Source organism: Cetorhinus maximus, chromosome 18, assembly GCF_964194155.1.
Source record: "Cetorhinus maximus chromosome 18, sCetMax3.hap1.1, whole genome shotgun sequence".
In the NCBI taxonomy this organism is placed as follows: Eukaryota; Metazoa; Chordata; class Chondrichthyes; order Lamniformes; family Cetorhinidae; genus Cetorhinus; species Cetorhinus maximus.
In genome coordinates, this window is record NC_135896.1 from 26,275,502 (window position 1) to 26,336,449 (window position 60,948).

A 60,948-nucleotide genomic window follows, 5' to 3' on the forward strand; every position below is an offset into this window, starting at 1 on the left:
GGCAAGGGGGGGCCCACTGGAGGAAGAGGATCTTGCCCCAGCTGCACAGGCCACAGATGATGAATCCAGTAGTGAGTCAGAAGAGGAACATGGTGAGGAGAACGCTGAGTGGTGGAGCCAGACCTCAATAACCTTCAGGGAGGCAGGGACACCAGGGCCTTGATCCAATGGTCCTTCAGCTAGGCTAGGCTGATGCTCTGCATGGACTCCTCCACAACAGAGACCACAGCACGCATACCCTCATGGATCTCCACCAGATCCACCCACACATCCCGCTGGACATCCGGCATCTGCCACCTAATGGGCTACTTCAGAGGTTCATCTGCCTTCCACTAAGCATTGTCCTGGTCTCCAGCAACCCCCCGACTGCCAGCGCCCTGAGCACTCTCTGCCTCCACCTGCTCCTCAAGCAAGTGTGAAGTGACCTCACCGCTGTGCACAAACATTCTAGCCGAAGGTCTAATGCCCACCGAGGTGCTGGTATCTGCCCTGGTGCCTGGTTCAGAGAGCGGGTGTGGTGCAGGTGCAGCTGAAACCCGGTGGACCTCTGACATCAGGGGTGGCTCTTCAGGGTCCTACGATTGAGTGCGTGCCAGTGAATCTGAGGGAGAACAATGACATGTCATTGATTTAAGTCATCACATCGTCACTGTGCATGCCAGGCACCCTGGTGAGACCATGGAGATCTGCATCATGGTGCACTCATCTTCCAATGATCAATGGAGACTCCAGTTTTGAGGCTTCCATCAATGATGAAGATACACAAGAATGTTTGCACCATCTGAAACTCTCACCTCTGTACACTACCCTCTTACCTTTGTCTGCCACCCCAGCCTCTCCACGACTGGCTGAACAAGGTGTGTGGCAGCTCTCCAGCTCCAAGGCGTCCTGCTCAAATCTCATCGATATTAGCAGGTTTGGGGGGGCCTCTGCCTGTCCATAACCTCTTTATGTTGTTATGGTTCATCTTCTCCTGAAAGAACAGAGGAGCACTGATTAGCCCACTCTCTACCTGCAGCGCCATTGCAGCCTGACCAACGCCACCTGAGGAGCACCTTGCAGGGCATATCTGTATCATGGCCCTCGAGCGGCAAGGCACTCAGTCCAAGCAGACAGGGCTCACCCACTTGGCCAGCTCCAGCATCATTGACAGTTGGCACTCAGACCCTAAGACCCCTGAGTTCCACAGGCGGATGGCCAGTGCTTAGCACTTCACCACACTGATCCATGACAACACGGTACTCACCCTTGCCGAGGCAGCAGGTCGTTGAACCTTTTGTGACACTGCGCCCATGTGCGCCGCACAACATCATGGCTGCTGACCTCGGCTGCCACCTCCTCCCAAGCTTTTATTGTCTGGTGCGGTGGCCTCCTCCTTCCATCTCTGGGAACGAGGGTGTCCCCCTGGCAGCCACCTCCTCCGAAAGTACCGCAAGGCATTCGTCTGAAAACCGGGGGAGGGCCAAGTGCCCACCTGACCTGCCCACCCGCCTGGCATCTCCAGCCACTGTTGAGGCCATGGCTTCAGTCTCCAGACCGCATAATGTGATTATTCCCTGGCGGTCTTCAAGGAACTGCCTCTGCCATTCTTAAACCTCCCGCCAGGTCACCATTGGACCTGGCGCCCGACAGGCCCCAGCCTGGCCCTTCCCGACCATTGGGAAGGTGCATTTCAGGCTGGGCAGGCCTTAATTGGCCAGCCGGCGTGAAAATGGTGGTTGTGGGTCTTTCACGGTCGTGAGCCTTTTGTGGTCAGGGGTCTCTTTCCGGACCACTCCTAGGCCCGCCAATCGTGCATGCCCACCAAGGGTAAAATGCAGCCCTAAATCTGCCACTGATTCATGCAGGTTCAAGGGTAAAAGCCATGCATATCATTTGACAGTTCCAAGTATTGAAATTCCTGCACACTAACTACATCAAGGTTAGCATTTTCTATTTATTGACAGGGCATCATGCATTAAGGAGATTGCCGTTTTCAAGTAGTGCCATTAATTTAATTGTACCCAGAAGGCATTACTGATAAAAGGTTTTACCACACAGAATACATCAGCATCAAATCTGTTGAAGTATAGCACCCGCTACAAGGGTGTTGGTGATACAAGGCAGGTATCAATTAATCATCCGCTAAATAGAGTTTTTTTTTAATTGTCAGCATTTTGCATACAGAACATAAATGTATGTAAATTATTTAGTCTCATTTTCTCCAAAAACTTTAGCATATGCTGCTTTGTGAGATTCTGAGTGACTTTTGACTCTAATTTCACTACCGGTCGCCCATTTTACATCTCCCCCAATTTTTTTATTTCCATTGATCTCTATGGATACACATAGAGAAGAATTTTATGCCACACGGGCAGGCGCGCGCCTGACCCGATCGGGCGTAAAATAGCACGTGATGACGTCGGGTGAGCGTCCCAACGTCATCGCCCACTCGCCCGATACTTCAGTTGGCGGGCACGCGTGAGAGTTGGCAGCACGCCCGCCGACAATTAAGAAGCCTATTAAGGCCATTAAAGTATCAGTTAATAGGGATTTTTCGCTGCCCGTCCAACCTTGTGGTTGGCGGGCGGGCAAATCGGCCAGGCGGACTTTACATTTTTCAGGAAACCTCATCCAAGGGCGGAATGAGGTTTCCGTAATTAAATTTTAAAAAATAAAAACCTTTGCACAGAATTTTTATAACATCCACGCACTGGTGACTGATTCTGATGTGTGGACATTTTTTCTGGATTTTAAATTCGGTCTTTATTTGATTTTAAATTTGTCAGCTCCCTGAGGCAGCTCTCCGCCCTCAGGGAGCTTTCCTTCCCCGCTCCCCCCGCACCGACTTCAGCGCTCACCCTCTCCCCGCCCCCACCCCAACAGCGCTGAGCTTCTCAGCGCGCATTTCACACTGGCTGGCTGTTAATTGGCCGGTCAGCGTGAAATCGCAGCCAGGGGCCGATCGTGGGCGGCGGCCCGTTCCCCAGCCACTCCTGGGCCCACCAATCACGGCCGACCTGAAAATTATACCCATATAGACAGATTTCCTATTTCTTCAGTTGCAATCTAACTTTGGTTTCAATTACATTCGTAAAGCAAATGGTGCAAGTGTGAAGAAAAAATCACCACACAGCAGTAGCAATTATATCTGTGGAACCTTTGCTTCTTAGAAGCGAAAATTCGGCTCCCAGTCATTGTGACACAATTCAAATGGCTCAGGAGAGGAGAAAATAATTTATCGTAATATTGAATCAGTCGTGTTCTTTGTGAGGCTGGAATATGGCAAAATAGCTGATCGTTTCATAAACTAATATTTTGTGTTTATATCTGTGCAGCCCCAGGACTACTTGCATCCATTACACAGACAATGCATGGCTTCAAACACATTAATGGATCATTAAAAAAAAAAGGCGGAATGAGATCATCTACCAAGTAGTTACATAAAAAAGTGGAACGTCTGTAAATTTTACAATAGGATTTGATCTACCGCCAACATAGAATAATTATAGCCCCAGTACAAAAAATTCACGAGGAACATAAAGTCGAAAACAAAGATGAGGTGAATACCACACTTCGTGATGAAGACACCTTTGAAAAGTCATTTACGCCCACCCTTTCTGTCATTCCACATTCTCTACACATCACTGTGCTTTTATAAGCATGCCTAAAGCATTATTAGAAAGACTGTTCACTGCAACAATAGCAAGCCAATTTCTGAGGTGCACCTGATAAAGGCTTGAACTGCACTGCAAAAATAGAAGGTTCTACTGATTGTTTTTCTTAAACAGTAACTGTATTTCCCCATACATTGCTGTAATAAATACCACTGCAATTTACTCTGAAAATTACAATTGTGTCAATTATGAACACAATATTTTACTAATTTCTTGTTTATACAACATATTGACAAGCAACAGCTTTTAACAATACATCCACTGTGACCAAAAGGTGGAGCTCACGGTACAGTTTCACTATGCCCAGCACTACACACATTAAATACATTGTGGTTTTTGTTAAAAAAAGAGCATTTACAAGGGGCAAAACTAACTTAATTAGGAAAATCCATGGAAACTAATCTACTTATACCAATAACAGGGCTTTACTCTTGTGCAATACTGGCCTTTCCAAAATTTTTTAAATATTCATCAACATTTCGAGTTCAAAATTGCCTCACTAGAATCATCAGTCAGGATGCAGTTCAATCTGGATTCATCAAGTGCTTGATTTAAAAATGGATATTTGAGAATGTGCAGGATTTTGGTTCCAAGGCAAAAATGAATTAGGAACAAGTTTCTAATTGGTTTTTTTTTCTCAAGAGCAATGGAATGAAATTTGATAAAAGCAAAAAACTGTGGATGCTGGAAATCCAAAACAAAAATAAAAATACCTGGAAAAACTCAGCAGGTCTGACAGCATCTGCGGAGAGGAATACAGTTAACGTTTCGAGTCCGTATGACCCTTCAACAGAACGAAGGAAAAATAGATAAGAGGTGAATTTTAAGCTGGTTTAAGGGGAGGTGGGAGAGGTAGAGCTGGATAGATGGCCAGTGACAGGTGGAGATAACCAAAAAATGTCATAGACAAAAGAACAAAGAGGTGTTGAAGGTGGTGATATTATCTAAGGAATTAAGGAATGTGCTAACAGGTGACATTAAGGGTAGAAAGCAGGACGAGCAAGGTACAGATAGCCCTAGTGGGGGTGGGGTGGGGGGAAGGGATTGAAATAGGCTAAAAGGTAGAGATAAAACAATGGATGGAAATACATTTAAAAATAATGAAAATAAGTGGGAAAAGAAAAATCTATATAAATTATTGGAAAAAAGGAGGATCGGAAAGGGAGTGGGGATGGAGGAGAGAGTTCATGATCTAAAATCGTTGAACTCAATATTCAGTCCGGAAGGCTGTAAAGTGCCTAGTCGGAAGATGAGGTGCTGTTCCTCCAGTTTGTGTTGAGCTTCACTGAAACATTGCAGCAGGCCAAGGACAGACATGTGGTCATGAGAGCAGGGTGGTGTGTTGAAATGGCAAGCGACAGGGAGGCCTGGGTCATGCTTGCGGACAGACCGAAGGTGTTCCGCAAAGCGTGCACCCAGTCTGCGTTTGGTCTCTCCAATGTAGAGGAAACCGCATTGGGAGCAGCGAATGCAGTAGACTAAATTGAGGGAAGTGCAAGTGAAATGCTGCTTCACTTGAAAGGAGTGTTTGGGCCCTTGGATGGTGAGGAGAGGGGAAGTAAAGGGGCTGGTGTTGGAATGAAATTTGACTTTTGTTCTCTAGCCATTGAATCAGCAATTATTACTAAATTATTAGGATATTCAAAGTTACAGAAAATTATTGTTTCTACATCATGACAGAGGATGTTTAAACATGAGAAACACTTGAAAGGTTAATTGCATGGCATATAGATATGTATTATCAATTCATTGTTCCTCCTTCAGGTATCATGCTCTAAGAGGGCATTGGCAATCATGGACTTCCATTAGACTGGGCCATCATTATGCTTGGCAAGGTACTGCAGTGTTTTGCCATTGTCTTCTGAAGCACAGCTGACCAAGAAACTCTCCCACTCTTGCTGCCTGCCATCAGGCGTATCAGAAGGATTTACAGGTTGATAATCAACCACAACAAAAACAAAAACAGAGTTACCTGGAAAAACTCAGCAGGTCTGGCAGCATCGGTGGAGAAGAAAAGAGTTGACGTTTCGAGTCCAATGACCCTTCAACAGAACTGAGTGTAGTTAGGAGAGGGGTGAAACATAAGCTAGTTTAAGGTGGGGGGTGGGGTGGGGGAGAGAAGTTGAGGGTGGGGTGGTTGTAGGGACAAGCAAGCAGTGATAGGAGCAGAGAATAAACACCTTGTCAAACACCAGGAGAGAAATGGAAAGCAATGAAGGTGGACAAGGCAGAAGAGATAAGCGGAAATCCTGTCGGAGAACAGAGCAATACTTCTTCAAGGAAGGCATTTCTTGAAGAGAAGTGGCAGTCAATTAAACACAGATAAAAACAAAAAACTACTGCGGATGCTGGAAAAGTTTTTTGTTTTTATCTCTGTGTTTAATTGACTGCCATTTCTCTTCAAGAAATGCCTTCCTTGAAGAAGTATTGCTCTGTTCTCCGACAGGATTTCCGCCTGTCTCTTCTGCCTTGTCCACCTTCATTGCTTTCCATTTCTCTCCTGGTGTTTGACAAGGTGTTTATTCTCTGCTCCGATCACTGCTTGCTTGTCCCTACAACCACCCCACCCTCAACTTCTCTCCCCCCACCCCACCCCCCCACCTTAAACCAGCTTATATTTCACCCCTCTCCTAACTACACTCAGTTCTGTTGAACTCGAAACGTCAACTCTTTTCTTCTCCACCGATGCTGCCAGACCTGCTGAGTTTTTCCAGGTAATTCTGTTTTTGTTTTTGTTTTGGATTTCCAGCATCCGCAGATAATCAACCTGTTTGGCCACATTGTGAACACAAATCCGTGGCCATCAAGTCCCAGAGTGAGACTTCAACCCAGAGCTTCTGCCCCAGGGGTTGGGATGCTGCCACTGCACCACAAGACCTCCCAGTCCATAGCTAGTGAAGGGAAACAGGCTTCTTTTGTAGATAAGAGTAACCACTTTTGCCAAATGTTAGGTCTAGCTGAAGAATTCACACTTCTGAATACCAGTGACATTCAGAGCATGAAGGATTGTTTAGGTTCAGAAGTACTCCTGGTATAGTCTGTGTAAGCCTAGATGTTTCCCCAGAACATTGCATTATCTATGCTTGCAAGTGGTACTGGAAACACATCAAATACAATTATGAGAAAAATGAGGAAGAATAAATAAAATTCCGTACTGCATGGTGCTTTCCATCTCTTGGAATGTTGCTCCTATTGAACAGCCCAGCATTACAATGCCATCCACCAGGACTATTAACTTTATCAGGCTGTTGACAGACTATTTCGTCAATCCCTGAATTGTTACTGTAATTGACCTAATGCTGTGTCCATTTGTTGAAAATGATTACTGAAAGATATAAAAATAAATGCTTTTATTTTTAAAATCAGGACTTGCATTTTCTTCTTTCCACACAAAGGTGGAACTCATGTCAAGGAGGCATCTTGGTGTATTCCTTAAGTGGCAATGAATTTTAAACAAAGCTGGTATCACAAAGCTCTGAATTCTATACCTAAACAAATTGAGCTGCGTAAATTACTAAAAATAACCAGTTACCTTATAGATGTGATCCATTCCACTCACCTAAACATTGTGGAATTTTTTTGGTCTCTGTTGTCATAGCTCTGCCAAGCATTTGATGCTAATTTTTATAATGCGTGAATCATTTAGTCTTAATGTTGCTAATTAGTGTGATTAGGCTGCTCAGGTGTAAATCATTTTCCCAATCCTTGTTCAACACCACATTTGTTAGTTATGTATGAAGGTATTTAATCCAATGGGCAAAAGTTGTTGTTATGTTTGTTTGACATTATTGCATTGATAAACATAGGAATAATTAATTTTCTGCACAGTTAAATCATGTTTTGACCTAAGAGTCCGGCAGATTGCTGTCTCTGTAGATATGAGTGGTGATGGTGGTGTGCTACAACTCACTCAGGGAGTCTAAGTTGCTGTGGCAACATGCACTTTTATATGCATGTTGTGGGCGGGAGTTATGGGTAGCAATGGTAGAGGCTCAAACATTCTTTCCATCACATGGATGACCAGGAACTTCTCCCGCCCTTACCACCTGCCATTGGCGTGTGTTGGAAGGATTTGCGATTTGACAATCGACCTCTTTGTCTGTGTTATGAACACACCTTCCATAGCCATCAACTCGTGGGGTGGGACTCAAGCATTTGTCTCAGAGGCAGGAATGCTACCCACTCCACCGCAGGACCTCCACAGATATTAGCATGGAGTTCTCTTCCCTGGCAGTTTGAGGAATTGAGTTAGTAATAAAATCAAAATTGCCAGAAAAGGCTTGGTGAAGTGGGGGGGGTGGTGGGGTGTGGTGTGGAGGAACTAATATAAAAGAGAGCTCTATAATTGGGTGGAGGGCAGGAGATGATTATATTACAGAAGTCTCCTGTCCCCTCTTCACAGGCTCCGTACCTATTTAAAAGTTGTTCACCGACATCATCTTCCAGCTTTATATGAAAGGTAAAAGCAAAATACTGCGGATGCTGGAAATCTGAAACAAAAGCAGAAAATGCTGGAAAAGCTCAGCAGGTCTGACAGCGTCTGTGGAGAGAAAAACAGAGTTAACGTTTCAAGTCCGTTTCATATGGACTCGAAACATTAACTGTGTTTTTCTCTCCACAGATGCTGTCAGACCTGCTGAGCTTTTCCAGCATTTTCTATTAAATGAAAGGTCATTGACCTGAAGCATTAAGCTTGTATTTCGCTCCCCAAGATGCATTTTCTATCTACTTCATATTTACAGCTTCTGCAGTATTTTGATTTTTTCTGTTTCATTCTTCCACAGACAGCCCAAAGATTATCATGCACCAACCATTGCCTTAGGCTTCATGAATATCCCAGGCCTGAATCTTCTGGTCAGCGTGTGGGGGCAGGCCCCACTCGCCGATGCGTAAAATAACGTGCGGTGACGTCGGGCGTGCGTCCCGACATCACCACGCGTCATTCCGATCCTCAGTTCGACGGGCACACACCGGAGTCGGCTGCGCGTCCGCCGAACTGTCAAAGGCCTATTAAGGCCATTTAAAAAGCAATTGAAATAATTAACAGGGCTGCCCGTCCAACCTTAAGGTTGGCGGGCAGGTGAAGAGACCAGGCGGCCTTTGCATTTTTCATGGAACCTCATCCATGGGCGGGATGAGGCTTCATGAAGGGTTTATAAATGTAATAAAAATTTTTATTAAAATTCATTGACATGTCCCAGCTCACTGTCGCATGAGGGGAAATGTCTTAATAATTTTCTTTCTCTTTATTTCCATTTTTCATAAGCAAAGTAATCTCCCTGAGGCAGCTCCATGACTCAGGGAGATTTCTGCCCTCTTTTGCCTTAATTGGTCCGCCTACGTAAAATGGCGCACAGCCGATCGCGGGCGACGATATCGGCTCCGTGTACGCCCGCTCCCGCCCAGCCCGCCCCACAGGGAGAAAATTCTCACCCAAGTTTCAATCGGAACCCAGAAAAGGAACACCCATCCTTAATTCAGTCTTATTGTCTACTACTGCCCACCTGAAGCACACCAGCTAAATTTTCAAGCAGGCCAAGAAATGGATGGCTACAGCTCCCAATCTAAACCAGGAAGGAGCCTTATTAAAACATCTAAATCAAGAGGTCTATGCTGACCTTTTCAAGCATTAATGGGCAGTGCGTGCCATGCACCTCCCACCTATTGGCATCAGGCATTCCTTTTAAAGGGGCTGCTAGTAACTATTTAGAAAATGGCAAAAACCTATCTGCAGTCATTTCTGTTGGCCCAGGAAAGACGTGGATGCTCAGCTGGGCTCCACAAAAACATTTAGGCCCTCTGCCAGCCACTGTAGCTCCCTCATCCAAACACGGGTTGCCTTCCCCTGCTTCAATGCCTATGATCGGGCTCAGCGCCACGGCTGAACCAATAGATTCAACACATTCTTCACCCCAATCCCCACCACCCCCTCCTACCCCCAGCCCACAATGGGGAGGTGCTGGTATGTACACTATAAGGCACTGGCACCATTCGCAAAATATTTTGGTGAGAGTCAGACAGATACGTGGTCTAGTTGAAACTTAGACTGCCCTCTCCCCAAAATGTGTCTGTACAAAGCCTCTGATCTCCTAACTGATTTGGTGATATGACTATGGCTGGATTTTGTGGTAGTAATGGCACTGAAACTGTCAGTGTTTGCCATCATTACTCTTCTGGAGCAGCAACTTCTGAAGGCTGCACAAGAGCACATAAATATAGAAATCCTGAATGTCCTGTCAATGAATTTACACTTATCCAGGCTAATTGCAAATGCTGTGACAATTGAGTGCAGTCTTTAGCTGTGATTAAGAGCAGCCAATACTAATTGGGGAAAGGTTAAGGCACATATATAAGAATCAGTTTCCACATGTGATGTGGGGGTGTGGGTGCTGTGGAGAAGGGAAAAGCAGTCTGCACTTGTTATACTGGGTTTTGTGAATAAGCCTATGTTGAAGACAGATTGGCTCCACTTTCTTCCTTTGCCTGTAAATGTTCAGTGACCTGGAACTCCTTTCCTGGCTGTGCTGTTGAACTTTGCACAGATTGAAAACAATTAGAAATGACTGAACTGGTGAGAACTTCCACTTTTACACTGTTAGTCTTGCTTTAAAAATCCCCTAAAAAGTTGCTGCTGATTGAGATTTAATTGAGTTTTCAGCAGCATAATATGTTCATAATTATTGATGAACAGCCTCTCTGGCTTTGATAAATTAATTTTATATTTGTGGAATATCAAATTTCTCCATTATAACAATTAAATTTTTAAAGATAACTTTTTAAAAATTTGCTTATATTTCAGCTTCTACTTTAATACCATGTATGCATCCCAATCTTTATTTTGTTCTCTGTAAAATTATATTTAAAAAATGACAGAGTGAAGTGTAGGCTTTTAATTTCCTGGTTTGCTGTCTGTAAGAAACCTTCAACGTGATTGACTGCTCACCTTGCTTGATTACAGCACTGCTATTAGACTTTGGTAAGTCCCTTGACTTGGCACAAGATTCAAATCCAAACCAATCTAACACCTAGAGTATACTGAACCATCAACTATTAAAACATAATTGTCTAATACAAGAAAGTATGATTAGAATTCTGCCCATATTCATTACCCAAGTGTCCTGCCCTGTACTGGTATGTCATGTTATGAACTTTCAGTCAATGCTTTTAAAAATTGGACACAAACCAACTGTTCAGATGGTTGCTACAAATCATGTGACTTTTGACATTTGGGCTGCAGACAGTAACAAGTTTTAGTCGAGTACCTAATTAAATATGGACATCCACAGCCATTCAGGGAATTCACACATCTCTTTGTTTAAGGATAGGCCAACACAAAAGACTAAAGAGTTAGCAGACTGCCTCACTACATGTCTCATTGGACAAAAGGAAAGGATAAAACTCAATTTGTTGCAGATGGAACTGAATGGCCACTATCAACTTCCTATTGTATCATGATGATTTTCTCCATTCGAACTAGACTGGGTGGACCTCCAAGGTGTTAATCCACAACACAGGATGTGGTATCAACATGAACAACATATCCTATTTGAAAAAGACCTTGAACTTGTGAAAAACTACATGAAAACAGCCATTTTTCCTTTGTCTGCTTAAGAAATCAGCAAGAAGCTGTATACAGGCAGTTCCACCAAAGCCAACAGAGGCATAAGTTCAACCAGTCTGTGAACTAGTCTGAGAAACAAGCTGAGATATCAGGTTGCCAGAATACGTAGGCTGTTCCAGTTTAAAGTTTGCCTGAAAACCAACCTCCTAGCTATTTGACTACAAGAAACCACACAACCTGCTGTGAACCCTTCACTTTACTAGACCCTCACTTTAAACCATCAAATCCATTTAGAAGTCCACAGGCCTGCCATGTGGGAGATCCAAGATCGTAAATCAGTGACTGAGATAACTTTAATCTGTAAAAGTGTATGATCCTTATCTGTATTTAGTCTTTAGGTGGGTGAATGAGACCACGTGTGTGTGATGTTGCACTAATGCAGGGTAAGTGTGAGACAATAAATAACCTTCTTCACTTTTAAATTCTCAAAAGCTTGATGCTGAATTATTTAATAGGAATACAAACTCCAAGGGTAAGAAAACACATACCTCTTTCCATGCCAACATATTGATATGGGCAATAAAAGAACACATGAGGAAGAATTTTATGTCCCGTGAATGGGTGTCCGCCTGACCCAATTGGGAATAAAATAGTGTGAATTGATGTCAGGCAAGCAGCCCATCGTCATCGCTCACTCACGCAATATTTCAGTCAGCGGGTCCGTGCGAGAGTCGGCAGGGTGCCCACCAACAATTTAGAGGTCCATTAAGGCCATTAATCCATTAATTAAAAGCTATTTTTCTCTGCCCATCTAACCTTACAGTTGGTGGGTGGGCGAATTGGCCAGGCGGCCTTCGTATGTTTGAGGAAACCGCACCCATGGGTGGGATGAGGTTTCCAACATTATTTTTTTTTAAATTAAAACATTTTGACAGGATTTTTACTATGGTCGGGATTTTATGGTCCCACCACAGGCGAGGCGGCGCCCCAGCCAGAAGTCCATTGACTTGTGGCGGGACAGGCCAATCCCAGCAGCTGGCGAGCGCGGTAAGTCCCGCCCTATGTCTTTGTTCATGGGAATAAGTCCTATGTGGGGACATGTTTTTCACATTTTCAAAATCTTTATTCTTGATTTTAAAATTCTTCAACTCCCTGAGGCAGCTCCTTGCCTTCAAGGAGCTTTCAGTGTGTGTGCTCCCCCCGCACATGCGCAGGCTTTTGCACTTGCACTCCTCCCACCCCCACCCCAGCAGCACTGAGCTTCTCGGCACGCCTTTGACGCTGACTGGCCGTTAATTGGCTAGCCAGCGTGAAATTGCGGTCGGGGGCCGATCGCAGGCAGCAGACCGTTTCCAGGCCACTCCCAGGCCCGCTCGCCGTGCTCACCCAACCACCCGAAAAACCTGCCCCTAAATTCCCTCCTTAACACGAGATTTGGACTTTAAGAGGACGTTCCTTGGAGAGTCACTTGATGGCAGTGTTGGATAATATATTCCTCTGAGTTTCAGTTACTGAATAATATATGAAGAGTTTAAGACTTAGGTGAAGACTTCAAAAAGGTAATAGTAGAGTGGAATCTATATGAATGGGCAATCCCAAAAAGTGGACACCCACAAAATAATTGAGAGGCCTAAATAAAACAAAGAAGAGAAATTCTTCATGTCGGGATCCTTTTAGGCTGGATAGGTGACATAATGTTCCCAGTTCATCATCCATGTTGCATCTGAGAGGTGACAAACACTCTCTCTATGCAAGTAGCAGGGAGCTCATCATGTTCTCTCTGAATGGAGAAAAGCAGGCAGAGTGTGCACTTCGCTTTGCCAGGATAGGGGTCTTCCCCATGGCACACGGTGCCAGCAAATACTCCCACTTGGCTTTCCAGGTGCTGCACCTCATTGCTGAGATGGACTCCAACAGAAAACGTTACCACTTGCTGATTATGCAGTTGGTGTGTGACCTGATCAGCACATTTTACTGGGGAATGTCCGCTATCCTGACAGCAGTCATGATGCTTTTGTTGAGCTCCAGTCCAGTGTTCCCTCAGTCCTTCAGCCACCAAGTCAAAGACGAGGGCGACTGCTTGGCAACAGGGGCTATCCACGTTACCCCTGGGCCATGACTCCAGTCCACAATCTGACCACATATGGCCAGCACGCAATGAGAACCACGCTGTCACACACAACCTCATAGAGCAGACCACTGGCATGCTGAAGTAATGGCTCCACTGCTCAAATCGGACTGGAGGAGCCCCCCAGTATTTGATGAAATGTGTGCCTGATTCGTGGTGGTCTGCCATATCCACCGCAAACTAATCCCTGCCATCAGCTCAGGAGGAACAGGAAGAAGAGGAGGAAGAAGGGAGGAGCCAGCCAGAACACCCCTGTTCTGACCGGGCTGTCCATGATCACCCTCATTCACCTATGGTTCCTGTGAACACAACTCCAAATCCCCATTGTACAATGCCTTAGCATTCCTATTGGCCAAAGGGTGGGTAGAACAAGGTTTTACCTGTTGGCTGCAATGGTGTTTTTCATGCCGTATCGCCCCAAAATGCATTAATTACGCATTTCCAGGAAACATGCCACATGCTACATCCACTCCCCAATCATTCTAAAACAACAAACCATCCAATATTTCATACAAAAATTGCCACAATTGGCCTTGAGGATGCCCTTAATGCTTTTCTTGTGGGTGCCTTTGCCTGTTCTATAGTGCTCCTGCTCATCACAGTGCTATTCCATGACTACAGCATGACTAGTGAAAGGCTGCTGGCGTTCAGTGGGGGAGACTGCAGATGGCCTTGCAGGATAACCTCGAGCATTGAGAATTCACCACCTCGGTATGGGTGGCAGCAGGGCGATAGAGGCAAAAACATTGCCTCCTTCCATCTTCAGTTGCGGAGAAAAGCAGTTGAAGCTGTTTTGTGAATAAACATTCTCTGGATTTGATGCCATACAGGTGAAGGTATGAATTTTGTTTTTTCAGTTATTTGCCCTCACATCTTTATGTAACATTATTAATGGTTTCAAATAATTGCTGAGGTTTAATGAATGAGTGTGCAGTGTCCCTTGTTCATTACCTCTGCCAGTGAAGGTGGGCGGAAGTAATGTTTTGGTCCCGTTTGCTAATAACATATCTCAGAAACTATTGGGTCAATTTCAGCAAAACATGATACACAGGTACAGTACGGCCCAAGAAAGAACGGTTTAGTTTTTGGCAAAGATGCAGATCCCAGAATTTTTTACAGGATCTGTTAACACTGGGAGATTGGAGGATTGAGTTTTTTTTAAGAATATGGTGGATCGCTTTATTTAGAATGTTTTAGAATGTGGTAGAATGTTTTAGCTGCTCTGGTGGAATTTGATACAGCTGCCAAAAAGTGCGCAGAGTTTTCAGAGCAGGTTGTTAGATACGGATTGGCCTGAAGCTTCCTCAGTGAGATGGAATCTCATAACGAAAAGATTTCTTTTTTCAGATTTGTAGTTACAGAGCATAAACCAGGCAGGGAAAAGCCCCAAGGAAGCGCTGTGTAATTGTAATAAAATTAAGTTAACACAGCATGGTGGAGATATGAGCTCTACCTTTAGCCCTCTTTACGTATTTTGAATGTGTATGTGGACTGGTGACGTTCATGCACAAAGCAGCCCAAAATAAGCATAGGACCAGATGTGATATGTACTCATGTGTGGTGTGTGATGCATCTAGAATGATAAATGAATAGTCAGTTGAAAATAATATCAATTAAAGCTTACGCTATGTATCTCTTACACTTGAAAATTGGGGGTGCATCATGTGATATTATTACCTATTCCCATAAATTATACCAATCAATCCCAAAGTATATCACTAAGTCAGATATCCCTCTCCAACAACTTAAATGTATTGTTGTACCACACCAACCTTGTTTATCTTTACCCCCAACCTTCTTGCTACAAATAGTGTTGCACCTGTCTCAGTGATAATACTCCACTGAATCAGGTATAATCTAGACTGAGAGCTCAGCGTAATACTGATGATTGCTGCAGCCTTGAAGGTTCCATTTTTCTCAGAGTCATTACTCCAAGGCCACTTCTTCCTTGGCTGGGGGATGTTAAAGATCCCATGAACAAAGGAGATTCCCTGAGGCCCTGAGGATTTCAACTAAGAAGAATAAGTGATGTCCTAGTCTACCTAATTGGAGATCTTCTAGAGATCACCAGGAAAAGGGAAGTATTTGGTCATGGAGGCTTTGCTAGGGGTCCCTATTGGTCTGCAGAATAAATGAGAGGAAAATATAAGGCCAGGCAGAGGAGAAGGACAGGAGGGCAAGGTGGTTGCTTTCCCCCAACCTCGTGGGTACAGAACATCCCTCTTCCTCTGCACCTGCTCCACCAGGAGCTCCAGTGCCGTGTCCAAGAACCTGTGCACCCTCTCCCTCAGTCCCTGAGCCACCCTGAAACCTGCTGTTGTGTGTTGACAGCACTGAAGGCTGGACTCTTAGGAGCATGTTTCACAAGTCAGGCCATTTTGCAATGCAGAAACTGCATCCCTGCAACTTTGCCAGGGATTTTTGCCCTTTCCTGCAGGGTTTAGGTTTGTAGTGCAAGGCACGAGCTAGTGCGGAGGGTGTGCAAGTGCAGGGGCTTGTTGAGGAGAATGCCCGCCTCAGTTCCCTGTGATAGCAGCATAGCTCCTAACATTGTTTAAAAGGCCCTTAAGCCTCACTCCTCAATCCCCCCCGCTCACCTCGTCACTTGCCTCCTTCAAGCATCCTCCACGTAAACTCCATAGCTTGTTCAATCCTCAAGTTCCATAGAATACCAATGTAAAATATTTTACATTCCTTGGGAAAAAAATAATCCTCTCACCATCTAATGAAAACCTCCAACAAACACACTATAATTGACACTAAGATAAAATGCATCTTGCCATGTGAAAATCCTTTTAATGTTTATATTCCTACTAGCTGTGTCAACAAACCAGAAACCACATCAAAGGTACAATCTGCTATTACAACATGTTAAAACTGTGATTCATTCTCAAATGAATGGAACACCTATTAGCTCTGGAAACTCAGCCAAGCATTCATAATGGCCACAATCTTCTCAACAATAGAGTACTTCCTGAGATGGAAAGAACGTTGAATTGCAAAGCAGAGTGCCTGTCAACCAATGGATGTAAACAGATGGTTAAATGTTTTCCAAGCATCAAAAACAGTTATTTTTTTCTCAGCTAGGATTCTCACTCCATTAAAATTACACAACAAAAGATGACAACACAGGCTGACAAGATATTTTGTAAAATTTTTCACTACATTATTGTACTTTATCCATTGGAAAGGTACTGTAATGTATGCGAACAATTACACAATGCTAGTCAATATAAGGGTCAACTTATCTTTACAGGACAGTTTCTTATGATGAATCACTGCATTAAAAATACACCTACACTACGATACGACATCTAATAGAGACATCTGAAGTCACGAAAACATTTTACACTTGCCTTTCAGAATGTTCCCAGCTCTTCAGCAGTCTTTTCAGTTTCTTTGTGAATTCTCAAACCTGGTGTGCTGGGAATGGGTTTCCAAAACCTTGCACCACCAGGTGAAAATGGCGTGCACGAGGAAATTCAATTTTTGTCCCACATTTAAAATGGGAAACTGACATTGCGGGGGGGAGGGTGGGGGGGTGCGTTTTGCACATTAGGCTTTCCAGGCCCACGAAAAGGCCAGAGGAAAATGGCACAGGGTCAGGAACATGGAGGAAAATCAGGTTTCCACCAAAAAAATTCAATGTGTGGCCATTCACACACTGAAATGCGCCTCAGCACCCAGATGAAATTTCGCCATGTACCTTCAGGGGAAATGATGGAGCCCACATACATATACTGTTCCTCATAAATTGCTTCTAATCAATGCTTGAGTGTAAAACCTGCAATAATTTTTTTTAACATCTCCAGGTCAGTTCAAATTGCAATAATCAGCAATTAGGCAGAAAAAGAGAAGTTAAGCTTAGTTTGTGCATGAGGGAATGATTTTGGTGAAAGGGTGAAAACAGGTGATAAATGAGTGCTAAAACTGTATGCTAAAACCAGACTTTCAAACAGCCTTAGTAGCACATTTAGTGCCTATTTTCACCCTTTCACCAAAATGAGGACATTATGCTCAAACCAAGCTTATTTATCTGCTTCCTAAATTGCTGTGAGCTTTACTATTTAATTATAAATAATGATATATTATCGAATTATACAAATTATAAAGACAGAATGTAACACATTTGCATAAGCAGTTTCCATTATACATGTGAACATAGGAATTTAACATGGAAATATAAAAATACAGACAGAATGAAGATCGCAACAGGAGGATAAGGCAGAAAAAGCATAAAACTGGATCATGAGGGTGAGAATGTGTGGGCTTTGGCAGAAGAAGGCTCACATCTTCTGTGAGAAGTCCAAACAACCATATAAACCACAGCAAAGAGCAAACTCTAGATGCAAAGCATCCTCAGAAAATTTCTGGAATACCTGATAAGAGTATTGGTGAAATTCTGACAAATTGCCTCAGAAGGTTTCCTGATATCAAAAGTCCCCTTCAAATCTTCAGCACCAAGTGGTAAAAAGTGATATACTTGTAAGTAGTGCTCAAAATTCTCAACAATGTCCAATTAGCCGGTCAATGTTAGGAGAGGATGTTTGGTCAAATGCTATCCAACAAATGCCATGTAGTCTTACTAATTACAGCTTGATAAACTTTAGAGGTTATTTCATTATAAACAGGGGCATGGAACTTACAATGGGATGAAGTTGAAAGCAAGCTTTATAGACATTCAGACTTTTAAAAAATTATATTCTGGCAATGGCAATCTGCGACAGGAGATATTCTAATCTCCCCTTGACATTCAACAGCACTATCATTGCTGAATCCCCACCAACAACATTCTGGAGATTACCATTGACCAAAAATTGAACTGGACCAGCTATCTAAATACTGTGACTACAAAAGCAAACCAGAGGTTGGAAATTCTGTGTTAAGTAACTCACCTCCTGACTCCCCAAAGCCTGTCTGTCCACCATCTACAAGGCACAAGTGAGGAATGTGGTGGAATACTCTCCACTTGCCTGGATGAGTGCAGCTCCAACAACACTCATGAAGCTCGACACCATCCAGAACTGAACAGCACAATTGATTAACATGCCATCTACTACCTTAAACATTCACACCCTCCTCCATCACCACAGTGGTAGCATGAAGTACCATATACAAAACACTTCGCAGCAACTCGCCAATGCTCCTTTCACAGCATCTTCCAAACCCCCAACCTCTGCCACCTAGAAGGACAAGGGCAGCAGCTGCATGGAAACACCACTATCTGCAATTTCCCCTCCAAACCACACACCATCCTGACTTGGAATTACATCACTATTACATTGCCATTCCAACACCATCGCTGGGTCAAAATCCTGGAACCCCATTCCTAACAGCACAATGGGTGTTCCTACACCAGATGGACTGCAGTGGTTCAGGAAGGTGGCTCACCACCACATTCTCAAGAGCAATTAGGGATAAGCAACAAAAGTTGGTCTCGTCACCGACGCTTACACCCCATGAACAAATAAAAAAAAGTTATGCATATGAAAATTTACAATCCTGTCATGACACTAGAAATATTAAGAAGAGGAAAAATCATTTGGGGCAACAAACTCTTCCCTTTTCTGGTTAAAACACATAAAGGAGTCTAACCCACACTAACTGAGATAAACAATCTCACCTGTTAGAGGGGAAAGGATCACATATCCTTCAGGAGGAAGAGCTAGTTTAAAAAAAAGGGTTAAAACTTGCGCATGCAGTAGCAAATAGAAATATTAAATGAAGCAGGATTTTCCATTAAATGGAGGGTTTATGGTATTTACCTCTAAAGGCAACATCAACTAAACCTTATTGAACAATGACCAGATAAAAATTGGACACCAACAGCTAGTCCAGCATTATCTTTCTTTGCGATTGCTGTGAATTGCTTTCTGTTTGACGGCTAAAGTTGTCATGTCTGAAACTGGACCATTCAAAGAACTATATTTTGCAAATAAAACATAGGCACTTCACTGGTATAGCACAATTCGGACAGAAAACTTTTGATTTAGTTCCAAAAATTCAAAATTTCAAAAGATTCTGGTCGTAAAATTGATAATTCATGGTTTTAAGAGGTCTGAGTTTAAATTCCATATTAAGTGCTAATGTCAGCTCCAGATAAACTTCAGTGAATGACAACACAATTTTTATTATATTTTTCCATAAGACCCAAGTGGCCCAACACTAAAATGAAGTAGGTTTTATGTACATATAAAAATTAAAGCAGATAGTCGTTTGATAGTACAGATTTTGAATGTTGCTAAATAAAGAGGCATGCTGCCTGAGCTTTTCATCTTGTATTCATCAGGACAGATTGCAAGATTACCAACAGTAAAGGGAGCAACAATTTATACTGCGTGAGAAGAGAATGCTGAATGGTTGGCAAGTGGATGCTGATTGGTAAAGGCAAACAATTAACTGCCAAGCTTTTGTTCAAATTCAAACCAGGCAGGTCGACTGATTGGTCAAGGCATTGCCATGGGGAATGAACCAGGGAATGATTATCCCCAAGCTTTTGTTTAGTTGAAAAGGGCACAATGTGTGGACATGCTCTTTCTGTCTGTTACAGTCCAGTTGCCAACCAATCAGCATTCTATTTTCATGCAGTACAAATTGTTCCCTTTTCTGTTGGTAATTTCTTGTGATCTGTCCTGATGAGTGTCAGACGAAAAGTTTAGACAGCATGTCTCTTTTTTACAGTGATTAAAGCAAAATTGAAAACAGCAAAAATAGAAATGTATTATTAAAAGTCAGCTGTTCAACACTTGAAGTCTTTTGTCACTATTGGAGAGAATAGTAGATAAATAAATATGAAGAAGCTAAAAACTAACAATATAATTGCAATTAGATTACATCATGCATTGTGTGAACAACACTGAGCAGCTCAATGTATTACCTGAATCTTTCAACTTCATTGCTAAACAATAACTCACTCTTTTCCTTTCTTTCCATGTGCCGTTTGAGCAATAATTGGAAATCTCTAGTGTCTTGCTGAGGAAGTAATGTGAATGCTGATTATGCATTTTTGACCTAAGAAAGGGCACAATATCAATTACCTGACTGGCAAAAGACAAGTATGGAGGGACAAGAAAGATTTTCTGTGAATTCTAATGACTTCAGACATTTTCTGACTTTGTAACTTTGCAAGAAGTTTGTTTGCAATGGTATCCCATTTTAATGAGCATTGATTAACAAGTAGTTGGAGATCTATTACCCTTGTTGTAGGAGTATTGATAGTGTTTCAATATGAATCTTTTCAATGAGTCTTATGACAGAAATCTTCATTCATTATGTTATTAAATAATATCTTACTTGAAGATTTATATTATTTTTCTTTCCCTTTCATCCTGGATTCCTCACGACAGCCCTAAGAGAAGAGAGCAGACAGATCTCTGCCAATATTGCACTGACCACTGAGTGGCGACTAGGAGGCAACATTTCCTATGATCTGCCCTTGCTCTTTGTGAGGACATACCCTGCCTTTTAATTGCATTTTTTGTAAGGCATAGGGGTCATAACAAACAAATTAGGGACTGAAACATACAGGGGGAGAGGCAGGCAGCACACCTGTCCCCCGGAAACCACAGTGGCAGGAAACACACCAAACAGCCCTACAGCAATAAAGTGCTTTGGGGCTCATTAACCAGGGCTGAATGGGACTTCTGCCTCTCATTGGGGCAGAAGTCCTGCCCTCTCGGATTGGCCGACAGCCTCCATTATTCCCGGCAGTGCCAGGAAGGCGTCAGCAGCAGCTGCCAGGACTACAGGTGAGGAGTGAAGTCCAAGGCCTAGGATCCCCAGAGAAGGTAAGTCTAGGGCCTTGGGCCAGGAGGGTTTGGGAATGTGGGGAAAGGGGCAGTGGTGGGGAGAGGGTGGGTTTAAGAAAGGGAGCAGGTAGGAAAGAAGCGGGGTTCAGTATAAGGGGGGCCACGATTGGCAAAGGGCAGCTGCCGAAGATCGACCCCCACCACTCCCCACTTCCTTCCCGTCCTTTAACCATTTCAGGTTAAAATGTGAACATCCCGCTCCTGCCTGTCTGCTCACACCAAACGTATTCTGGCATTGATGGCAGGCGGGGCTGCCGATTTCAATGCCCGTCTGCCCCTGCACTATGGGGATGAGCTTTGGGATGGGCGGGAAAGTGGTGGGGTGGGGGTGGGGGTGGGCGCCCGGTGGGGGTGGGGGTGGGCGCCCGGTTGGGGTGGGGGTGGGGGTGGGCGCCCACCCTATTTTCCCCTGCTCCCCTGCCCCCCACGGGAAACACGCCCGCCAGGAGCACGTAAAATTCAGCCCATGATGTTGGTTAATATCTCACATGTGTTTTGTTTGCTTCACCAGTTTCTCTCTTGTTAAGCCAATAAGTAGCATGGTACATATGCAGAAAGAGGAACTGAAACTTTAATCAACACTGAGGCTTTTGAAAATCTTCATAGCTTCAAGTGCTTTTATTTTCATAGAAAGGAGGCCATTCTTGACTGTACTGGCCCTTTGAAAGAGCTATCTAATTAGCCTCACTTGCCTGCCTTTCTCCATAGGCCTGAATCTTTTCCCCTTCAAATATTTATCCAATTCCTTTTGAAAGTTGCTATTTAATCTATTTCAAACATCCTTTCTGTCAGTGCATTCCAGATCATAACAAGTCACAGCATCGTTTTCCTTTCTGCACATCACCTCTAGTTCTTTTCCAATCACCTTATGCCTGTGTTTTCTGGTCCTTCTTGGAGGTCTTCTGGCTAAGTGCATAGTGCCCCTGAATCTAGGTTCAAGTTCCACTCCCATTCCACTTACGGTTGACGGGCAGATGAAAAGGCCTTTGCACTTTTTGGAAACCTCACCCACGGGCGGGATGAGGTTCCCAAAAGAAAAGAAAATAAAAACTTTAATTTTTCATTAATGACATGCCCCTGCTCATGTGACAGGGTCACATGAGGGGGACATGCTTTATAATATCTATAAAATCTTTTATTTTTTAAAAAATCTGTTCATCTCCCTGAGGCAGCTCCGTGCCTCAGGGGGATTTGCAATGACACTCGCGCACACGTGCGAAGTTCGCCTCGCCCCACTCACACGTCCACCCCCACCCCCACCCCACCCCCGCCTGCACAGGCAGCACTGAGCACTGCCACTCGCGTTTCACACTGGACGGGCCTTAATTGGCCTGCCAGGGCGAAATCGCCTTCTGGCCCTGATCACGAGTGGCAGTCGGCTTCCCGAGCGCCCCCGCCAAGCCTGCCCAACGTGGGTGAAATTCTGCCCCAGGACTTGTTGGCCACGGAAGGAGTGTTCATGACTCAGATCAACACAAATCAGCCTACTAATCATTCCAAAACTTGCCTATTATTCCCCAAAGGGAAAAAATGTGTGAAGAAAAGAAACAAACAAACTGATCCTTCTGTAACTGGAAACAGCTTCTCCTCATTTATTCTGATTATTGTGATTTTAAACAGCTCTACCCATCTCTGTCATTAACCTTCTCTGCTCTAAGGAGAGCAATACTAACTTCTCTAAGCTCTCCACGTATGTATCCGTCATGGCTCAATTTATAGCCCTTATGCCTCTGAGTCACAAAAGCTCCTGTTATGGCACAGTCGATGGTAAATGCTGAGCTATTCAAATCCCAAAGGGAAACTTGAAACAACTGTTACAACTGTTTCGCAATTTGAATATATTTCAAGATGCATGCCTTGAATTCTGTAGTAATGAGACCACCGAGTTGTATAGGTTTCATACAAAACTATATTAGACCTTTATTAATAAAAAAAAATTATTTTAAGCACATATATAGGTTTACAAATTACTACCGTGATAACTCCTAGCTCTCCTGGTCAACCTAACTCCCAGTTACACCACCGTTAAGGCAACAGTAAGACACATAGATTCTAAAAGACCCAGGCAAAGAACATGATACCCTGAACAGCCAAATTCAAAGTGAGTTTTCCTCAGCTTTGGCTCCTTGTAGACAGCAGCTTGAGGCTTAGCTGCTGGAGGCTTTTCACACTTGTATTAGATCTTAAAATGCCTTCCCTTGCACACAGCCTTCTCTCCTGTATACATATTTTACCCTTTGAATGCAAATTCCCATTGTTTCACTATGTCTTTGGACTTTACCTCTCTAATAATAAAAATCTATCATAATACCAATTTTACCAATAACCTTTGGGGAAAAATAAACACACTGTTTCTTAACTTCTCCTGGCTAGATGTAACATTTCACCCCTTCTTTGGAAGTCAAGCTACCCTGGTTTATTTAAAAATGCAAATATTCCCTTTACACCTCACATTACACAACTTCAACCAAGGCCAGAATTTTCCCGTCGGCGATTTGGGGGCGGGGCCCGCTCACCAACAGGAAAATGACACGGGATGATGTCGGGAGGAACTCCTGACGTCATCCCGGTCCATTTAAATTTTTAGGAAGGCGGGTGGACAGCGAAATCAGCTGTTTGCCCGCTGACCTGTCAATGGCCAATTGAGGACATTGACAGGATCATTAAGCTCATTGAAAGACCTGCCCGTCCAACCTTAAGGCTGGCGGGCAGGCCAGGAGCCCCAGCGGGCTTCTGAAAAAAGATAAAACCTCATCCACTGGCGGGCTGAGGTTTCATCTCAGTTTTTAAAAAGTTTATTAAAGTTTCACTCGTATTTATTAACATGTCCCATCTCGTGTGACAGTGTCACAGCATAGCGTTTCCTGTCCGGCAGGCCGCTGGGTGGGCCTTAATTGGCCCGTCCACGTGAAATGGCGGCCGGCCCCGTTTCAGTGGTGAAGTTTGGCTGCCCACCTGCTGCCGAGCCGGTGGGGCCCGCCCACCCATCAAGGTCAAAATTCTGGCCCATGTTTACCTATTTAACATTTCAAACCAACTTCTCTTCTGACACATCAAAGCCTTCAGACCGGCTGTCTTTAGTTCAATTAAGTCACACACACACAGACCCCACTATTACTCTACTTTACAATAAAGTACAAATAACAAATGAAAATTATTAAATCTTCCTGACACTCTAAGTCCCACCTGAGGGACTGAATTTTATGCTCCCGCTGGGTGTGGAATGGCAGGCAGGGGGCATAAAATTGGGTGTCAGGCCAGCAGCACTGCGCTCGTCGCCTGCCCGCCTACCCCACGGGTACTTTACCAGTGGTGGGGGAGGTATGAGGCTGCATGTTCCTCAGTCAAAGCACTTAAGTTAGTCAATTAATGGCCACTTAACGACCATCACAACAAGAATTTTACCCATGGCGGGAGAGGCTGATACCTGGTCACCAGGTAAAACCTGGTGAGCCTTCATGCTAGGCTGTGGGGCGGGCATGGCTCCTTGATGGGCATTCCTTGCCAATCGGAGGCACTCCCAAACGGCAAGCCAGCTCACCACCAGCCCTCCGCATTCCCTCCCCTCCCCCCTCCTTTCTAACCATACCCTCAAGCCCTCACCCCCTCACCCATTGCTGGGGCCTGCCAGCCTGGTGAGACCCCAGATTCACCTTACATGCCAGCTCCAATGCTGAGTGCCATCCTCTTGGCCTTGCTGCAGTCTCAACAGTGGCCACTTCTCCCAATAGCACTGATGGGGCATGAGAGCTGCTGGCCCTCCCAATTAGGTGGCAGCTCTGATAGACAAGACTTCCTCTTGGTGAGGAGTGCACATCCTGCCTCTAGCCAATTAAAGGGCCGTCAGCCATTTAATGGCTACAGGGCAAGCCAGCTAAGCAGAGGTGGGCTCCTCCCTGGCTTTATGCAAGGGGGCAGAGCCACCACCTCCAATGTAAAATTTCAGTTCGTAAGCTTCAAATTCAAGTGGAGCACTGTAGCTCCATGTGTTACGCCATCGAGCAGCAAGAGATGGACTTCAGTTCCCCATTACCTACCATTGCCAACCAAGGGACGGGGAGGACACTTGAGCAAGAGGTCATCAGCTTCTTCACAAGAAAGAAAGAGGATGGCAAGAGATCCGGAGATGAATACACCTCCTAAAAATGCCTCAACAGGATGTATCTCCTCAGTTGTCAAGAACAACTGTATTTCTTACAACAATGTATTGCATCTGAGCTGTTAAGAATCAAGTTTAATGTAGAATGAAATGTATTATTTAAGTTCCAGGGTAGACCCTGACACTAAAACATAAGTTTTTTTTTGGATGTTACAAGTTTTCATTATATTAAATTCTATAATTACCCCAGGATAGCTCCTCAATAACACTTCACAATATAAGAAAGGATACAGAGGAACAAATCTGCAAGGAAATTACAGAGAGGTGTAAACATTGTAGAGTAGTTATAATGGGGGACTTTAATTGCCTGTATACAGACTGGGATAGTGGTAGTGTAAGGGACAGTGAGGGACAAGCATTTCTAGGTTGTGTTCAGGAGAATTTCCTACAGCAGTATGTGTCCAGTCCAACAAAAAAGGAAGCACTGCTAGACCTAGTTCTTGGGAATGAGGTGGGCCAAGTAGATCAAGTGACAATAGGGGGACATTTAGGAGACAGTGTATCATAAGGTTTAGCATTATGGTGGAAAAAGATATTGGTCAATCCAGAGTAAGAATAGTCAACTAGCACAGAGCGGACTTCAATGGGGCAAGAAGGGAGCTGGGCCGAAAAGACTGGAACCAAAGATTGGCGGGAAAAACAGTAGCTGAACAATGGGCTACATTCAAAGAGGAGATGGTTTGGGCACAGTCAAGGTATGTTCCCTCAAAAGGGAAGGGTAGGACAAACAAATCCAGAGCTCCCTGGATGACAAAGGAGATAGAAATTAAGTTAAAGAAGAAAATGTGTGCTTACGACAGGTAGCAAATACAATTGGAAACCAAGCTGAATACAGAAGATTCAGAAGGGATGTGAAAAAGCAAATATGAGAAGCAAAGAGGGATTATGAAAAAAGACTGGCAGCTAGCATAAAAGGAAATCCCAATGTATTCTATAAGTACATCAATAGTAAAAGGATAGTAAAAGGAGGAATAGGGCCAATTAGGGACCAAAAAGGGGATTTACACATAGAGCCAAAAGGCATGGCTGAGATGTTAAATGAATACTTTGCATCTGTCTTTACCTACGAGGTAGATGCTGCCCAGGCCATGGTGACAGAGCTGGAAACTCAGTCACTAGAAGGGTTTAAAATTGATAAGGAGGAGATATTGGATAAGCTGTCAGTACTTAAAGTTGATAAGGCACCGGGACCAGATGAGATACATCCAAGAATATTGAAGAAAGTGAGAGTGGAATTGCGAGGCACTGGCAATAATCTTTCAATGTTCCCTGGATTCAGGGGAGGTGCCAGAGGACTGGAGAATTGCAAACATTACACCCTTGTTCAAAAAGGTTGTAAAGATCTGCCCTGTAATTACAGACTAGTCACTTTAACTTCAGTGGTGGGGAAACTTCTAGAAACAATTATTCAGGATAGAATTAATAGTCACATGGAAAAATTTGGATTGATTTGGAAGAGTCAGCATGGATTTGTTAAAGGAAAATCATGTGAAACTAATTTGCTGGAGTTTTTTGAAGAGGTAACAGATGGTTGATGAAGGCAAGGCCGTTGATGTGGTGTATATGGACTTCCAAAAGGCGTTCAATACAGTGCCACACAACAGACTTGTGAGGAAAGTTATAGCTCATGGAATAAAAGGGGCAGTAGCAACATGGAAACAAAATTGACTGAGAGATCGGAAACAGAGAGTAATGGTTAATCGGTATTTTTCGGGCTGGAAGAAGGTTTGAGGTGGAGTTCCCCAGGGGTCGGTATTGGGACCCTTGCTTTTCCTGATATATATAAATGATCTAGATCATGGTGTGCAGGGGGCAATTTCAAAGTTTGCAGAAGACACAAAACTTAGGAGAATTGTAAACTGTGAGGAGGACAGTGTAGAACTTCAAAAGGACATTGACACATTGGAGTGGGCAGATAGGTGGCAGATGAAGTTCAATGGGGAGATGTGTGAGGTGATACACTTTGGTACAAAGAACATGGAGAGACAGTATAAAATAAAGGATACTATTCTGAAGGGTGTGCAGGAGCAGAGAGACCTGGGTGTGTATGTACATGAGTCATTAAAGGTGGCAGGACAGGTAGAGAGAGCTGTTTCTAAAGCATACAGTATTCTAGGCTTCATTAATACGGGCATAGAGTACAAGAGCAGGGAGGTTATGATGAACTTTTATAAGACACTGGTTAGACCAGTTGGGACTGTTTTCCTTGGAGAGGAGAAGGCTGAGAGGAGACTTGATAGAAGCTTTCAAAATAATGAAGGGCCTGGACAGAGTAGATCGGGAGAAACTGTTCCCGCATCATAAATGGATAGAAAACCAGAGGGCACAGTTTTAAAGTGTTTTGCAAAAGAAGCAAATGCGAGGTGAGAATTTTTTTTCATACACCGAGTATTTAGGGTTTGGAATGCACTGCCTGGACGTGTGGTGGAGGCCGGTTCAATTGAGGCATTCAAGAGGGCATTGGATGATTATCTAAATAGAAACAATGTGCAAAGGAAAAGACAGGCGATTGGCACTAAGTTAAAATGTTCAGAGAGCCAGTCGAGACACAGTGGACCGAATGGCCTCCTTCTATACCATAACAATTCTGTGATTCTGTGATATATGAAAATAAAAACTAACACAGGAGCAACTAATGAAACATAGTTTATATATGTCATTACCACATAGTTATGCCACTCTGCACATTTTACATAAATAACAACCAATTCTGATCACATTGATTACATTAAGGCACATTTACTTTACAAAAGTACTGAACATTACCATATCTGAAGAGCATATGCATTGTAGGCCATGCACAGCAGGTAACAAAAAGCACGCTGGCGATAATAAATGCTTAGAGAAAGTTTTTCATCATGAAATAATATTATTCAGCACTTAACCTGGTGGTAATGTGCACATTGGTTTCATACACATACAACATATATGTACTTGGAATTAACTTGTAACAAAGAGGCAAGACACGGAGGGGTAGCACCTTATGCAGATGCCCAGTACATCACATTATGTTCATGAATTGAATTGCTTTTTGCAATCTGGGTTTACAATTTAAAAATATTCTGAAGAAATTGCATTAATTATAGACTTTGTGTCTTTAAAATATTTTTGCTGAGATCAAATGCTCTCATTTCAAGCTAATAATTGCAAAGTAGCTGAATTCAGTGAAATGTCAAAGGCTGAAGAATCCAAATGACTATTTCATAGAAACACTTCTGAAAAAAATGGCTGATTTGCTTTATTTCCCACCTTCTCGCCCGAACCCCCATTATAGAGCTCCACAATTACCACTCACCTCAATTTCCATGTACAACTGAGGGGCTCAGATTATCCTACGGTAACTATCAAGGCCATTCTGTGATTACGATGACTTCAGAAAGGAATATGAAAGGTAAACCCAACGTGATATTTCAATATATGTCAAAGATAAGGGGGCACAGGGTTCAAAGTTGCAAAATGTAAAATTAGGGCTAATGTAAGAATGTAACAAGGAGTAAGCAACACATGGAATGGGACATTAAGATAGGGTGGCGGAGGCAAAAACCTGGAAACATCGAAAACCAGTTGGATTCTGTGATGGGGCCGTTGAATTTTTCTGGATGGCTGAATTAGGATAGGCTAAATACTCTTCTTTATCCATACTTATCCTACATCTGTTCTTCTTCACATGATTCTGAAGTAAAGCGGTGAAAGGTGATCATGAACTTTGCACCGATTAACATGCAGCATTCATATCCAGAGTGCGGAAACACAAGCAGTTACTTTTTAAAGTGTCATTATTAAACAAGGTAAAATAGGACCATATTAGAATGTAGGGCCCAGTAAAATTATCTAAGAGAAGGCAGGTTCAAAATGCATGTCGAAGTGGAAAAAGAAATGTAACAAATGAAGCCAGATTTTACTAACAAGTCTACCAACCTGAAACAATAGCTAAGACTAGTGGACCATATATGTTGCAGATTTTACTTCAGAAATAATAGTTTCTGAACCATAGAAACTTACAGCAGGAAACAGAGACATTTAGCCCATTGGGTTTATACCAGCTGGAGTAAGTCAAAACTAACATCATTGCCTAGCTCCTCCCCATTTTCTGTTATCTTCCTTTGCTTGAAATAGTTCTCCATTTTCTCAGCAAGACACAATGGTCTCTTTCTCAATATTTCCTATGGCAAAGCTGTCCAGCTGCTTATAAGGAAACTTTACCTTCCCTTATTACAACCATTTAAAGTTGATGACCCCACACCACTGAATAACCAACTAGAGAAAATAATCTTTTCCTATTCATTTTATCAAATCCCTACATAATTTAAAAAAAGATCTCAATTAAATCTCTTCAACTTCTCTGCTACTTTGGAAACAGTCACAATCTTTGTAGTTCCCCAAACGGGATACCCTGGTGACTCTACACTTTGTGCGCTCTCTATGCCTTTAATGTTTACTGGAGTATCCAAACTGCACAAAGTGCCATAACAGTGGCCTAATCATTGCCTTGAAGATTTATTATCTCTTTGCTCTTTTATGGCTTTATCCATTCCAGAGAATTTAGTACTTGTACCCCTAAGCCTGTGCAGTGTTTGTTACCCAATTCAGTTTAACAGAAGTAGTGCTTCATAAGGAGATTGTCTCGCACTACTTCTGTTTCATACTGAACTAAAGTAACACTACCTGATGGGGAACAAACTTGAAAAATTCAAACTTTTTAAAGCTTTAATGAGCTAACTATCCTATCACTTAAAAAATGTAAGTAACAGTTGGAGACCAGAAAATGGACCATTCATCCAAAGAGCCTTGGCTCTTTCTGACCAAACAACAGTGTAGAACCAGGACTGTAACACCAACCCACTGCTTGCAACATGCTATAGAGCAAATATCCATGTCAAACTGAAGTCTACAATGCAGCAGGTCCATTGGATCTCTGATCTACAGAATGGGTGTATTATGATGCGTTACTACAACTATTTGATGACCTTTATGAGAAACACACTGTTAGATTACAATGAGAGGGAGAAATATTTATTATAATGAAAAAGATGTGACTAAGTTATGGAGATGTCAGCAAAGCAATCAATCCTTTGACCCATCATGTTTTGCTGGCAATAGGTCCACATAAAGTTAATTGCACAAATGAGTTTGTGTGGTTGTACTAATCTTGTATAGTTATACAAGACTAGACAAATCCAATACCAGTTTACAGGGGTTGGAGGTCTAGCAAAACACCAGTTTAAATCTTGATTTAGGGCTTGAATACTGGTTTGCATAATGTTGTATTAATCATTTCTAAAATGAATTGGCAGAATTGCGAGTGAATTTAAATTATACCTTAAAATGGGAATTTAAAACTAGTAGTAACTAAAAACAAAAGTAACTAAGCCATGAGGAACTTCAGAAGCTTTAGTGCTGAAGAGTTCAACACATGTGCCTACAGTTTGTCCATTTTCTTAGAATGAAAACTCCTGAAAGAATTTTTGCCTTCAGACACAAACCTGAGACTAAGACACATTCAGATGATGGAACAAAAATGAAATGTGAATAGATTCCCAATGCTATTGTAATAATGATCCCATTGGATGTTTAGTTCTGGTCAGATTATTTATCTTCTGAGAACTAAATGGGCTTTTAAAATGCACACAGCATGTAACAAACACTAATGATCCCTCTGGTATGATGTACATTTGGAGAATTGTACAGATTGACAACAGTGTTTCAAGAAAAAAGCTGGGGCAAAATGGTGCTACAGTTCTCAAAATGTAAATTTGGCATTTTTGCATAGGCCTACCTTGAAAGTTTATTAAAATAATTGCAGGTAGAAATTCAGCTTGCATCCAAACTGAGCAGCTCATTCCATGCGTGCCTAAGGACCAAACCAAATTCGTGTCTGTCCTCATTAAATGGAAGCAGCAGACTGCGGGCACCAAATGGGCATCTTAATGCAGCCCGCCCAATTGGTTGATTAGGCCACTCAAGACATTGTACAGCTAGGATAAGCTTGTGTGACAGGAGCTCCACCCATTTGTTACCTGAATTTTTCTTCATGGTCCTACAACTTGCAGAGGACTTCGATTTGCATAGTTAAGCTGCATTCCGCCTGTTTCAGGTGGGCAGGCCAAATGCCTATTTAAAGGTTGGCCTGAATATGGCATCAGATAGGCCCTTGGCATGAATGGGGTTATCAATGTGAACCCCATTCTCCTGATTTCCGACCCGTGACTGCCTGATATTCAGAGGCAAATGAATGGCCAAGAGTTGAATTTCTCCTCCAATGTCTCTTATGTCCCAGTTTATTTATTTGTAATTAATTTTAACCGCAGCTTATTTCATTGCATTGAATCTAATAAGGAGACTATTTTAGAAAAATCTAAAGTAGTTTTAATTACAAATTACAATTGTTACTACATTTCAAAAAAGTACTTAATTGGCTCTAAAGTGCTTTGAGACCTCCTGAGGCCTTGAAAGGCACTATATAAATGGAAATTCTTTGTTTCTTTAAAGGGGAATTATTGACTAAGGAGAGAGAAGCTAGAACAGCCTTACATCATTTAGCACAATGTTGTTGTTCACAAGCAATGCAAATGATTTTGTGAAGCTATCATGCGTTGACATCAAGTAAATGATTAAAACAAGTGCAGGCTTTTAAGAAAAAAGCCTCAGGGCCTCAGTACAGGTACCACAAACGACCTTGGTACCTTTGGCCCAGAGAAATAGAAAGAAATTCAGCTAGGGTTCCCAGTCCTGATTGTTATCTAATGACCACTGCTGGAAAATACATAATGGATGAAGACAGGGATTGGACTGACTGTGATACTGCCAACAATCACTGTCTAGTCTCATGCACAAGGAATAACCAACTGTGTGAAGTAGCAGCAGACTGACAGCACTGCGGAACCCAACATTTGTAGCATTTAGGTGAAGAAGAAAAAGGAAAGGATATAAAATTGGGAGATTCATGCCAAAGTTTATACAATACTGTCCAATTGCAAAAAGCAAAATATTCAAAAGTCGCAAACCAATGTAAAACTCTAAGGGTACAAACTCTGCTTGATCAATCCTTGGCTCCTATATGCCAATTGCAAAGTTATGCATTCCCAACCCCTGATTATCCGTCTGTTAGCTTTAATGAATGGAAAAACACAGATGGGGTTGTGCCACATTTACTCCTGACTTGAGCAAAGGACCAGAGCAGTGGAATGAATACCCTCTTGCAGCCAGCTAACTAGAGCATGCAGCAACAGTATCATAAAGTGAACTCATTGACAGGGTCAGCAAAAAAGAAAATCTTCATAGAATTGGTCTCCAAGTATTTTGCGGTCTTTTCCAGGTTATGCTACAGAGAAAACATGCAGAATTTCAGAGACATGTGTTTGCCAGTGATTATAGTTTATGATGAGTTGTGGAACTGTTACCCAAACATCTTGGGAAAGGTGAGATTGCTGGTGAAATTGGCAAGATCATGTCAAATATAAGAACAGTTAATTGCTGTTGAAATGCACTCAGACGAACATAAAGCAGAGAAGCTAATGGAATTTTTTTTAGCAATACCTGTACAATCAGCACTTTTTGTTGGTGCCTTTTAAGCCACTTAATCATGTACCAGTTCTAATGTGTTACACAACCAAGCCACAGCTACACCTGGCACAGTTATAGTACTGCCACTGCACTACAATATAAGCTGCAGCTCATCCTAGTGTTTAAGTTTCTATTTTAATAAAATGCACATTCTGACAAATGTACTTATAGTTTTCTCTTAAATTCTATTTGGTCTCAGGTAGTGCACAAGTGTATCTAAACCGCTATTGTTTCTGTATTGCATCAGGTACATCTGCAGCTTGGTTCTGTTCCACATTACAGCGGATATAGTACAGGATGCCAGCTGATCCCAGGACACAAGTTTAAGCTTTTATTATCTTAAAAGGTACAATTTAAAAAAGTAAGCTTGTTGATAAAAGAAATCCATCCGAGATCAAAATTTAAAAAAACTCACCATGATAAGGTACAAAGGTCAATGGAGTTTGTTACAGGATGCCAAATGATGACAAATCAGTGTCTTACCAACGACTCAATTAATGTTGATTGCATTCCTTTTAATAAGGACTTTGGAGTCAAATGATGTACCTATCCAGTTGCTCTCCCCTACACAAAAATCCTGCACAGTAGATTAATTCTTTCTCTTCACTTCGTACTCTCCCACCTTTGGATCTTATTTCACTTTCCAAGCCTGATCATTCAAAAAATAAACCTATTTTTGCTTTTTTATAATCCTGTATTGGAGATTTTGTCTAAACACAAAAAAACTATTGTATATTGTTGAATGCTTGTGTGAATTAGCATTATAATACATGTCACGATTTCTGCACAGACATAGCTTCCCAAGCAATCGCCTCTCAGCGAAAAAGTTTGTTTTGTGAAGTATTCATTGAACCGCACTCACTATATAATGCTGTTTTAATGATGACCCAAAAAGCTCCAGAACCAGAGCATCCAAACCCCTTTGGAGGTTATTGTTCAAAATGGCAGCCTCAATGGTTATCTAAACATACTTACCCCTATTTAGGTAAGATGTATTGGTTCCTAGGCATGTCACTGGACACTGCAACATCAGGGACAGAAAAAAGCTGGCAGGAACCAACCTCCAGAAGCAGCATTGAAGGTGGCAGTGAAGCTTCCATCTCCTCCTCCTACCTAACTAAAGGAAGGGGTGAAATAGAAAAAACAATGACAAAAACAGGTAACAAAATAAAAATACAAAGAAACACCAAAAAATCACCATTTTGCACTGTTCCTATTAAAAATAATCTCTACTTAGCCCATACTCGGCAACAAAAAACACACTACACATTACATACATAATGTCCCAAGCAGATCTGATCAAAACCAAAATTTAACATAAGTGCCCTCATTTTACTGATTTATGAAGTCACCAATTTTCCAAACCAGAGGATATCCATTGGGCCTTGTAAGCAGATTCATTGTTATTTTTCTGTGAATGAGTGTCAGTTTACAAAGCACTATCTCTGCCAAACACAGAGTGAGAGAGGTATAAACGTAACAGGTCATCATCCTGTTTGGAATTCCATTTTAGGAAGTACTTTTTCCCAAATGGTCATTTGGGTAACCAAGTCCATAGATGACATTATTTGAAGAAAAAGGCACAATGGAGTATGAACCAATCTCTTCATAATACAAAGATTGGGAACATCCATTACAATCCTTGATCATATACTTCATTCTTTTCTGTGCATCAGAATAGAGGTGCTTTGAGGCCTTATTAAACTCTTCAGCATAGTCATACACTTCTTTCTCTGTTTCTATGTGGATTTTCCTCAATAAGTTGTTTATTAAAACTGCCCTTCGAAGATAGATTTCAGGGTCTTCAAGAATCCTTAGTTTTTCTAGTGAAAGCCGTAGAATACATGTTCGATCTTCTGGAAAGATCAGGTTCTAAATAAAAAACACTCAGATGTTTAAAGTAACAATGCAATAGTGTCCAAAGTTAGAGTATTCATTGCTTTTTTTTTAATGTCCAAAAGTGCTTACTTTTGGAAAGTACCCATTGTAAACTTTATGTAAGTCTTCTTCTTCTGCATATTTTCTCTTGAAGTACGCTACTTTCGACGTTGTTAATGTATTTGGAAAATTTTCTGTCAATCTTCTATATGAGAAACAAAGAAAATACTGTTAATTTACTGAATAACTAGAAACTCTATGTAATAACCACAAGGAGTTTAAGACTGAATTATGCATTTTTAATCATTGTACTCAATATTATCTCAGCTCCAGCAGCACCAGTGACTCCATAAATATCAGATCCATCTGCACTGCACCTTTTCCTACCCAGTCAGCCATAGTGTTGCTGAGGGATCATAGCAGAGAACCCTTATCCTTTACACCAGCTGCTAGAATATACCGCCTATACTGTGAATTATTTTTTAGACTGGAAAAAGACTCTGGCTGAGGCACAGGCTTTGAAGCAACAGTGGTTTTAAGGAGGGATGGATGGAAAAAAAAACAGGAAGCTATATATTTCACTACACTCCTTGATATATAAAATAACAAAGGAACAAGTTGCTTTCTCTCTAAAGATGCACCATTAAACAGAAATCCAAGCACTGTAAATTTTCTCTAGCCTTCCTCAATGGCTAAGAAGCCATAGATTTAAAATATATTGGCCTTGCAGCTCTTAGCTATGAGGGTCAAAGACTCACCTCAAGCCTCACTATGATCAAGTCTGAGAGGAAGTCTTGGCCCCCAAGTAGTCAATCAAGGAGAGTCTAGCCGGCCAGTGGCTGTATTACCTTCTTTCAAATAACTATCAATCAAATCACTACCCTAGGCGTAGGCCTACCTTTGATCTGTGACCAGGTGGCTCGTCAACACCTCTGCAGATCCTGAAACAAAGAAAGCGGATGAGGTACCTTTCAAATACAAATAGCAATTCATCAATACTGAATGAAGGAAACCTCTGACAACAGGCAAATACAACTTGTGATTGAATTTGAATGCATGACCAGCACAAGCCCCATTGCAGGACTTGATCACATTATTCAGGTTTGCACTTCAATGAAGGACTGAGGAAGGGCTGTATTATTGGAAATGGCTTCTTTCAGATGGACCATCAATATCTAGGTTTTGCCACTGGGGTTGGGAAAGGGTGCGGGTGCAATTTGATAATTGCATTCCCGAAGAGCAGCACTGGATCTCACCACCTCTGGAACGCAACACAAGTTTCAAAGTGAGGGCAGAAGAGGAGGGAATAGGAAACCTCCTTGTCTTCAACTAACAGCCCGTTTAAATGGGCTTGTTAAAGCACCGGGCAGGGCGAGAAGGGAGTTTTCAAAGTGGAGATCGCTGAATCAGAAATGTCAGTGCACAGATTTTGGGTCAAAGTGGGCAGAAGTTAAATTTGTTTTTGATATTGGAAAATTTCAGGAGCTGAGGGATCTTAGCCAAATCATGTGCTTTACCTTCTATTTGGCTGTTTGGCCACATTTTTATATGTTGAGACTCCTTGCCCTCCCATGTGGTGCATCCTCTCTTCTGCAAGGCAGCATCAGGCCCCATTATGGCAAATGAGGTTAAGGGATGGGTCAATAGCTGTGCAGTGGCAGACATTTAATGGGATATTTCAGGATACAAAGAATAGATACATTGCAATGAGAAAGAAAAATTCCAAGGGAAGGACTCACCATCTGTGGTTAACTAAAAACGTTATAGAGAGTATCAAACTTGAAGAAAAGGCACACAATTGCGCAAAGATGGGTGGCAGCTCAAAGAATGACAAAAAAATTAATACGAAGGGAAAAATTAGAGTTCGCCAGAAAGCTAGCTAGTAATATAAAGACGGATAGTAAGGGCAGAATCTTCTGTTCGGCATGCAGGGCCCACCCCGGCATGCCAACGTCTAAATTGATGCATGGTGACATCGGGCAAACGTCCCGACCTCACCGCACATCATTCCGATCTTTAGGTCAGCGGGCGCGCACTGGAATCAGCTGCACACCCGCCGAACTGTCAAAGACCTGTTAAGGCCATTAATAAACTAATTAAAGTAATTGTCAGGGCTGCCCGTCCAACCTTAAGGTTGGCAGGCAGGCAAGGATCCCAGGCGGCCTTTGCATTTTTCATGAAACCTCATCCATGGGCAGGATGAGGTTTCATGAAGGGTTTATTACATTAATAAAAAATGTTTAAACATTTGATAAATATGTCCCAGCTCATGTGATGCTGTCACATGAGGGGATGTGCGTAAATGATTTTTAACTTTTTTTATTCTGAACTGTCAAATTCAACTTAATCTCCCTAAGGCAGCTCCATGCCTCAGGGGGATTTCTGTGCTCTTTTGCGCGCATGTGCGAAACAGTGCAGGCCCCAACTCTCCCTCCTCCCCCTCTTGCACAGGTAGCACTGAGCGCTGCTGGGTGCGCGTCACGCTGGGCGGGCTTTAATTGGCCCGCCCACGTAAAATGGCGGCACGCAGCCAATCGCGGGCGATGATCAGCTCCGCATCCGCCCGCGCCCGTTCCCAATCGGCCCACCTGACAGGGAGAAAATTCTCCCCTAAGAGTTTCTATAGATATTTAAATAAGAAAAGAGTTAACAAAGTGAGAGTTGGTCCTATGGAGAGTGAGTCTGCAGAATTAATAATGGAAAGTAAGGAGATGGCAGATGAATTGAACAGGTATTTTGCATCGGTCTTCACTATAGGTGACACAAGTAACATTCCAGAAATAGCTGTAACACAGGAAATGGTAGGAGGAACTCAGGAAAATTACAATCACCAGGGAAGTGGTATTGAGCAAATTGTTGGAGCTGCGGGCTGACAAATCCCTGGGTCCTGGTGGACTTGATGCTAGGGTCTTAAATGAAGTGGCTAGTGAGATTGTTGATGCATTGGTTTTAATTTTCCAAAATTCACTAGATTCGGGAAACATTCCATTAGATTGGAAAATAGCAAATGTAACTCCTTAATTCAAAAATGGAGGGAGACAGAAAGCAGGAAACTATAAGTCAGTTAGCTTAACATCTGTCATGGGAAGATGTTAGAAACTATGATTTAAGATGTTATAGCAGAGCACTTAGAAAACTTCAAGGCAATCAGGCAGAGTCAACATGGTTTTGTGAAAGGGAAATGATGTTTAACCAATTTCTTGGAGTGCTTTGACGGAGTCATATATGCTGTGGATAATGCGGAACCGGTGGATGAGGTGTTCTTAGATTTCCAGAAGGTATTTAATAAGGTGCCACATCAAAGGTTATCGTGGAAAATTAAAGCTCATGGTGTAGGGGGTAACATATTGGCACAAATAGAAGATTGGCTGGCTAACAGGAAACAGAGAGTTGGCATAAATGGGTCTTTTTCTGGATGGCAGAATGTAATGAATCGTGTGCCACAGGGATCAGTACTGGGGCCTCAACTTTTTACAATTTATATAAATGACTTGGATGAAGGGACGTAAGGTCTGGTTGCTAAATTTGCTGATGACACAAAGATAGGTAGGAAAGTAAGTTGTGAAGAAGACATAAGGAGGCTACAAAGGGACATAGATAGGCTAAGTGAGTGGGCAAAGATCTGGCAAATGGGGTATAATGTGGGCAAATGTGAAATTGCCCATTTTGGCAGGAAGAATAAAGAAGAAACATATTACCTAAATTGTGAGAGTTTACAGAGCTCTGAGATTCAGAAGGATCTGGGTATCCTAGTGCATGAATCACAAAAGACTAGTATGCAGCTCCAGCAATTAATTCGGAAAGCTGATAGAATGTTATTGCTTGTTGCAAGAGAAATTGAATATAAAAGCAGAGAGATTATGCTTCAGTTATATAGGGCATGGGTAAGACCACATCTGGAGTACTATGTTCAGTGTTGATCTCCTTATTTAAGGAAGGATGTAAATGCAATAGAAGCAGTTCAGAGAAGGTTTACCGGACTAATACCAAGAATGGGCAGGTTGCCTTATGAGGAAAGGATGGACAGGCAAGGCTTGTATCTCAGGAAGGATGTTCTGGCCCTGGAGAGGGTCCAAAGGAGGTTCACGAGAACGATCCCAGGAATGAAAGGCTTAACATATGAGGAACGTTTGAGGACTCTGGGTCTATACTCGATGGAGTTTAGAAGGATGAAGGGGGAATCTGATTGAAACTTACAGAATACTGAAAGGCCTGGATAGAGTGGACGTGGGGAAGATGTTTCCATTAGTAGGAGAGACTAGGACCCGAGGGCACAGCCTCAGAGTAAAGGGAAGACCTTTTAGAACAGAGATGAGGAGAAACTTCTTTAGCCAGAGAGTGGTGAATCTATGGAATTCATTGCCACAGAAAGCTGTGGAGGCCAGGTCATTGGGTGTATTTAAGATGGAGATAGATAGGTTCTTGATTGGTAAGGGGATCAAAGGTTACGGGGAGAAGGTGGGAGAATGGAGTTGAGAAACTTATCAGCCATGATTGAATGGCGGAGCAGACTCGATGGGCCGAATGGCCTAATTTCTGCTCCTATGTCTTATGGTCTTATGGTCTTATCCACTAGAGTTTAAAAGAGTAAGAGATTACTTGTTTGAAACCTTTAAGATCTTGAGCGGTCTTAACAGGGTGGATGTGGAGAGGATGTTTCCTCTTGTGGGAGAATCTAGAACTATGGGTCACAGATTAAAAATAAGGAGTCACTAATTTAAGACAGATATGAGGATAAACTTTTTCTCTCAGAGGGTCGTGAGTCTTTGGAACTCCCTTCCTCAAAAGGCAGTGGAAGCAGAGTCTTTGAATATTTTTAAAGCAGAGCTAGATAGATTCTCGATATGTAAGAGGGTGAAAGGTTATCAGGGGTACACGAGAATGTGGAGTTGAGGTTACAATCAGATCAGCCATGATCTTATTAAATGGTGGAGCAGGCCCGAGGCCAAGTGATATACTGCTGCTCCTAACTTGTATGTTCATATGTATTTTTGTATGTTCGTATGTTTCTAAGTGTTAGAATGAGTACATGGTTTCTTGGGTTTTATGGATAACAAAGGGCATAAGATAAGCAATATTAAACTAAAAATCCAAAATGATACAAGTGGAGGAACATAGATAGCTATTAGACTGTGAAGCCACGATCCTAATTTAAAGGTACTTAATTAACTTAATTTTAGGTGAAAGCTTGCATCATCAACATTCATTAGATAATATGTGTATTTGAAAAATTGACATAGGGTTTTGTTTCCTTCCTAGCTACCAAATAAATTCTTCAAAAGAAGCCCACACACAGGGCAATGGCTCATTTTCAATTCTACTATTCAGTATGTTGGATATTCTGTGCAAATTGGCAGGTTCTATTAAACAATTCAATACATAATTGTCAGTTTACCTGTTTCCATTTACAAGCACTTCTAGCAAATAATACCTTATACATTATATAAATTAGTTCATATCACAGTTATGTGCGATTCAGAATTATAATGGTTTCACAAGATACAAATAAAAATATTTTAGCCATCTTAATCATAGCATTAACAACAAAAACAGAAAATGCTGGAAAAACTCAGCAGGTCTAACAGTATCTGTGGGGAGAGAAACAGTGTTAACATTTTGAGTCCATACGACCCTGCTTCAGAGCAGCATTCGCAGTATTTTGCTTTTATCTTAATCATAGCATTGTCGCACCCAAATCGTCATATTGCCATTTCCCTTTCTATTTTAACATGAATGATTTGATGAATCCAAAAAATGCAGGAGAGAGGAGGACCCGGAGACAAACAGCAGCATCTAAAAGAACGGGAGAGGAGAGGACCCGGAGACAGACAGCAGCACTTAGAAGAGCGGGAGAAAGAGGGATCCGAGATAGACAGCAGCACTTAGAAGAGCTATCCAGTCCAGTCCAATTCAATCTAGGGATCCAGAGCAGACTGACTGCATTCTGAGAAAAATCAAATTGTTACGTCACAAGAAAACAGGAAGTTGATTGACTGGTGAGTATTTTTCTTATTTATCTTTCAAAACTTGAGTTATTTTAGCAATTGCGAGGTTTTATTTGTAGCAGTAAGGTCTACTAATAGTAGGAAAGCTTATTAGATTGGCTGGTGAGTTTTTCCTATTTATCTTAACTATGGAATTTCAATAGGGGTAAGTAGAACATTTATTGAAATAATAAGAATATAAGCACAGGCAGGACTAGAGGCATTAATTCAAATTTAATCAGTAAAATAATTAATTAATTAAAGGTTACAAAGATTGCAGGGCAGATGATGTGTGGTGGGGACAGAATGTGGGAGCGCGTGGACACCTCTATGATCCAAGGAAAATACAGCTACAGTGTCTACGGCTGAAGGATCTTTGGCTCAGAGTCATTATGCTGAAGGCCGAGCTGCAAACACTGCGACACGTCAGGGAGGGGGAAATTTACCTGGACATGTTGTTCCAGGAGGCGGCACACCCCTTAGGATAGGGTCGTCGGATTTGGTCCATGGTGAGGGACAGGAGGGTGTGACTGCGAGTGAAGCAGGTATAGGGATTGCAAAGGTTGAAGTAGAGGGGCCTCAGCCCTTGTAATTGTCCAATACATTAGAGGTTCTTGCAGCCTGTATGGGTAAAAATGGGGGCTGCAGGGTAGATGAGCACATTGACCATGGCACCGTGATACAGGAAGCCATTCAAGTCGGGTGAGTTAATAGGAATGTAGACATAGTAGAAGACAGTATATTCAGGAGGATAGAGACAGATCTCTATATATCCAAGAGCAAGAGTCCAGGAGGCTGTGTTGTCTGCCCAGTGCCAATGCACTGGTGGTGGCATAGTGGCATTGGCATTGGGCTAGTATTCCAGAGACCCAGAATAATGTTCTGCGGAGCCATGTTCAAATCCCACCATGGTAGATGCTGAAATTTGAATTCAATAAACATCTGGAATTAAAAGTCTGATGATGACCATGAAACCATTGCCGACTGTCATTAAAAACCCATCTGGTTCATGAATGTCCTTTAGGGAAGGAAATCTGCTGTCCTTACCTGGTCTGACCTACATGTGACTCCACACCCACAGCAATGTGGTGGACTCTTCAATACTCTCTTAACAAGGGCAATTGGGGATGGGCAATAAATGCTGGCCTAGCTGGTGACACCCACATCCCAGAAACGAATTTAAAAAATGCTCTGGGCTGGAGAGGAACTTGCAGTTGGAAGGGGAGGATCTAGTTGTCATGATCCAAGTAAGTACCAATTATATAGTTAAGACTAGGAAAGAGATTCTGCTTTGAGACTATGAGCAGCTAGGAGCTAAATTAAAAAGTAAGACCTCAAAGGTAGTGATCTCTGGATTATTACCTGAGCCACAAGCAAATTGGAGGGGACCAGAGTTCTGGAGAGTCATTTAACTAGGGTGGTAGAGAGGGATTTAAATTAAATAATGGGGGTGAGGGATCAAGTGAGGGAAGATGTGATAAATCGAAGAGCGAGGACAAGGCCAGAGAGCAAGGCAACAATAAAGGAAATGATAATCAGAGTGTAGCAGGGAGGGACAGAGTATACAAACTTAAGAGTGCACCAGCAGATAAGGCTAATAGTTGCAAAAATAATAAAAAGACAGAATTAAAGGCATTTTATCTGAATGCACGCAGCATTAGCAACAAGGTAGATGAATTGACGGCACAAATAGAAATAAACAGGTATGATCTAATAGCCATTGCGGAGATATGGCTGCAGGGTGACCAAGGCTGGAAACCTAATGGTCAAGGGTATTCAACATTTAGGAAGGATAGGCAAATAAATGGAAAGAGAGGTGGGGTAGCACTGTTAATAAAGGATAGGATCAGTATATTAGTGAAAGAGGATCTTAGGTTGGAAGATCAAGATCTGGAATCAGTTTCCGTGGAGCTAAGAAACAGCATGGGGCAGCAAACATTATTAGAAGTTGTTTATAGGCCACCAAACAGTAGTAGGACATGGTATACCTCAGGAAATTAGAGCTGCATGTAATAAGGGTAATGCAGTAATCATGGAGGACTTCAATCTACATGTAGACTGGGTAAACCTAACTAGCATTAATGCTGTGGAGGATGAGTTCCTCAAATATATACGATTTTGTTTTCTAGAACAGTACGTTCAGGAACCAACTAGAGAATGGGGTATTTTAGATCTAGCATTTTACAGTGAGAAAGGGTTCATTAATAATCTCATTGTCAAGCAGCCTTTGGGGAAGAGTGACCATAATATGGTAGAATTTTACATTAAGTTGAATGTGATGTAGTTCAATCTGAAACTAGGGTCTTATATCTAAATAAAGGAAATTAGGAAGGTATGAAAGGCAAGTTGGCTGTGGTAGATTGGGAAACAACAGTAAAAGGTACCATGGTAGACAGGCAATGGTTAGCATTTAAACAATTAATTTATGGTTTACAACAAATTTACATTCATTTGAAGCACGAAAACTCAACAGAAAAGATGATCTAACAATGGCTAACAAGAGAAGTTAAAGATTGTATTAGATCAAAAGAAAATGCTTTTAATGTTGCCAAAAAGAGTAATAAGCCTGAGGATTGGGAACATTTTAGAATTAAGCAAAGGAGGCGCAAGAAACTGATAAAGAAAGAAAACATAGAATATGAAAGTAAACTAGTGAAAAACATAAAGCCAAAGTGTAATAGATTCTAATGGCATGTAAAAAGGAAATGATTAGCAAAGACAAATGTGGGCCTATTACAGGCAGAGATATTTTTATTAGTGAATAAGGCTACTTTGTGTCTGTCTTCTGTCACGAAAATATAGTGATTCTCATAATATTATTGTGATTTATTGTATAAGTAGGTTAATAGTGGGATTTGGATAGTTTCTGTGTGTGTAATTTAATTACATCTTGTAGCCAAGCAGACTGCAAGTTGAAATATCAAAAAGAGTAAGGTGTAGAAGTGTCTTTAGTATGTTAATGAGTCTAAATATGTTTGTGGTCTTAGCATGTAAGGTGTAATGGGAATTTGTATTTGTAGATAGATGAAAAAGGGATTTGGTTTTCAAAGGGATCTCAGTTTGTTTACAAATAGCCAGACAAGCAAATTAAGGAATGTGTTTATTTTTCTAAAGGGTTATTGACAATATATAGTGGCAAAATGAAAGATTTATATTATGAGAAAGGTAAAGTTCCAAAGACATGTGGAAACAATGGAACTTACATTAAAATAGAGGGGTGTGTTTAAAGGAGAATGACGCTATGTGTCAGGAGGAAGGAATTGTACAATCTAACAGAAGTTTGAGAAGCCTCCTGTACTTCTGCATTAAGCCTGCTGACTACAGAAACCGAAGCTGGGAAAAGCCATTTTGAATTCTACTGTCCAAGGTATTGTGTTTAACTTGTGGATCTGTTTAAAATCTATTTTTTTTTACTGTTGCCTTAATGGGGGTGTAACTGGAAGCCAGATCAATTAAGGTTTTAGGAGTTATTATAGTAGCAATTTGTAGACCTAGCTTGAAATCTTTTCTTGTGTTAATAAATGTCTAATTTAGTTTTTAAAATAATCTCTGAAGCCTTGGTGGACTTATTACTTCTCAATTCAGGGCACATGTCTCAAAATAAATACAAACTACAAAACCGTTGTGATAGCGTGATCAAGTTTCCCTCGTGGATTTGATCTGCCTGGCACACATCATCTGCCATGTTATACACTTCACTGAGGCAGATAGAAAAAATCTCCCAGAAACACTAGAGAACCAAGGGACTAGTGAGAATGAGGAACTGAAGGAAATAAGTATTAGTTAAAAAGTAGTACTGGAGAAATTAATGGGACTGAAAGTTGATAAATCCCCAGAACACAATGATCTTCATGCCAGAGCATTGAAAGAGGTGGTTGTGAGGATAATGGATGTATTAGTGGTCATCTTCCAAAATTCTATTGATTCTGGAATGGTTCCTGCCAATTGGGAGGTAACAAATGTAACCCCACTGTTTAGGAAAGGATGGAGAGAAAAAACAGATAATTACAGGCCTATTAGCCTGACATCAGTAGTAGGGAAAATGCTAGAATATATCATAAAGGATGCGATAACTGGACACTTAGAAAATAATAGTAGGATTGGGCAGAGTCAGCATGGATTTATGAAAGAGAAAACATGTTTAACAAACCTGTTGGAGTTTTTTGAGGATGTAACTAGCAGAATAGATAAGAGAGAACCAGTGGATGTGGTATATTTGGATTTTCAGAACATTTCCAATAAGGTCCGACACAAGAAGTTAGTAAGCAAAAGAGCACATGGGATTGGGGGTAATATACTGGCAAGGATTGAAAATTGGTTAACAGACAGAAAGCAGAAAGTAGGAATAAAGAGGTCTTTCCAAGAAAGGCTGTTACTAGTGGGATATCGTGAGGAGGCCCCTGCTATTCACAATGTATATCAATGATTTGGATGTGGCAGCCAAATGTAATATTTCCAAGTTTGCTGATGACACAAAACTAGGTAGCAATATGAGCCGTGAGGAGGATGCAAAGAGGCTTCAAGGGGATTTAGATAGGCTTGGTGAGTGGGCAAGAACATGGCAGATGGAATGTAATGTGAAAAAATGTGAAGTTAGCCACTTTGGTATGGAAAACAGAAATGCAGCGTATTTCTTAAATGAGGAGAGATTGGGAAATGATGCTGTTCAAAGGGATCTGGGTTTCCTTGTTCAAAAGTCACTGAAAGGTAGCATGCTTGTGCAGCAAGTAATTAGGAAACAAATGCTATGTTGGCCTTTATTGCAAGAAGGTTTGAGTACAGGAGTGAAGATGTCTTGCTGCAATTACATAGAACCTTGGTGAGACTGCACCTGGAGTATTGTGCAAAGTTTTGGTCTCGTTACCTAAGGAAGGATATACTTACCATAGAGGGAGTGCAACAAAGGTTCACTATACTGATTCCTGGGATGGTCGGATTGTCCTATGAGAAAAGATTGAGGGAATTGGGCCTATATTCTATAGAGTTCAGAAGAATGTGAGGTGATCTCATTGAAGCTTACAAAACCCTTAAAGGGTTTCAAAGGGTAGATACAGGAAGGATGTTTCCCCTGGCTAGGGGATCTAGAACCAAGGGGGACAGTCTCAGAATAAGAGGTAGGCCATTTAGGACCGAAATGAGAAGGAACTTCTTTAGCAGAGGGTGGTGAATCTTTGGGATTCTCTGGCCCAGAGGGCTCTGGAGGCTCAGTCATCGGGTATGAAGATAGTGCGGGAAAATGGCATTGAGGTAGAGCAGCCATGATCTAGTTAAATGGCAGAGCAGGCTCAAGGGGCTGAATGGCCTACTCCTGCACCTATTTCCTATGTTCCTTTAATATTAATCTGATCTTTGATAGCTCTAATAATATCCGCAAATTTGCTGACAAGATTAAACAATATATGATCAAGGGAACAGCATAAGGCAGATTGGAGAATGCTTTATCATGTTTTTGAGTAAAAATATCAATTAATCTTTACTGGTACAGGAAAGATAAATTAGTCATGACAGGTGCTCCTTAACAAAGGGCAAGAAGAGAAAAAGGTTTGCATGTGGTATACAAGTGTTCAAGTAGTATTAATATAAGCCTTGTCACAAAAAAATTAACAAGATACAAGATACATTTTTGTGGCAATAGATTCCAAGTCTAACCAACTTATTTAGTATCATTTATTGATAAAGGATGATTTGGAGAATTACATGTTCACTTCATTTGTAAAACTTTTTTAAGTGTTGCAAAGGTTCAAAGGGCAAGAAAAATGATGCGGGGTCTTAAAAATATGATGATTACATTGAGTTAGTTCTCATTCAAAAAAGAGGAAGGTCATATAGTTTGGATCTTGAGAATCCTGGAGTGATAAAGCACAGAAGGAACCTTTTCTTTTGCGCTGGCTCATTGGTTGAGCTATCCAACTTTTCCCCTTCAAGCATTTATACAATTCTCTTTTGAAAATTACTTATTTACCACGCTGAGTGCATTAACACATATACATTCGAACCCAGTCTTAGGCTGCTTCACTTTTAAATTTGTTTCCAGCAACCTTTCAGGCAGTGCATTCCACCTCACAACAACTCACTGTGAAAAGAAATATTTTCTCATGCTGACTCTGGTTCTTTTGCAAATCCCTTTAATTTGTGTCCTCTAATTAATAACCTTTCTGCTGCTGGAAACTCCTTTTCATTACTTTCTCTATCAAAACCATTCAGGATTCTGAACATCTCCATAAGATTTTCTCTTAACTTTCTCTGCTCTCAGGAGAAAAATCTCTGCTCCTCCAGTGTCTCCACTTAAATGAGATTCCTCATTCATGATATCATTCTGTACGTCTCTTCTGTGCACTCTCTCCAACATCTCGACATCTTCCTAAAGTGTGGTGCCCAGAACTGAACACAATGTTCCAGCTGAAGCTAAACCAACGTTTAATTCAGTTTTACCATGCCTTCTTTGCTTTTGTACTCCATGTCTCTATGAATAAAGCTAAGGATCCCATATAATAAAAGCAAAATACTGCAGATGCTGGAAATCCAAAGCAGAGTCATATTGGACTCAAAACGCTAATTCTGGCCGGGATGTTCCGGCCCCGTCGTGTGTGGGACCCGCCACGGGCGAGGTGGTGTCCCAGCCAGAAGTCCATTGAGTTGCGGCAGGACTGGAAAATCCCGCCTTCTGTTCCTCTCTCCACGGATACTGCCAGACCTGCTGAGTTTTTCCAGCATTTTCTGTTTTTATTAAGGATCCCATATGCTTTTTTAACAGCCTTCTCAACTTGTCCTGCCACCTTCAAAGATTTGTGTATATACATAGCTATGTTGATCAGTTTCAGCAGCCCTACCTTTAAAATTGTACCAAGCCTCTCCTCGTTCTTCATACCAAAACGCATCACATCATTCCTCTCTGTGTTGAATTTCATTTGCTGTATGTCTGGCCTCTTGAGGTTTGTTACTATCCTCCTCATTGTTTACCACATTTCCTTGATCAACCTTCTCCATTACTTCATCAAAGAATTCAATCAGGTTAGTTAGGCATGGTTTACTTTTAACAGATCCATGCTAGCTCTCCATGATTAACCCATAGTTAACGAATTAAAGTTTATTTTGTCCGTGGTAATGTTATAGTGCAGCCTATGGAGGAGCAGGTTAATTCAGCCTGCAATTTCTGGATTTCTGCTTTGAACCACATATGTGGGTGCTCCAGAAGTTGCTGTCCCATTTATTCCATAATGAGCATTGTTAGCCTCAATGCTATTGACGCAAAATTCAGTCAATTAATTCCCAATCCTCCCTTTATTTGAGTTAGGTCAAATTATAACATTTTCTGCCATTATATCATAGTTTTATGAAGTGATTTGTGCCTGCACATCATCAACGGTATTTACCATGCTGAATAATACATTTACAAAGATGCACTCTAACCCCATCTTTCTCCCTGCCTGGATCCTCCTACTTCTGAGCTATTTGTTACTCTGGTGCCATTTGTCTCCCATAGTCTTCTGTGAACCTTATTTCTTCATTCGAATGATTCATCTTCTCACCACCTGCCAAATTAGTTTAAAATCTCCCTCAAAGTATGAGTTAAATTTCCCATGGAGGACATTGATCCCAGCTCTGGTTGAGATGCAATGTGTCCACCTTGAAAAGCAGGGCGCTCCGGTACTTTTTCTTCAGGCACACATCAACCTGTCTTTTGCTACAATTTCTGTACTCACCAAAACGTGTCACTGGGAATAATACAGAGATTACTGCCTTTAAGATCCTGCTGTTTAATTTCCCCCTGAGCTTCTAAAGCTCTGACGAGAGGGCCTGAACCCTTTTCCTTCCTATGTCATTAGTTCTCACATAGATTGTGACTTTGGCTGTTCCCCTTCCCTGTTCAAAATGTTCAGCACCCTTCAGTGATGTCCTTTACCCTAGCACCAAGGAGGCAACAAATCACGTGGGATTCACATTGATGGTTTCAGAAATGCTGGTCTATCCCCCGATAATCAAACCCCCTATGACCACTGCATTTCTACGCATCGCTGTGCCCCCATGTACAGTCATTCACCCCATTGTGCCAGGGTATACTCTATATAGCAGCCCCTCTGAGGTGTCATCACCCTCACTAATATTCAGCACTGAAAACCAGTTTGAGAGTGCCACTCTCCCAGCGGATTCCTACATTGCCTGCCTCCTCCTACCCTGCCAAATGGCCATGCACTATTGTCCTGAACTCTATACAGCTGCAGGGTGACCACTTCCTGGAATGTGCACTCCAGGAAATTCTGAAATTCCCATATGCCCTGCAATGAGTCCAGCCTTTTCTCAAGCTCAGAAAGCCTGATTTTGAGTTCAGGCAACTCGAGACACTTCCTGCACAGATGGTTATACTGGACACATGAAGCATCCCAGAGATCCCATATCGCACAGGAACTGTAGGTGTCAATTCTCAGCTGTCCCATCATTCTACTTATATTTATATATTTTTTTTATTTCGTATGCCATTACTTCAATTTATTCTTCAATAATTTACGTATAACAAATTTCCATTTAATTGAATTTGGATACCTTTAATATTGGTGTCCTCCACTTAGTTAATTTAAATCTTATCCCCTTGGAACTTAATTGCTCTAATTATTTATATACCATATTTTCTTGTTTACTGTTACATTTCACTTTAAAATACTCAGTACCTCCTTCTCCCTCTGCATCAAATTCCCAGTCTCACCAAATTCCCACCAACATTGTTCAGCAGATTCTCCCAACTCTGTGTGCACAGTTCACAATGATAAGTATTATGGACTAAATTTGTAACAAAAACTCCCAATAACACGTGGTAATACAACAACAGTTAATTACTATAAATAGGAAGTAAAGACAAAATCCTATTCGGGTTAATGTGAATAAATATGGCACACAGAGTCTAATACTATACAGAGCGGTATGAGTCCTAATTCTTCTTAATATGTTTTTTGCAGCTTGTATCTTTAGTCAAGGATTGAAATGTGTCACCTTATAATGACCTACTCCTGTCCCTGTATTCCTATGTTCCTGTTGTAAGTTTTACCTCTGATTAGTTACTTCTGTTGAGAGACTGAGAGAAAATATCAAGGACCTATGACAATGCAGATTTGGTATGGTCCACTGAGAAGTGGTCTTTTCATGTTCCATGCTTTCTTACTTAACGTGACTATAGACTGCAGGAAGCTATAAATGGACACTCAGGTTGGCTGAACAGTGGCAAATGGAGTTCAGTTGGAAGAAGTGTGAGGTAACAGGGGAAGGCTAACAAGGTAAGAGAATAAACAATAAATAGAAGATCCCGAGATGTGTAGAGGAACAAAGGGACCTGGACCCTGAAGGTGGCTGGACAGATAGATAAGGGGTCAAGAAGGCATATGAGATTCTTGCCTAGGCATAGAATATAAGAGCTGGGAGGTTATGCAGGCCTGGAACTGAATAATATACTAGTCAGGCCACATTTGGACTACTACATACAGTTCTGCTCACCGCACTATAGGAAAGATGCGATTGCACTCAAGAGGATACAGAGAAGATTCATGAGGGTGTTGCCTGGACTGGAGATTTGTAGTTATGAGGAAAGATTGGATAGGCTAGAGTTGTTTTCTTTGGAATAGAGGAGACAGAGGGGAGACCTAACAGAAGTGAAAAGAAACATGAGGGGTCTATATAAACTGCTTAGGAAGGCCCTATTCCCCTCGGTTGAAGGATCCATACACAGGGGGTATAGAGTTAACATAAGAGGTAGGAGGCTTACAGAGCATTCAAGAAGGAATGTTTTCATCCAGAGATTGGTAGGGATCTGGAATTCATTGCCTGATAGGGTGGTAGAGGCATAACATATAAAAAGTACTTGGATATGCACTTGGGGCATCATAACCTACAAGGCTATGAACCAAGAGCTGCAAAGTGGGATTCGGCTGGATGTCTAATTTTCAACTGGCACAGGCATGACGAGCCGAATGTTCCCCTTCTGTGCTTTAAATTTCTACAATCCTATGGGCAGCCAGGAGTCATGTAAAATTCTGCAGGTGTCCTTCCTGCCAGCTATACCCACCCACCCACCCCAAACCGGCTGGGATTTTACGAGGGACGGGCAAGGCCTACAGTGGCATGCCCGGCCTCGCACCAATTGAGGCCCTTAAGTGGCCATTGATCGCCACTTAAGGGCTGCTTCCCAACAGCCACAATTTTCAGGTGGCAGGAGGAGGTCAGGGATATTGGGGGTGGTAGGGAGGGAAGTTAGTCCCCCAGGCGAGCCTGCTCAGGCCCCAGATGAGAAGAGAGGGAGAGCCTCACAGTCCTCTTTCTCGATTCAGGACCCCACACAAGGTCTTCCCCTGCCCTGCAGTACCTCCTGTCCCTGTTTGGAACCACCTGGTCCGCAACCCCATTGGCATACTCCTCCCTTACAAAGGCCTCTTGCCCTGACCCCGCCAAGAGACCCACAGTCCTCACCTTCCATTCGAATTCTTGCTCTTCTTCACTGGGACTAGACGTGGTCCCAGTAGTGGCCATGTCGCCTGGTGGTGCTGCTGGGGCTAAAGATCTGTCAGTCAATCTGATTGGTCAGCAGCTATCTGAGGCAGGAGTTCCTCCCTAGATTTGGGCAGAAGGCCCACCTCCAGCCAATTCCCCCTCCACAGTGTATTAACTGGCTGCTGTCAGGAGTGGGTGTGTGTTCCCTGTCGACTATTTCAATGGTGGGGCGGGAAACCCAAGTATCCGAAAAATTCTGCCCTATGATTCTATTGACCGAACAGTCTAACCACAACTGTGCCTTTAAAGGGCTTTTTCTTTTTTAATTAAAGTGCTTTCTTTTCCTCTGAAACAGTAACTGTCCTGCTTTAAGACGAAATAAATATTGAAATAAATTGGTTAAAGCAAACACAATTCTGATCATTTCACTGTGCAGTATGAGTGATAATCATCTTATACATCACAGCATATTCAGATTTGAGATATAACAAAGCATAAAGGAGATTCCTGACAAAGTTTCAATACTAGAGCTGGAAGACGAACACAAAGCTAATGGGAGAATGAGACTTTTGAAAGTAATTCTCAGTAATGCCTGTAAAGGTCAGTCTAATACATATCTAAGTTCTTGGGCATGTTCTTAAAAAGGCTAAGCTCAAACACTAACCTTAATAGTTTCTTCGCTTTATCCCATTCGGTCTTCCACTTGACTAATAAGCTATTCAACCGTCCAGTCAAAATCTCCCACCACTCCTTTGTATGGTCAAATACTAGATGCAGCTTCTTGGTTACTGGGAAAAGAAGAATAGAAAAACCTCTGATAGCTTCCAAGTCCTGACATTTGGATGGTCAATGCTAAATTCAGTGGGCTGTCTGGTCAAATCATTCCACTATAATGGCACCCACATATAACAAATGTCATCATAAAAATGATAAGCATTGCACGCACCCATTTATAACAACAACTTGTATTTAGGCAAGATACTAAGCTACATTAGGAAATATTAGGGTAGATGACCAAAAGCTTGGTCAAAGAGGTAGGTTTTAAAGAGTATCTTAAAGGTGGAAAGTGAGGTAGAGATGTGGAAAGATTTAGAGACGGAATTCCAGAGCTTAGGGTCCAGGCTGATGAAGAAACAACCACCAAGGGTGGAACAATTAAAGTCAGGGTGCAGGTCAGAGTTAGAGGCGCTCCAATATCTCGGTGGTTTCTGGGACAGGAGGAGATTGCAAAGGTAGGGAGAAGTGAGGCCATGGAAGGATTTAAAAACAAGGATGAGAATTTTAAAACCGATGGATAAGAATAGAACCAGGCTAGTGCAGTCCCAAATTACTGGACGATGGTGGAGAGGTGTTGGAGGAGGATGGTGTGATCAACCACATTAAAGGAAACAGGCAGGTCGAGAAGGACAAGGAGCTTACCTTTGTCAGAGTCACATAGGAAATCATTTGAGATTTTGATAAGAGCAGTTTCAATATGGTAGCAGAGTCAGAAACCAGATTGGAGAGATGCAGACATGAAGTTCCAGGAAAGATGCGCACGAACTTGGGCGGCGACAACATATGCAAGGACTTAGGAGGGGAAAGGGAGGTTGGAGATGGGGAAGTAGGTTGGCAGGAGGATGGGGCTGTAGGTTCCTTTTTGAGGAGAGGGGTGATGATGGAGGATATGAAGGAGAAGGGGAGAGAACCAGAGGAGAGAGAACCATTAATAATATTAGCTAAAATGAGATCCAGGAAGGGAAGTTAGGTAGTCAGTAAAAGTCATTTTGCTTGTCTTTGTTAATTAGATTGCTTTTCAAGGATCATTTGGTAATTCAGCTTTAAAGGACAGTCCAAGGAAAGGCACACATAATCCACATCCATCTAATTTGTCTGCCAGCTTGTGATTTGACTATATGTTATTTACTACAGCCATAGCAACATGGCAATGAGTTTGATTGCATAGCAAATCGAGATAAGTCACTGTAGGTGGCAGTAGACATACGGATACAGATCCAAACCCAGAGAAGAACTGCAAGTAACATTTAAGATTAATAGGGCTCATTAATTTTGTTAGAAGTATTATTCAATTGAGCGTTAAATAAGGTTATCAGTTTGAATGGGACAGTCCCAATTTCAGTTCACTTAACCCATTTTTCAATGAACTGTTTCAGAAATGTTACATGTTCCATTTGTGACATTCTCTGCCTCTTGTTAGGAGATGTATTACCACAGATCTGCAACCTGGTACTGGGGTCTGCAAATGGGTCACTTAAACAAACTATCATCTGGTATATTTTCTTGCAATGCAACACATCAGGTAAATAAAAAGCTTGCAATTGGTCATGTGATTATTTCATTTTTGCAAATTAATTTTTGGACCATGCTTGTTGATGATTTTTAAAGTAGCTATGAAAATTGCTTTTTTGTAGATATATTGGTTGATGCAGACAAATCTGCCACAGTTTTAAAAAAAACATTGACACGAAGTTAACAATTTCATAACTGGCTGTACCTGGTAAGAAGCCCGAGCATGTTTCACAAACAGACTGAGCAGGTTAACCTAAAGAATTCTTGTTAAGATTTCCCATTGAACTAAAATTAACACTGCCATGCAATCCCAATATAAAATGCATGCACTTTTTAATTAAGACTGACAGATTTCTCTAATACAGTATAAAACATGAAAAACTCGCAACGGTAAGTTCCTCACCATGCACACAATGCAGCTACTGTAACACCAAACAGCAATACCAGTGAGATTAGCAGCCCCTGGAGAAATATCCTCAAGCTGCTTTATCAAATTTACAAGCGAACACAAATACCATCTGCTAAAGTTACTAGAGAAACAAGCACAGTGATACATCTCCCTTGGATTTGCCCAAAAGTAATTCTCATTGGAAACAATATCCTTCCATTTTGGACAAAGTACAAAGAATGCACATTTTTAAAAGACAACCTGAAGGCACCCTAGAGGTTGCAGTGAAGAGAGGCCCACACCATCAGACTTAAGACTTCCTAATCAGCCTTCTGACTGCTTGTAAAACCCTGTTGTATACGTGGAAGAGTTTGATAAAGTCCAACTTTGCAAAACACGACCACACCAGATCACACAAGGACTTATGATAGGCAAATTATGGCCAAAGGGCCAATCCAGCCATTTGTCCCCGAGCCACTCATTTTCTATTTGCATGCACAAGATGTAGATTTTCTAGAGTTAGCTTTACCTTTTCAAACTTTATAGTTTTCAACTTCGTGGCCAAGCAGATGGAAAAAAATGTCCGAGATTTAGTTGCTAAACCTGTCAGTGAAGGAATGGTGTTTTCCATCAATGAGCGGAGAAAGAATTGACCGAGACTCCAGGCTGACGAAGATTTTAAAAAAGACAAAAGCAAAAGAAATAATATCAGTCAGCAGCAATGAAGAAGAAACATAATTCAGTCAGCAGGAGAAGGGGCAAAAGGTGAGCAGCACCTTTGATGACATTTACATTGCTTTCTGTCCAAGATTTCAGTTCTTATTAGTGTCAGCAGAGCTTTACAAATGTAATAGACCCACTTGATATTAGGGGGTCGATTAGCTCAGTTGGCTGGTTTGCAATGCAGAGTAACACCAACAGTGTGGCTTCAATTCCCACACCAGCTGAGGTCATTCATGAAGGCCCTGCCTGAGGTGTGGTGACCCTCAGGTTAAACTCAGCGCCAGTTGTTTCGCAGCCCCTGGGACTACAGCGACTTTCATTCATTTCATCACGCATACAGTTTATTTATTTGTTTATACATGGCCCAAAGTCTCCAGGATATGCATCCAACAAAGGAATCTGGATACCCTGGCCTAACCTTACAGCCAAAGTCAAAATCTCACCCCACTCTTCAAATTGATGGAAAATAAATCCTCCTTCATTTCACTCTTAGATATTCCCTAAAAGGCTTTTTATCATCATGTAAAATATTGACACACATAATGCAATTTAACCCTATTTTATGAAACTTTCAATAGGAAGCAAAAACACCAAACCTGTCCTAATTTTTACTCTTAGAATCCCTCTTTGGGTATGTATGAACAACCAGTGAATTACACCCCAATAGTAATCATTAGTCTAATTCTTATGGTCGTGTCAATAGCCAAAGAAGAACATTATGAAGCTGTCTCCTCGGTTACCAACAATTAAAGGTGTTTCTCAAAATCATCATGCAACTTATAAGTATACATGCTTACACAACTGTTCATCGAAACAATAAATAAAACAGTTATCTTGTATCTTTCTGTGTATGTCAAAATCAGCTGCCAATTGTAAAGGTATAATATTTTGAGAAATTTCACTAACACTTGAGTAGGTTCTACATTCTGGACATCCAGTCCCTCTTGACCACCATCCCTCACTATAGAGCCCTCTGCTTCTCCATGAATGGAGGTCCAGCCAGACCCCATCCACTACTACCCTCCCCGGCCTGGCTGAACTTGTTCTTACATTGAACAACATCTCCCTCCACTCCACTCACCCCCTCCAAATAAAGATGTTGCTATGGGAGCCTGTATGTGTCCTAGCTACGCTTCCAATCTATACTCTATTTCCTGCAATTGGAACCATTTAGAACCCTGGTAGGGTTCCGCTTGTCTTCACCTTTGACCCCACCATCCTCCACATTCAACGGATCATCCTCTGCCATTTCTGCCATCTCCAGCATGATATCATCACCAAGTACATCTGCCTCTCCTCTCCCATAGGGACTGTTCCCTCCACAAACCCTCAGTAACCCCAAAAACCTCCTCCCCACCCTGCAGAGATGTAGCACCTGCCCTTTTAACTCCTCCCATCCCAATGCTCCAAACACTCAGGTGAAATGGAAACATATACTTCTTTCACTGTAATGTACTGTATTTGCTGCTCACTGTGCAGTTTCTTCTACATTGGGGAAACCAAATATGGACTGGGTGATGGCTTTGCTTAACACACCCATTCGGTCTGCAAATGTGGCCTTCAGCGTCTAGTCATTTTTCATTTTAATTCTCTGTTACACTCCCTATCCTCTGTAACTTCAGCCTTCTGCACTGTTCGAATGAAGCTCAGGGAGACTGAAAAAACAGTACTTCATCTTTTGATAAGGCACTTTACAGCCTTCCTGGCTCAACATTGAGCTCAACAATTTCATATCATAACCAGTTCTCCCATTTTTTCGGCAACAGTTGCTGGTAATGATTCTGCTATTGCCATTTTCAGCTCTTCTCGACCCATCTTTTGTTTCTTTCCTTGTCTCATTCCCACTCCCTTTTGCTTTGAAACATCATCCCATTTTGCCATTTAATCACTCTTACCTTCCACACTATCACAGACCTTCCCTTTTGTTCTCCACCCTCCTCCCCTTCCTATATAGTTGCTTTCAACCTGTTACACCACTAACATTTTCCAGTTCTGACAATTGGTATTCAAGCTGAAAAATGTACCTGTTTCCCTGCCAGACCAACTGAGCGTATCCAGCATTATCTGTTTTTATTTCTGATTTCCAGCGTCCTTACTATTTTGATTATGTAATATATGAGCGGTTACATTTATGTAGTACCTGTAATGTAGAACAAATGTGCTCCACAGAAACAAAATCAGACCAAAATCAATATTAAGCTAAAGACTGAGATATTAGGAGGGGTGACTAAAAGCTTAGTCAGAGAGGTAGGTTTTTAAGAGAATTTTAAAGAAAAAAAAACTGTGGTGGACAGGCAAAGAGGGGATGGAATTCCAGAGCTTAGCACCTAAACAGCTGAAGGTATGGTCATCAGTGGTGAGTCAAAGGGAGTGGGGGATACAAAAATAGCCAGAGTTGGAGGGATGCAGGATTCTTAGAGGATTTTAGTGCTTGGGATAAAGAGGGGTGAGAACATGAAAAGATTTTTCAGGCAGCTGTTAATAGTCTTTTGGTAGAGTGTAGGTATTAGAAATAAAATAAATTGTGGATAGAAAGAATCAGTAGGATATAAGTTAATAAACTTCCACCAGTTTGAAGCAGATAGGAGGAGTATAGAAATCTACAATACGCTCTCTATACAATTATTTCAAATGAGTTTGTGTCAGTAAGATTGGTCTCAGAAATGAGTAGGACAGATTTAGGAGCCACATCACCCTCATGATACTTTATAATGGTAAAAATGGTACAAGTTGGGCAGCTGCTGTTAAAGAGTAACAGGTTAATTCTTTTCGCCCATATACATCAATCAAACAGAAACAAAATGGAGCAAGTTAAACTATCTTTTGAACTAAAACACAATACAGTGTTATTATGAATATCAGAATTGTGAGAGAAGTTTGTTTGCTAATAACAACTTGCGGCTATATAGTAACTCTAATAGAGAAACGCATACCAAGAGACTTCACAGAAGTATAATCGGACAAAAATGAATGTCTAGTCAAAGAAAGAGATATAGGGAGGGGTGATCAAAATCTTGGTCAAAGTCTTGAAAGAGGATTTCAATGTTATATTTTGGAGTTATGTAGAGCCTTGGTGAGATCTCACCTGGAGTATTGTGCACAGTTTTGGTCCCCTTATCTAAGGAAGGATATACTTGCCATAGATGGACTGCAGTGGAGGTTTACCAGATTAATCCCTGGGGTGGCAGGATTTTCTTATGAGGAGAGATTGAGGAGACTGGGTCTGTATTCCTCAGAGTTTCAAAGAATTGAGGGGTGACCTCATTGAAACTTACAAAATTCGTACAGGGCATGGCAGGATGTGTGTAGATAAAGTGTTACCTCTGGTAGGTGAATCTAGGACCAGGAGACACAGCCTCAGAATAAGGGAAAGGCCATTTAAGACTGAGATGAGGAGGAATTTCTTAACTCAGAGGGTGGTGAATCTTTGGAATTCTCTACCCCAGAAGGCTGTGGAAGCTCAATCATTGAGTATGTTCAAGACAGAAATCTTTAGATTTCTGGAGACCAATGACATTAAGGGATATGGGCATAGTGCGGGAAGATGGCGTTGAGGTAGGTGATCAGCCATGATCTCACTGAACGGTGGAGCAGGCTCAACGGGCTGAATGGCCTTCTCCTGTTCCTAAGCTCCTATGTGGAGAGATGGAAAGGTTTAAGGAGGAAATTCCAGCACAAGGAATCTAGTCAGCTAAAGGCATGGTTGCCACTGCTGCTGGAAGGGCAGATGGGGGGATGTGGAATGCATCAGAGACTTAAAGGCCAATGTAGGTCCTTCTTCAAGAAGTATGTTACATTGTCCATCCCTCCTCATCTCAGTCTTAAATGGCCTATCCCTTATTCTGAGACTTTGTCCCCTGATCCTAGATTCACCCACCAGGGGTAATAACTTATAAGACTGTAAAAGTATCTTTGATTCTGAAAATAATCTTCAAAATTACACTTTTCAAAAAACAAATAAGTTAATGTTTGGCACTGTATAGCTACTGATCACAATCTGACAGGTAATGGTCACAGTTATGAGTCCTATATAACTTGATCTCTCAGCTTGGAGGGTACTAGGTAGCAGATTGCATTATCTGACTAAAATCCTAACTCATAGGCTGTCAGGTATAGCTTGGCTGAAAGGGCACTATTACTGAATTTCCAAGCTCAAGACGCCAGGTGCCTTTGGGCTGAGAGGATTCAATTATCTCGCCTCCAACTTGTGGTCTCACACCAGAACCGTTGTATACAACTGTTTTTCCTAGTTCTTTTTAAGGGATTGATTTATTTGTACATTTTACTGATTGCAACACTTCCACCTGACCAGAAGGCAGAAGTTTTTGCAAACTGTCCCTTCCTTCCCTAAATAAGAATGTTATGCACCTGGCACTGTATATGGTATGAATCGCCTCTGCATCTAAACAACTAAAGATGGGCAAGGTAAGTATCAGGTATAAAGTCAACTGTATGTGTAAACTGTTTCTTTCTTTCTCCAATGAGCAAACAGAACTACATGTCACTCTGGTATAAAGCTTGATGCTATACAAACAGATGGTTTTGTTACTGTTGGCTCATCAGTATTTATTTTCTCCATTTCTTCTCACATATACTTGTAATAAAAAAGGATTAACTGACATTCATTATGCTATCAATGAACCTACCTAACTTTCCTCAGAAGAAGTAGCTTCCCAATTTTAAAAGTGAAACATAATTATTTGATATTAATTTATTTACGATACAAACAAAACAAACTCTCTTATGCTTCTGTTTTTGTTAGAATATGATTTTCAAAGGTCCCCATTGTTGAATTATAAAGCAGTTTATGATGTCAAGACATCCATGGTAAAGCAAATCACAATGTTAGACTTTGGGCAGGATCTTCCCTCCGTCAGGTGTTGTGTGGGACTGGATACAAGCCGGCAAGTTTCTGACTGGCGCCCGCAGTTGGGGGCGTGCCGCCATTTTACATGGGCGAGCCTAGCGTGATGTGCGCCAGGAAGCGCTATGCACTTCCTGTGCGGGCGGTGGGGGATTCCCTGAGCCAGGAGTGTCCTCTTTTACGCATGTGCGCGAAACAGCGCACAGATCTCCCTGAGGCAAAGTGCTGCCTCAGGGAGATTGGCTCAGGTTTCAAACATTGAGTAAAGATGAGGAGAAAAATTGCTGACAAGTGCCCTCATGTAACATTGTCACATGAGCTGGGACATGTCAATTTATTTTATTTGGACATTTCACACAAATTTTAATACCCTCATGAAACCTCACCCCGCCTGTGGATGAGGTTTCATGGCTTTTCTGAAGGCTGCCTGGGCTCTTCGCCTGCCCGCCAACCCTAAGGTTGGACGGGCAGGTCCATTAATCAGTGAAATTACTTTTTTAATGGCCTTAATAGGCTTTTGACAGTTCGGCGGGCGTGCAGCTGAATCAGCTGCACGTCCACTGAACAGAAAATCTAAAGGATGCGCGGTGACGTCGGGATGCGCCCAGCGTCACCCCGCGTCATTTTACACGACGGCGAGCAGGCCCAGCCCCCCGCTCGCCAACCGGAAAATGCAGCGCTTTAAGATGTTTTGCTTTTCTTTAAATTATCCAAAATCCTTGCTAAGTATATTTTTCCTCCGATTTGTAGGTGTGCCACACTATATGCCATTCAACCATTAAGAAAATAGCCAGACAATTTTTGCCTTTTGTTACAATTTCTGTGGGAGAACCGTAAACCAAAATAACCAAATTTAGCAAACGACACCCCCTAACTGAAGAAATTACCAACAAGATACACTTTTGCAGCTTTTACTTTAACACAAATCAGAATCAATGTAAATTAAACATAAATTAACAGGCAAATGATACTTCAAATAAAAGGGTGAATTTCACTTTAAATAATCAATACAACAAAGATGTCTTACATACCACAAGTCTTCACATCACTCTATGCACAAAAAAGCACGACGTGCAATCTCACAGGCCTTCCAACTCAATCGATTCAGCCCTTGAGTCACATTCAGCAGGAGATGAATTCCGCTGAGGTCCCCTGAAGCAGTTAACATTGACAAGGCATGAGTCTATGAAGCTTCTCTCACTCTGGTCATGTCAGTCTTGATGACGTAGTTTTCCAGAGTTCCTTCTCAACCAACCAGCCAAAAATAACTGGTTCATGATCTGGTCCTCTGATACAAACTCTCAGCTCTTTTGCATGTCTGAGCTACTCGCACAGCTTTTTAGGAATCAGTCCATTTTTGCTTGCTCACACATCGCTTCCCCAAAAGCTTCTGGAATTCTATTTTTTCTCTTACTGCCAAACAGAAAACTGGCCATTTCATAGACAGCTTTTCTATCTTCTCCTCACATAAATT

General features: G+C 41.9%; 1 protein-coding gene across 1 annotated transcript; it reads right to left on the reverse strand.

Annotated features, from left to right (window-relative positions):
* Positions 1-33,548: 33,548 nt before the first annotated feature.
* On the reverse strand, positions 33,549-36,367 carry sertad4 (SERTA domain containing 4). Its single transcript, XM_078563402.1, has 4 exons — positions 36,271-36,367; positions 35,652-35,694; positions 34,844-34,958; positions 33,549-34,747 (listed from the first exon to the last, which is right to left on the reverse strand). Exons 1-4 carry the CDS (start codon positions 36,365-36,367, stop codon positions 34,385-34,387), a joined length of 618 nt encoding a protein of 205 aa, XP_078419528.1. The 3' UTR covers positions 33,549-34,384.
* Positions 36,368-60,948: the final 24,581 nt, after the last annotated feature.

Coding starts and splice junctions, on each gene's coding strand:
- sertad4 (XM_078563402.1), bottom strand. CDS start 36,367: ATGGGGCCTGATGCTGCCTTGCAGAAGAGAGGATGCACCACATGGGAG. Junction 34,959..35,651: donor CACCTGGTCACAGATCAAAG/GTAGGCCTACGC, acceptor TTTCTCATATAG/AAGATTGACAGAAAATTTTC. Junction 34,748..34,843: donor ACAATGGGTACTTTCCAAAA/GTAAGCACTTTT, acceptor TTTTTTATTTAG/AACCTGATCTTTCCAGAAGA.